The sequence below is a fragment of the Hippocampus bargibanti genome, linkage group LG02, assembly GCF_051943395.1.
Source record: "Hippocampus bargibanti isolate YZ-2025 linkage group LG02, ASM5194339v1, whole genome shotgun sequence".
NCBI classification, from domain to species: domain Eukaryota; kingdom Metazoa; phylum Chordata; class Actinopteri; order Syngnathiformes; family Syngnathidae; genus Hippocampus; species Hippocampus bargibanti.
The window spans coordinates 14372401-14433348 of NC_142735.1; the positions used below are offsets into that span (position 1 = coordinate 14372401).

The window sequence follows — 60948 nt, forward strand, 5'->3', positions numbered from 1 at the left end:
AGTAAGTGCAAATATTTAAGTTTAATGCAAATTTCCCCATTGAGGGACTATTAAACAGTTTCTGATTCTGATCAATATTTTGGAGCGCAACCGCGGTATTAAATCTAAAGGAAAACAGCACAGTGATCTAAAAGGTTTGCATGTTTGTCTCATGGTTATGACATTATGGATTTGACTCTGGAGTTGCTATTTTCCCACTGAGCTCACTTGCGAGGGGTTTCTTTGGGTGTGCTGTCTTCCTCTCTCATCCTTGTGTCCATGTTAGTTCAGTGAAGGCTCAAAATTGCCTCAAGATGTGAATGCAGTGTGAACGGTTATTTGTATCTGGCCTTAAGCACATATCATTTCTATACTAAAACAGTATGTGAATAATGTCAAATTTAGTCAAGCGAAAAAAACATTCAAATGTATATTTGTTATTATTTATATCGGTGAGTATGCGATGCAGCACAGATAAAACGGACATTCTTGTTATTGGTGTTAGTCGCACTGCTTTGCTATTTCCCCATTACATTAATTACATTTTGTGTTACCTCGGTGCAACAGTTTGTGTCGTTTTATAACTTGGGATCACTAAGTGTCGCATCGAGCAGCTAAAATGTTCCATGCGTGTTAGGTTCGAATACATGTCACAGAATGTCCTAACTCGCTCCAAGCGGTCATTTGTTGACATGTGTTATGGTCAGGTTCTGAACACGAGGGCTCGTGGTGGTGTCGCAACACTCAATGCTCCGGGAAAAAGAACTCGCAAATGTAATCGTCTACCATATCACACTTTCAATGTCATGGAATGTTATTTTGTTATTCTTTGTCAGTGAAGAAAGTTCGCAGATTAAAATGAACAGTTTCATTTCTTGTTATCGCTTAAAATTCATTGAAACAGGCTTTTATACGATTATTGTACATAACAATCACCAATCGTCGATCAACCCTAACAGATTTACAACCGATGACATTTCATCCAAAGTGTTATATTGTTTTAGCTGAAGAGCTAGCATGCTACGAAAATGCTAACCCAAAGGCTAATCTGGAAAAAATGCCAGACAGTTACCATACTAGATAATAATCAAACAATTAATTTTGGTCACTACATAAAAGTGAATAATTACCTCAATTGGTTAATGTCACGGCCGGTGTTTTCATGTGCCGCTGCCAGTGGTGCTCTTCCTTTCGAGTGTTTTTTTTTTTTTTGTCAATAATAGGCTGCGGAGTACGCGGTGCATGCTGGGAAGGTTTCCGAGAACGTGAGAAGACGTCAACAAAACGACTTGGCATCATGTGTTTGTTGATCACGTTCTTTACACCTCATACAAGCCGTATAGTACAACCAAATGCTGCGGTATTAAATACAGCACACATATATGTATAACCACGATCGTCGAGGACATCATCCATTTGTATTTTAACTCTTGTCACGATGTTAAAGGTCATGCACGTCTGATTTCAGAATTTGTATGTAAATGGATCCCAAAAACGTAATTCGTGTATATTTACTGTTACAACCATTACGCATTTACTACAAAGGAGACAAACAACAGTCATAGTAGTACAGTTTTGGCTCTATAGAACGCACACTACCACGTCAAGCGCCTTGCCGTTGATTTATATAGATGTGGACCGTGAAGGGCGTGTCCATAGCAGGCCCGAGGAGCCAATGGTGTCGCGGTGGAGGCAATGGGTGTTCCTTTTGGTTGGGAACAGAAGTTGAACTGCGCAAGCCGAGCCAGAACACTGGGAAGGCGGACAGAGGGAGGGCAGAGGTAGCGGCCCTCTTCTGGAGGGGGGGCTTATTATAACAAATATATACGCACGTGTGACCCGCTTGGCCGTACTATAGGTCATATGTGGATAACAGTTAGTGAAAAAAAAAAAAGCATACAACCGCAGCTTTACATTTAAAATGCCGATTTTAGTTTTTCTGTTAGACACGTCCGCCTCTATGAATCAGCGCACTTATTTGGGTACGACGTATCTGGACATTGCTAAAGGCGCGGTTGAGGTCTTTATGAAGGTAACGAACGCTTTTACCCCGACCTTTTTCCCCTCAGCGAGTGTGCACATTTGGCAAGCGTCGGCTTCCTTGGGCGAAATCGGTCGAAATTAATATATGTTGTTTTGGTTTTCCTTTTCTTTGACAGCTGCGTGCCCGAGACCCGGCTAGTAGAGGCGACAGGTACATGCTAGTTACATTCGATGATCCACCATACGGAGTCAAGGTAATTAGCAACTGATAAAATTGATACATTTGCCAGCCCATCTTGTTTTTCGATTCGTGGAATTTTATTATCCGTCTGGTGCGTTGCCAGCATTCGGTGGCCATCCAATGACAAAACAGCGTCAATGTATTTGTTCGCGCTATCCGCAGAAGTAGAGCATCGCAGCCTCAAATCCAGCCTTACATCCAGCGGACATTTTGCTTTTGTGTAGCAAAAACTCTCGGGCGTTGAGATGGAGGCGTAGAAATTTATTATCGGCCGTGACGTCACGTTCGCCTCACATTGCACTGTCCTCATTGGCAAACGAAGTCGTCAGTCATCAATAATCCTGCCCCTTGCCTTATTGGCATATAACCATTGGGCAAACATGGACTGAAAGTTGATAAACCGCCTTCACTGGACTTGAGTACGATGGAACAATATGATGATTATTTTTCATACCGATACTGCAAGCACCGTGTTTCAGTACACAATCACACCCGCCCCTTCATCACCGTCATCTTACCGTCATCTTTCTCACGCATTCTTGCGTGATGGATATTCCGAGGGATGCATCAGTGTTGACATATTGAGTTGATATGTATGTCTCCCTAAGCGTCTGCCATTTACACTGGATGTTTCCTGAAAAAAACAAGACAAATAAAGAAAAGGCCGGATCATGGACAAATATTAATGCAACCTCTGACACACAAGAGGTATTACAGAGTCACTCAATATGTCATTTGTTTGACATGTTTTATAACCTGGCACCTGACCCTGGCACCAAGATGAATTTACATCCTGTCTGTGTGTGGCAACAACTGAAAGAGGTTTAAAACAAAAGGGCACTAGATTAATGCATGTTAAAAGAGCATTCCAATGCAGTTGAGTGTATATTAACACCTGAACATTGAGAAATAGAACATTGGATGTCTTTTCAGCACAAACTTTGATCACGGTATGTTTTATTTGATTACTGGATATAATGTAACATCCAATTAGAAATTTATCTTAATTACATGGGTCTATGCCTCTTGAAGAATGCCAAGTTCAGCTGTGGAATTTGTTTTCATCACCAAAGCTCGAGTACTGCATATAAATGCTATAAGGGAGGAATTGTGCACATTGTTATCCTGGAAATTGCAATGGATACTTTTCTCATGGGGGTGGCCCGGTAGTCGAGTGGTTAGCACACCGGCTTCACAGTGCAGAGGTCGCCGGTTCGCGTCCCGGTCCGGCCTCCCTGTGTGGAGCTTGCATGTTATCCCCGGACCCGCGTGGGTTTTCTCCGGGTCCTCCGGTTTCCTCCCACACTCCAAAAACATGCATGGCAGGCAAATTGTCCCTAGGTGTGAGTGTGAGAGTGACTGTTGTATGTCTTTGTGTGCCCTGCGATTGGCTGGCAACCAATTCAGGGTGTCCCCCGCCTCGTGCCCGAAGACAGCTGAGATAGGCTCCAGCAACCCCTGCGACCCTAATGAGGAATAAGCGGTACAGAAAATGAGATGAGATGAGACTTTTCTCATGACTTCAGACACCACCATGTTTGTTGTTGTTGAGTGTGTCAATGTAGACTTTTCTCGATCTCAACCAGGCCAACAAATACTGATCAAAAACTGCCCAAGAAAAGCACCATACAGCACCACAGCAGTCTCATTATGACATTGTTCCAATCTTGACGATATTCCTTTTCATTGAATGGTACTTCCCTGGATTTCAGTTGCTCGACTTCCTCTACGCAAGTTACCATATGTGTCTGTAAATATTCTCCCCAGAGTCTCCACTTGGTTGTAGTGGCCCACTTCTCACTTCCTTTATTTCTTTTTGAAATAATGTAGTCCATACATTGTTCTTCCCTCAAAGACATGAAGTTGTATCTCCATGATTATTAAATACTGTACTGTGCTTCATTTTTGGAGACTGTCTTTTTCAACTATCTCTTTACACTGGGGTTGTCGAAAATCTAGTCATTGAAGGGTGCTCTGGCGCATATTTTAGATGTTTTCTTTCAACACACCTGATTCAAACGATCAGCTCATTGTGAAGCTCATCAAACAGTATTTTTTGAATGGTCATGTGATGTTACATGTCGCCACACCACAGATAATGGGTTCTTTGCAGATATCTATTTTGAAAGAGGAGACATTTGCACAGACAGATGTATCCTTGCTCTTGTTTTCTTCTGTCCTCTTACCTTCTGTTGTATGCGCCTGATTTCTGTATGGATGATTGTCATGGAAGGACATGATTTTATTGCACTGGACTCCTCCAATTGTGCCGTGACACAGGCAATACATTGGTGATGTCGTCGGAGAGAGACGCTGCTTGGTGGAAAGAAAATAAAAATATTATGTCGTCTGAATTATTGAGTGCAAGCAAGGCTTTATATATCTACCGGCCTACACAAGGGTGTCACCGCTGTACTGTATGCCTGGCTCAGTAGCTCGTCGTTGTGGTTCAAATGACCAAATATCAACCATGCGATCACAATGGAATTCCACCTACATCCTGGTTTTCCACTCTTAATCGACGCTTGCTAAACTTTTCTCGAAGCAAACACGTTGATACTGGCACTTCAAGATCCATCCTGCCCCTCCCTTTTCAATATAAGCAGTAAACAGTAAGCTTGCAGGTCATCCTTAGATTAAGCATGAAGCTGCAGTACTGAAGTACTTGACCTCGCAACAGAAAAAGTCCAAGAGTAGCTCCACACCCACATCCTCTCCCGTAGGATTACTAGATGTGTCTATGTATCATTCACAGAGAGGGGCAGAAGTAGGAGGTGTATTTTTGGACTCTTGTCGGAACGTGGACTAGTGATTCCCTGATTGTGCTGTGGCACATTAGTGTGTCGTGAGAGCTCCAATTGTGTTCTGCGGGAACTTATCAAATTTCATTTCATTGGCGAGAACATTATTTATGAATCACAAATAATGAATCTTTGTTGATCTTCTATTCAGTGGCAAAAAGGATTAAATTGATTTATTTGTTTGGTGGTGCCCCATTTGATTTTTTAAACTTCATACTGTGTATGTGCCTTGGCTCAGTCAAGGTTGGCAATCACTGACCGAGCTTCAGTGGGGATCTGTCTTATGTGTATGATTTGAAAACATTGTCTCATCTAATGCTCTTTTTTGTCATGTCTTGAAAACTATTGAGTGCTTGGATACCACTCTGTGAAAAAAAGTTCTGTTTAGCACTTTTCTTTCCTAATAAATTCCACACGTTTCTCTGCGTTTATGTTTATTCCAGCTCAACCGTGCTAACCCTCAGTCCTATTTGTATTTCAGGCAGGGTGGAAGGAAAACCACGCCACCTTCATGTGTGAACTGAAGAACCTGCAGGCGTCTGGGCTGACGACATTAGGCCACGCTCTCCGCACAGCGTTTGACCTGCTTAATCTCAACCGCCTTGTCTCAGGCATCGACAATTATGGCCAGGTGCAATATGTGATGTCACCGTCCTCTTCTGCAGTGTTATTTGTTGCTTCTTGATAAAAGTGGGAAACGCACACAGGTTATTTTTTTCACTGATGTGATCAACTGGATTCAGAGGATTTTGGCTTTTGGTTGCAGTGGGTTAAAACTGCACTGCGTCATACTGAGTGATACTTGTTTAAACACAGTATATTTTCGATGCTCTTAGTTACATAAGAATGATTCATGTATTTTATAAAAACATGTATACATAATATAATTGGATTACAACCCCTGTCCTTAAACACTACTCGGTTATGATTGCCTCACTTGGAATAAATTCAATTCCTTTTCTTGAAACTCCACCAGGGACTTAATCTCGACAGAGGCCATGTATGCCGTACAGGCAATGTGTGTTGTGGTAATGTGGGGTTCCACATGACTCATGGTGATGTCAGATGTCATACTAAATGGAATTGACGTGGTCTAGTGGCAACAACTCTTCTTCTTTTTTTCTTCTTCCCTATTGCATTAAGGGAGCATCACCTATAAGATTTCATTTATTTTACGTGTAAGAAATATCAAGTTAATTGTTTGGTAGATGACACTTCTTGGAGAAACGCTGGACTCTAATAATTACCTTTTTAACATTTTAATTTTGCAGCTGTTGTATTGGAAGTTATTAGATTTTGCAGTGCATGGCTAGTATGTCCATTACACAGTTTTCTCTCCAAACATTACACTTTGTACAATAAAATACAATACAAATTGATTCATATAGCGCTTTAACAACAGCTGTAACGAAGCGCTTAACATGGACGACTATCATATTGTTATACAAATGAATTGAATTTGAGAAGAACATTTTCTCATATCCACTTGAATTTAGCCTGGTGCTTGAGCGAAGGATTTGATGAGCGTAAAAGCTTGTAAATAGGCTTTATTCATACAAGAAATCTCATACTAATCCATTCCATCTGGCCTCATATTCTTCACTCCTGTCTCACATCTCTTCCTCTGACAGGAGTCCGGGTGGACGACAATGCTGAAGTAGTCACACCAGTTCAGGAGTGTGAAAATCTCTTTACGCATTCTGTCTGCGTTGCATTAAGACAAGGCTGACCTCTACGGTGCAGCCATGGTGGCCTCCGTGCACGTAATTCAGATGCTCCTGGACTGTGAACGGAGTAATTGTTTCTCAAAAAGTGGCCACCTATCACAACAAGCATTTTATTGTTTACTTGATGCTCATATATTTGTAGATATTGCTCCAACAATCTCCCTCGCAACAACATGGTTCCTGTTGGGATAATGATTCCTTTTGTGCGTAGCAGGGCTGTCAAATTGGATACTTTTTAGAATTGATGATCTTATCGACTATTCCATTAAATTATCAAATAATCTGATGCGTTTTCCTTCTCCTCTCCCCTTGTTGAGAAATCCTCTTCACTTTTGCACATTATGCAATTAAGACTTAAGTTTGTTCAAGTCGTTATAAATTCTTAACCCTATCATGACGTAATAGTAAACAATTTCTGTGAAATTAATTTGTGCGAAAACGTGGAAAATGTTCGCCAGAACCTTTCTTGAGCCATCCCCATAAATTTTATTAATTGTTTTTAAAAATGGTGACTGCAATTGACGTTGACGGTGCTCTTCATAAGGATTCCTGCTGAAGGCATTTCAGGTCAACAGGTTCAAATGGTTCACAGGCATGCCATTTTGCTCACAGGCAGCAAGCTGTAGTCTGCAAAGGTTAGCTTTCTTGCATATTTTCAACTTTCCAGATATTGACATGATGTCTACAAGCAACATGATATAGGCTGAGAGATAGGTGATACAATGCTGAGTTGTTAATCCATACTTGTACACAGGGGACTAGGGTTCAAATCCATGTCACGAATGGTCATATCCTAGTTGGGTGTGAATGTAATTGTTGTTTGTCTCATTGTGTGTTTGACTGTTGATCATTTGAGGGCGTGTACAATGCCTCATGTGTCATCTTGGATATGCTCCAACTTCCCTGACGTCACCCTCAAGAAAATAAGCAAATTGAAAATGGAAGGACAGTTGAGTACTTTGTCTAAATTTGTTGATGACTCTGGTATACTTCCTTCTTAGGGCCGTAACCCCTTCTTCCTTGAGCCTTCTGTAATCATCACAATCACTGATGGCAACAAACTCACACACAGCTCCGGTGTCCCAGAGGAGGTAAAAAAAATTAAATTAAAAGAAATACCCCCTAAAACAGCTTTGATGCGTCGCTGTGGTGTACTTTGCACCACCGAAGCCAGCATGTGATCTAAAATGTGCATATGTAATAAGCTTCATTTTACCCTTGTGTAGCTGCACCTTCCGCTGAACTCACCCCTGGCAGGCAGCGAGCTAACCAAAGAGCCCTTCCGTTGGGACCAGAGGTTGTTCGCGCTGGTTCTTCGTCTCCCTGGAGCAGCGACTGCAGAGAACGAGCAACTTGGCAGTGTCCCCACCGATGAGTCCGCCATCACCCAAATGTGTGAAGTCACAGGAGGTTGAGACTTTTTTTATTTTGACGTTGTGTTTTTCTATTCACTACATGTTAGAAACACACATTCTGTTGTTGTTTTTTGGGTCTCAGGACGATCATACTGCGTGCGAACACAAAGAATGCTGAACCAGTGTCTCGAGTCTCTTGTCCAAAAAGTTCAAAGTGGTGTTGTCATTAATTTTGAAAAAAGTGGGCCAGATCCGCCTCTTATAGGGGAAGGTGAGTTACTTACGTATCCACACTTCACCCTGACTAAAAGCTCTTCCACTCCTTGATTTCTTGTACATTTTTATGTCACAGAAAAAAAAGTTTATACCTCATCTACAGTACATAGCAACGTATTATTCTTGTGCAGTACTGTGCATAGAGATCCCCCCCTAACCTCTTCCTTAATACTAATGGCATGAAAAGATCTGTTGTTGCAGGAAAATTCCATGTAAAATATCCATAACCACTGATTAACATGCAACAGTTGGACCAAACAATGGTCTCTTTTATTTTGCAGACAACTCAGTGGAGTCAAGCCGCTCTGTGTCGTCCTTCAATCCGCAGCTGTGGCACAGTTGCCACAAACTCATCTACGTACGCCCCAACCCCAAAACAGGGGTGCCAGTTGGGCATTGGCCAATACCAGAGTCTTTCTGGCCGGACCAGAACTCTCCTACGCTGGTGAGGAAAGAACCGTAGCTGCACTTTTTTTTTCTTTTGTGGTATGTGCAATTTGCCTGCTGATATTGCATCTGTTGAAAATTAACTTGTTTGTCAAATCATACGTGCAGCTCCGGTGTCTCATTGTGAGCTGTTTAATTTAAAATGTTCTTGTTCCACTCTCAATGGCTACAATGTTGGGTAGTCTGTAGAGTTTAATCCAGGGGTTGGGAAACTTTTTGACTAAGAGAGCCATAAAAGTAAAATATTTAGAAATGTTTTTCAGTGAGAGCCACACGCACGCGCGCGCACACACACGCGCGGTCATTTTTCAACAAAATATCAGAATGTATTATTTAAAATAACTTTGTGATAGTACTCACCGTTAACATGAATGGTTTTCCGTTCCTCGTGATTGGTAAAAAATCCCTCCAAACGATCGGAATGAAATTCAATTTGCAGGTCAGAGGCGAAGTTACTGCTAGCTAGCTAGCACACGGCTCGTTTACCTGTTTCAACATGACGGCCACTATCATCCAATCAAAATGGCGCTTTCGGCCATTCTAGGTCAGTGTCATCCAATCAAAATTGCGCTTTCCGCCATTCTAGGTCAGTGTCATCCAATCAAAATTGCGCTTTCCGCCAACTGCAGCCCCAACGGCAAATGAACGGCGAAAAAAACGACAATATGTATTTAGTTTTATCGGCGAGCCATATGCAATCATCAAAAGAGCCATATATGGCTCGCGAGCCATAGGTTCCCGACCCCTGAACTACAACCACCAAGTTACATCGATTTTTAAATGGCTAGTACTTGAAATGTATCAGTCAAAGCTGAACAATACTATTTTTGTATCCACAGCCTTTTCTACGGCACCTGGGTAGGATGTTATTGTGTGCAGGCATACCTATTGCTGTGGCCTGCGAATTTATATTGGTATTGCACCTGTCCTCAGCATAAAAACAATAGGATTGAAACTGAATTTCCCGCTTGCAGCCCCCTCGCACTTCCCACCCTGTGGTGCGTTTCTCCTGTGTGGACTGTGAGCCAATGGTGATAGACAAGCTTCCATTTGACAAATACGAACTGGAGCCCTCGCCTCTCACCCAATACATTTTGGAAAGGAAATCTCCACACATGTGCTGGCAGGTAGGTATCCACACACATCTGTCAGACTCAGATCAAGCTCCGAAACAATAAGTTCACTATCAAAGGATCGTATGTGCCTTGTGATCTGCTGCACAAATATGCGTTGACACAACCGTGCTTGGCTTCACATGAAAGAAATTCCTCCACCCTCACCTTCTTGTTCCACCACCCCCACCTTCTTGCCTCAGGTGTTTGTGAGCAGCAGCGGGAAGCAAAGTGACATGGGCCAACCTTTTGGTTACCTTAAAGCCAGCACCACTCTCACTTGTGTGAACCTCTTTGTCATGCCTTATAACTACCCAGTGCTCCTTCCACTCCTTGGTGAGACATACTTTTGAATGATACCCAAAGTCCTGGCTCATTTTCTATCAGCTGGTTTTAATCATGTAAAGCAGGAGGCATTAAGATGTTTTCAGACAACATTTGCAGTCAATATTCTCCTCCAGAACATTGTCATAGTAAAGAGATATCGATATTTCATCACCGCAACGTTCTTAACTGTATACGAGAAACTGAAGGTCAATTGGGCTGCTCGTGACTCTTTATGTTTTGGTCTCAGATGACTTGTTCAAAGTCCACAAATTAAAACCAAACCTCAAGTGGCGACAAGCCTTGGAGATGTACTTAAAGACGATGCCTCCGTACTACCTCTTGGTAAGCCGTTATCAGTCCTTGCACGACTTAGGTGTCATTTCATTGCTGTCCTTGCAAAAACTGACATCTTGAATTTTCTCTAATGTCTTTTGACAGCCTTTGAAAAAATCCTTGAGGATGATGGGGGCACCAAATTTAATAGGAGACAGCATTGACTGTGGTCTGAGTTTCAGTGTCATCTCTTATCTGAAAAAGCTCAGCCAGCAGGTAAACATACCCTCCCTTCAGTTGTGTGAAAGCTGCAGATGGCCGTTGGTAGACTGTTGAAGTTCCCCAGTACTTTAACTCGGGTGTCACCATCAAGGTCGAAAAGAATCATGAAGCTGGGCCACCTCCATTTTTAAAAACTTTCAACTTTTTGGGGGATAAATAGTCGTAACAGAATTTTTTTGTATAAATAATTGAAACAAGATGAATTACTTCTAGGTACGATGTTGTTAGACAACTGAACTTTTTAGTCCCCAAGAGAAAATTTGGTCAGCAACTCTCAAACAGAAGGGAAAGAGGGGGTGTAAACAAGGACAATCAAGTTATATAAATACATCAAGTATGATTAACACATAGTTATCGTGTTACATGGAGTGCAACTTCACAGCTAAACCTACTAACTCACAACTATGTTTGAAGGTACTCATAAATGTGGTCAGACGTACTTGCAAAGGCACTTGAAATATACTCGGAAATTGATTCGAAACTACTTGTAGGGTAAATGCTACAAAGGCAGCAATTTTCTCATAACGCCACTGCATGCAGTTAGTTTGACTTTTAAAAATGGCTCAAGCATTTTTTTTACGTTGCAGCCCTACTTTTATTTCAGGCCTGGTTTACGTCTTGTTTCAGCACATAACCGTGGATGTGAGTACATTTAAAACATAGATTGCAGATCAAATATGGAGGAAACACAGTTTTTGCTTTTTTATGTATCTATTTTTTTCATCCAGACCAGTGTAATCAATGAGATCACATTTGTTTTCTGTACCTAGACATTTTCAATTGGGCTTTTTTGTCTTTTTTCAAGGCAAAGATAGAATCTGAACGCTTCATCGTTTCTGTGGGGAAGAAGGCACCCCAGGGAACTGGCATTCGGGTGAAGAACCACTCCAACTTATTGTCTCTGGCCCACCGGCGAGATTTTAAGCAGCTACTACACGGAATCACTGGGGAGGGTCCACTTCGTATGGTGGACGTCAATTTAAAGGAATTTTCTGGATTCCAAATCGCGCTGCTCAACAAGGCAGGTGGAGGACCTGTACTAAATATTTGTTTTACTTGTGTGGACTTATGAAACGTGTCTGCTTGCCAGGATGTAAAGCCTCAAGCTTATCGAAACGCCTACGACATTCCCAGACAGAATCTTCTGGATCAGCTCACTCGAATGCGATCGAATTTACTTCGGACTTCACAAAAACTAATCAGAGGTCAAGATGAAGGTGTGTTATATCCTATTTTTAAAACCGTTTCCCACATAACATTTTCACAAATCCAACGGAATCTAAGGAATTCAAATTAACTGTGCTTGTTAGATTACCTGCATAGTATTCCAGTGGCTCAGATGGGAAACTACCAGGAGTACCTAAAGATGATGCCGTCTCCCCTGAGAGAAATTGACCCTGATCAACCGAAAAGATTGCACACCTTCGGGAATCCTTTCAAGCAGGATAAGAAGGTAGGAAAAAACGTAGGTATACGCTGTTTGGTACCATGCAATCGGCCAGCGACCGGTCCAGGCTGTAGTCTGCCTCTCACCCAGGGTCAGCTTGGCTTTGGATGCACGTCAGCCACACCCCTGAGGATACGTTGACTCTATCAACCTATATTTTTCTTTCGGGGTTTCAGGGATTTCCTAATCAAAAAATGTTGAGGTTTCACGCATTAATATAAGAGAAATGGACAAAATTCACATACTGTCTGAAATGATGGTGGTGACCAGTCCAGGATGTGCCCCACGTCTCAACCAAAAGTCCGCTGGGAACTCATCCCTGAGCTCAATGTTCCTTTTCTGTATTCTTGTCAGCCAGTTCAAGTTCTTGCCCCGTGTGTTTTCTCAGGGAATGATGATTGACGAGGCCGATGAGTTTGTCTTGGGCCCTCAAAACAAGAAAAGGGCAAATTCCAATGACGCAAATGCAGGTGCCACATTGAAGAGAAGGCGGAGCATGTCACCATTGCTACGACGACCGCAGACTCCACCAGTCAACAACAACAACAACAACCACATTCTGATTGGAAAGAGTCCAGTGGGAGGTCAAGGGCAACCGAATCCCCTGAAAGTCAGACCACAGCACAAAGGTACGACTTCAGTGGTGATCGCGTCAAAAAGATGAGCTGAAGTTTTGCATTCACTTGCGCACTCAGCACGAGGCCTGAGGGCCAAGCCATTGATGGTGGAAATCAGCCCAAGGGCAATCTTTTGTAGATCACCTACACTGTCATTCCCCAATCAGACAATACTCAGAATGACTTGCCTACAGACACATTTTTGTTGAGAGAAAATAACCCAAAAATGTACTTAGTTGTGAACTTCCACAATTGATGGTTGTTCCGGCACGCCAGAAACATGAAAAAGCGAGATGATGGTCGATTACCATCAGGTAATCATAGACTTCATGCATTCTAAAAGAGAAATAAATATCGTATGACTATTCTCTCCAGGGCTGGATGGCAACGGGGTAGTCACGGAGAGTAACGGTGATATCATTCTTGGTCCTGAGTCCGGGGACATTTGGCCCAGTGAGGACGACCCTGTGATCGGAGCCCAACCTTTGCCCAGCTTGGAGGGAAAAGCCATGCTCGAAAAAATGGATCAGGGGGACGAGGTTATCACGACCAAGGAGACACCGGTGGTCCAGGACGGTCAAGAGGAGCAGGCACTCGAGGAGAGATACAACTGTGAGAGACTGAGTCCACAGAGCCCTTTAGGTAGCGAAGTTACTGAGGCAGCGGTGCTGGAGACCATATTCATACCGCCACTAGATGGCAGCCATGCAGAACTGCGGACACGGGTCATCAAGGAGGTCCGCAAACCTGGCAGAAGTAAGCCCCAGTCAAGTCTCGCAAAAACAGACCCGTTCTCCTGAACACAATACAACAATACCATATCCCACTTGAGTCATTGATTGTCATATAGAGCAGGTTACAAACAGCGCATTGTCGTTTTTTTTAAGCTTTTGTGACAAAATAAGGCGGCACACTTCCCGAAAGGCCTCAGCTGAACCTCACTGTGACTTCAGACATTATTTGATGTTTTGACTCCACTTTGATTCTTGTTTTTGTCCCCGTCACCAGACTTGGAGTCAATATTAGAACTACTGAAGCAGGTCAAAGGGCCGGTCAATGTCCAGCGCTACTTTATCCAGCACGCCATCAAAGAGGCATCCAGGTAAGAAATAGTTGAGCAGAACGTTGCTACTTTTGCACTGTTAGCTCAAAAGATGAATATACATTCAAATATATGTGGAGAAAACCAGATATAGCTGATCAAAATTACGAAAGGAACATTTGGATTGGATTGGATTGGATTGGATTAGCCTTTATTAGTCTTGCAGTGGAGAAATTTACATTTCACAACCGCAAAGTGATGAAAGGAAGAAGTAGAAAAACAAAATAGAGAGCTGCTGTAAAGGCAGCCACTCTCGTGGCGCCATCTTGAAGTCAAAACAACAACAAAAAACTAAATAACAAATGTGACACAACACAAAAGACACAGAAAGTCACTCAATCTTAAGCACTTTCGGCACCCTCTTTGTTGCATGAAGCCGTTCTAGATGAAAGAGGAGAGGATCATAGCGTCCTTTTCATCAGTGGATCAGGGACCTCATGGTGTGTAAACCTGTACTACGAGTGAAATGCTAGATGTTGTCTGGGAGACTGTTAACTATTATTCACTACTATCGCTTCATGGACCTCGAGCTGGCGTTGGATAACTTTTGAACGTTTCGCCGTACGTGCATCAAGCCGCCTTTGATGAGTCCGTCGGAGTTTCATCGATCTTCTCTCTCTCTCTGAACAATCTCATCCAGGTTCAAGAAGCGGATGCTGATCCAGCAGTTAGAGCTGACTCTCCTCGAGCTCGATGAAAAACATGGGACACCATTACAGCCTCCCAGTGATCCTGGTACTTAAGCAACGTCAACGGCGCTGTGTGTCACGATGGACAACACACCAGTGTGAGCCCAAAAAAGACAAGCATAGGACAAAAGCACTTCTATGAGAACGGTCCGCGTGCTGTGACGTCACGTCCTGTTGGCGACCGAGGGGAGGCTTATCGGCACGACAGATTCATTGGGGATAAGTTGAGTGACTTTCTGAATATAATCCTCTTCATACTGACAGATGACATCCACAATCATCCAGTCGACAAACACTCCGCCATACAGACAATAAGCCATAAAACGTCCTCAAATGGTGGCGCAGAGCTTTGTTCAGCTGGTCTGAAACGTGCTTCTGAAGCTTAAACTGTTGTTTTGAAAACAGTACTGTAATGCCTGAGCTCCCATTGCCACAGCCACGACTGCTCTTTTCCCATCTCTCTTCCTGGTAGTGCATCCACAATTCTTTGTTGTCAAAGCAATATATGAGTCTCATTGTGTGGTGTTTGAATGTTCTTTCCATGTCTGCATGGAATTTCTGTAGGTTCGCCAGTTTTGTCCCACATTTCAAAAAATTTCTTAATTGTCCAAAGTAAGAGGGTGACGGCGGATGGTTATTTGTCCCTTTCTGTCCTACAATTGGCTGGCAAAAGATTCAGGGTGTCCTGTGCCCACTGCCCAAAGGAGAAGGTTCTGCTGACATCGGTACTATTGTCCCATTGCATTTCAATATCTGCATCCAGGTCAATGCAAATACATTGCATTTGCACAATTGGAATGTTTTATGTAATGTAAAAAACCACATCACCACCCATAATTATCTATTGTGCAGCGTTTGGGCACAATGACTCAACACATAGCTGTCTAATGTTCTCTTGCAACTGTATTTTGGTCGTGTCTTTTGGTTTATTTTCAGCACACTTTCTGTGATGGCTGATTTTAACTCACTCTGTTGGCTTTTAACGAGATTTGGGTCAGTCCTTCTTAGCTGTGAAGTGTCCTCTAAAAATCACTTATTCGGCAGCACACAGTCATCTGAAAACATTCAGTTCAGTTCAGTAAGCAAGATCGTAAGACAACCTCGACCATATCATATGAAGGTTTGTGTTATTTAATGTTTGGTTTTATGTGTCTGATAAGCAATAATATCAGAACTCAAATTTATTAGTGAGTTCTGCCTTAGCAAGTATTGTACTTTCATTGATTCACTCATTCATTTTCCTGACCGCTTTATCCTCTCGAGGGTTGCGGGGGTACTGGAACCTATCCGAGCTGTCTTCAGACACAGGGCACACAGAGACAAACAACAATTCACCCTCACACTCACACCAAGGGACAATTTGGAGTGTTCTGTCAGCCTGCCATGCATGTTTTTTTGGAATGTGGGAGGAAACTGGAGGACCTGGAGAAAACCCTCGGGGCCCTCCGACTAACCACTCGACGACCGGGCCGCCCGGTATTGTGCTTGTGTTGCAAAAGTACTATTGCACTCCTCGAATCAGGTGAGCAGTTTTTATCTGTAAAACCTAGCAATTGACACCATTGTTTTTGCAAAACTTTTTAGGCAGTTTTTTTTTTTGTGGACAATTGAAATTACAAACATCACATTGCTAGAAACTGCACTTTCTAAATATGTTTCCCTCATTCCACATTGTGAAACAAGATTTAGTAATTTCAGACTGATTGTGCTTTCATTAGATGAATTCACTTTCAATTATTTCTGTTCACTTCTTCTCAACTAGTAGTTCAGAGAAGCTCAACCATCCTGACATGACGACAAAACCTCACAAATGTCTTATAAAAAACACCATCAGATTACAAACACCCCAACTGGGGATGTCTTTGACCATTTGAGCACTACATTGACGTGCTTGAGTTGAACGACATTCAATAGTATTTTGGGTGATTGGATATGATGGATGTAGATGTTCGAAAGTGACAGTGTATCAGTTTGAGAGGATGTACGGTGATGGAATGCAGAGAAGACCCCCTCCTTTACCATCACAAAATGATTTCTTACAGCTGCCTGTGTCCATGGAGAGCACACAGGCACACGTTATACAGTGTCGCTCTCTGGGAGATTACGCGGATTTCTCGGAAATTGAACATACCGTAACCATTGATCTAAAAACCGCACCCGCCGTTATTAAGTCTCTAAAAATCGTGCCAAGTTATGAGTGAGCACTTGTTCCCTCACGACTGAGTCTCCACTGACTAGCATTGTGACAGCATCATTTGAAGGAATTTGTGCATCTGCGCGGCCTCTGCAGTGATGACGTGTCAACCTCTCCTTCATTTTCATGACCAATGTATGCTACTGTTTCGCGTTCAGAAATGGACTGATTATTTTTGTGAATTTGTTCATTTCAGAGGAAGACTATTTTGAAAGTCAATTTTGTAAACTTATAGTTTTATTGCATTTTTGTACAAAACAAATAAACCAGCTCTAAAACGGTTTTGAAATTGTGTGTCTACCTGTGTGTGTATTTCAACTGCTTGAGAAGAATCAATGTTTCAATATATATATATATACGTATATATATACGTATATATATATATATATATATATATATATATATATATATATATATATATATATATATATATATATATATATATATATATATATATATATATACACGCGCGCACACACACACATGTGTGTGTGTGTGTCTTTCTAGTACATAAAAATACATTAAATAAGTTACCAATAAATAACTGTAAACAATAAAACAGTGTATGAAATGTCAGCATGAAAATAATTCCATCCATTTTTTGTTTACGAGGGTCACGGGCCCTATTATTTTGCTTTGTGTTGACTGTGTGAAACCCTTTGTTCCAGCTGCAGCTGTTGTGAAGGCGTTATCGATAAACACTTACACACACACACGTGGCGTGGGTTTGTATTACTTCCGGGTTGAGTGAACGCTGGCGCGAATGGCTGCCGCTGTTTACCCGGAGTAAAGTGTCCTTGTGAGTTTTGAAAGGCCCTTAGAAATAAAATGTATTATTACAAATGCGTCCAAAATGTATGGTTGAATGTAGGTGTACGCGCGTAATGAATTCAACAGTGAGGTACTTGAGGGCAGAAAGCCAGCAAGTGGTTTGAGTAGCACTCCGAAAGACTGGTTGAGCCAGCCAAGGACACCCCGTGCCTGCCTGACAAATCTCCCCAGCAGGAGGGGCTGTTGCATTTAGGAGTGACCAGGTCGAATAAGATTTGAAATGAGTGGAACCGCCAAATTGAAGATGTTTTTAGGGCGGTCGGTGGCTGTGTCCAAATTCACAGACTGCGTCCTGCGAAGTTCGCGTGACCTCACCTCTAGCGCAATGCGACTGTGCCAGGTGTCCAAATTCACCGCGGTTTATGCGGTCCACAAATGCATTGAAGGTCCCAGCTCGAAAATTATCTTTCTAGAATTTGGAAACCTCGTGTGGTTGAGTCACACCAGAAGTGAGGTCATGGATGAAAGAAAAAAGATTTGGGACGAAGGCATACATACAGGTACTGTGAATTTGGACACATTTCAGACAGCCAATTTGGATGCCACTTAAACTGGTAGAAGGATGAGAATGGAGCTTCCAAGCAAGTGAAGGAAAATCTTAGAGAAGGTAACAAGAGATGTCGAGAGGTAAGAGTGTTAGAAGCAAAAGACGATCTTAGAACTTTTTTAATCCACCACAACTAAATCTGTTGTTTTCCTCCAAGCATTCATTTGAAATGTCAAGTCTAAATGCAAACCGCTTGAAAGTCAAACATCAAGATTAAAATTCTGTTGCTTTTATTAAATTATATGTGGACAAAATGTCAATGAAAACGGGTGTACCAATCATATCTCTTCCACCTCCCGACCCACCACCACACCATCACCAATCACCCAAATCTAACAGGAACCTTCTGCTTCAGGGAGTTTAACTTAAAAACTAAAGGTGAAAATTAAATGCTGTCCTGACCGAAGGGAATGACAAATGGATAAAATGAAACATTATTTTATTTACCCTTCCTACAATGAATATTCAGTGCAAAGGAGAGAAATATCCCAAATCGTGTCATGGAGAGAGGGGGGCACAAATGACTAAGATACCTCTGTATGCAAGACTCGAAAGCATTTTCACACTGTATACACAAATCAACTGAAGGTTTGGCACACTGATGGAGGTGACTACTTCAGTGAAAAGAGGTGCATGTGTGTACAGCATGACTGATACTTTATGTACAAATGCACAACCCCCCCCCCCCCCCCCAAAAAAAAAAAAAAAAAAAAAAAAAAAAAAAAACAAAACAATAGGGAATGGTGAGTCGTGACTCTGCCCCTTCTGTTTAACGACACCAACAATGAACAAAAAAAAATCCGAACCAACATGAGTAATTTCACAGGCACAGAAAAGGTCAGTCTCAGTGCAAATACTCCAACTTGCGGAGCCGTAATGGATTTGGAAGGACTTGCTGAGAGGATGGCTCTTCCTCTGCGGGGCGGAACAGCACTCGTCCTCGGTGGTTGAAGAGGTAAAAAGATGGATGATTCCTTAGCGTGTCAAACGTTCTGTCCGAGGAAAAACATGGCATTTAGCTGCAGTTAAATGAAGACTTTTGCACGCATGCGCGCACACAAAACACACACACCAACTATATTTATGGCTATCGTACAGAAGCCCCATAAATGCAGCTGAAATACATCTTTGATGTTTTAAAATTGAAGACGTCCCCATAATATTGTGGCATCTGAAGCATAGTGCGTATTTTTGTTGATGACGCTTCTGAAACGTGCGACTTTGATGTCCAGTCCTCGGACAGACACTGTGAGATAAGTGAAGTTATTGCATTTAGCAATTGCATCACTTTGGATTTTTCATCTGATGGAGGATGTATGACATTTTTGAAACTTACGGAAGCAACGATGGAAGCGCAGTGAAAATAACACGACAGGCTGACCTACAGTTACGGGGGGAAACAATTATGGACTGATGGCAACATTTTGCCAACTGCCCAGATCACCTAACAAACAATAGTTTCTGTGACTATGTGTTAGCGTGAATCTAGTAGACTTTTGTTAGATGCAATTATATGGTTTGTTGAAACTTTTTGAATATAATGTGATGAAGTTGAATTGACCATGTCAGTTTGATGGCAAACATCGACTAGGGGGGGCGAATTAGCAGCTTGAGGCAAGCACATCTCTTATTTGGAAACCTATGCAAGCAATAATCATGATGGCTTAAATAAGTCTGGGGGATGAGCGAGAACATGCTTTTAAATTTAGTTTTTATTTGCTTTTGCTTTGTCCTGTAATTATCTTTCAGAGTCAAACTAGACTCAAGTGTCAGCAGTTGTTATTAACTAAAACTAGACTGAAATAGCCTGACTAAAATTACAAAACTGGTTTTAGGAATACTATACAATTTTTATTTTATATCAGATGGTGTGCCAACTTTGTTCTGTGCAGAATTAGTTTGAATACTTACTTGAGGAAAATTTAAGAACAGAATATTGACGAACCAAACTGTGTTTGCTTTCAAAACTTAGCTTGTAGCAGACATGCACATTCCACCATGACGTCTCTGATTCATTGGTGAAAAAGAGGCTTCCATCCTCTCCTTGTTGTCAAAGCGCTATATAAATTAGGATGTCTTGTCTGTTTATATACACACTCGCATTAGTGGCATGAGTTTGTGTTACTTCCGGGTTGAGTGAACCCTGACGCCATGGACGCCATTGCTCACGCGCAGAAAAAAAGTTCTTACACGCGACTGTAAAGTGTCCTTGAGAGTTTTGAAAGGCGCTTAGAAAAAAAAGTACTATTATTAGTAGTATTATTAAATCTTGCACATATGTTAATGGGTTGTAATTTAGAAAAAAAAGTTAATCATCAAAAAATGGGAACATTGTATTTTCAGAAAACAGAATTATTTGCGCCAAAACATTGGGAGATTTTTGTCATGCCGACAGTGTTCAACTGTAAAGAGTCTTTATGGACAGCGAGTGCTTTAGGCAGAAGCTAGCTATTTTTTTGTGTGGATGCAACCTACTTGTTCTTGAGCTCTGATGAGGCGTCCATGTCTTTAAACTCGCCGGCGATATGGACAATGCCATAGCAGGTCATGATGAATGACAGTAATGTCTGGAGCACAATCTGCAACTCGAACAAAAGGGCGCTGTCTTAAAACATCTCCTGTTGTGCAACAAAAATTTTAAAAGTGGGAGAAATGAACGAGACTCACGTCGATTGGCAGAGTTTCGTTTTCCTTCTCCGTTAGTCGCATGTAAGATCGATCTGTGGGAGAAGAGTATGAAGTGAAACCAAGTCAGCGAAATATCGAGGCATTTAAGAAACAACTGCGTGTGTGTCATTTGGAAAGATTGCGTCGGTTAAGGTGAATTGCGCACGATAGTTCAGATCCAATGATATTTTTCCTGCGTGAGCTAAGTTAGCATCTTGCAAGCGAGACGTCGCCGCACAAGGCCTCGCAAGCGACTAAATGCATCAATGCTATCCGAGCCCCTCTCCCAAGAGACAACTGTACCGACACCCGTAAATCCACTCCACATATATAAAAACTCACGCTGTGCTGCTGAGAAAGCTGCGTGTGCTAAGGCAAAAAGTCCAACGCCGACGACACCTTTCCAAAACGACGATGCCATTTTTGACAGGAAAACCTTGTGCAGTGCCGTAAAGTGGGACGTGTCGTAAAATGTCGACAAAGGCAAAACATCCCATCCACGTGGACACAATGTATCGTGACGCACAGTTTCAGCATGAACACTGCGCCGTCCGGTGGTCAAATTATAACAAAACCGCACTTGGTTCAATTTGAATATATCGTGCAATTTCAACCTCAGAAATGTTTAAAATCAATCTTTCAAGATCAAATGCAAAAGCATTGAAATTTAAAGTGACACTGGTGTACTTAGGAAATGATTCTATCGTCGACCACTCGAGGAGCTGGACATTTACTACACATTGATACGCGTTGATCAAAGAGAAATATTTTGCTGAGGGGTGTTTTTTATGTTACCTTTTGCTCTAGCAATTAGTAAAAAAAAAACTACGATGTCCAACAATGACTGGTTTTTCAAGGTCAAATCTTAATGTGTTTGCATCAGCTCCAGATCTCCACTCCAGGGCAGTAGATGGCGGTACCGTACTTAATAAATGATTGCCAAGCACTAATAACTACCAAAGAAGACGACGAATATCCGACACGAGCCATCACTTTTTCCGGTCCTCAGGTACACATTCATGAGAACAGGCATAACAGAAAATAATAACTCTATATAATAACAATTTGTCGTTATTTAAACAAAGGCCAACATGGCGGAGGCCATTCAAAAGAAGTTGAACACCGAGTTAGAAAAATATACTCAGATGCAAAAAGGTACGTGCTTGATGTGGTGAAACAAGGTCTTGGGCTATGGCAATTTGCGAAGTTTCCATATATGGGGGAGTAGCGTATTCGACGCAGTCTAGGTTTTGTACATTTATGTTTACGATTACTGAAGTGCTAAGTTAATTGTCTGACTACCGATTACATGTGCTACTTAGATGTTAGCAAGAGCATGTCAGCACGACAGAAGCTGGAGACGCAGCTAGCAGAGAACAATATCGTAAAAGAGGTACATTTGCCATATCGCACATCACATGTGATTTATGATGATTCGGCGCAATAACATGGCTGTATATTTTATTTTTAGGAACTGGATATATTAGACAGTGCAAATACGGTGTACAAATTGATTGGCCCTGTTCTGGTGAAACAAGACTCTGACGAGGCAAAAGCGACGGTGACAAAAAGACTGGAATACATCAATGGAGAAATGTGAGTCACTGTGTTATGTATTTCTGGTCCACCCATGTTTATTTTTATTTTGTATAGCCGCTGTTGTCCATCCATTTTCTGTAATGCTTGTTCTCATGAGAGTCACTGGTGATCTGGAGCTGATTTGTGGGCAAGAAGTGGTGACTGATAAATGTGTGCTACTCTATCTGATTCAGTTTTTATTTTGATATACTGTATATAAAATACAGGAATACAAGAATTTTCCTACCTCTCAGACAGTTTAATAGCTGTTTCGCAGGCATCTTGGCAGGAGGTTGAAAGCAGACAAACATAATTTCAATAACTATTGGGAAAAAGTTTTTTCTTTTTTTTCTTCAAAAGTTTTACTCACACAGTGACCTTGTGGTTTCGAAATATTTCATGTAAATTCCCCAACCCCAACTCTTAACACAACTTTAGGGGGGTGTCCTTTGCATGTATAGCTACATTCCCGTTGGGATTTCAGTGTACACATGGCGTTTATAATTAAAATGTAATAAGGTAAATAGTTGATGTACTGTAATTCAAATGGTTGGTGAAGTAGAAATTGACTCTTAACTCCTCCCATTAGGGAGTCATTCTCATAATATGTTTGACACTGTTTTCACAATGCACTCTGGAATCAAAACTTTATTGAGGCAAAGAAAGTACAAAACTATCATATGTATCTTGGTTTGTAATCCAGTAGTAATCTTTGGCCAGCACTTCCAAATTGACTTTTTCTCTTTGTACGCATCTGCTCTGCTTTATTTAGGATTTCACACCACCAATTGGCAGTATTTTTACCCACTCCTGAAGAATCAGTGTTTGAAAGTTTCAGAATGTCCACTGTTTGATTCATAAATCCAAGAGTTGGTCCAAATCACATTTTGATGAAATGTAAACTCATTGACTCGAAATGAGGATGGTCTTCAAGTTCTAATGTTTTAAGATGATTCCAGTCCAATAGAGGATTGACTTGAAGTATTGCTTATGTTATAGTTTTTTTTTAATCTCTCCATCTCTTGTTACAGTCAGCGGTACGACACGCTCCTGAAAGACTTGGAGAAGAAGTCCGACCAGCACCGACAGCTTTTGTCCAGTTTACAGCAGGAGTTTCAGAAAGCGCAAGGCCTCGCTGTCGGGAAAGTCTGATCAAGTGAAGAATTTTGAGTCAATATGCACATGCATACTTCACAGAGACATAATCATATCCTAACAGCTCAGAAGATAAATTTGAAACTCATCCGCATCTCTGTTGTTTAAATGCAACCCAAGCATTGAGCCCCCTCTGTTTGTAACTAATAATAAACATTTTCTTATTCATGAAACAGTTTCAAAAGCTTTTATTAATAACTTGTCAGGTGATAATTAGACACATTACCAACGCACATATACATTTTAATATGGTTTGATGATAGGATGGGCATGTATTGCATCTGCATCTCTTCTAAATCCTTCAAATGCATAGTGATATTCAGTGTACAATGATGGGCAGGGTGGAGGAAACCAGCTTCCAAGATGAAAACAAACGAACACCTGTTCTATGTTTATCAACATGTAGTATGACAAGACAAAAAAAGACACGGGTCACTACTTGTCTTATTTTGGCGAGCGAAATATGGTAACAACTCCTCTGCCTCGAAGAAATCTAAAAGAGCAAGACAGAATGTTTTTAACATTGGGACAAATAGTTTTTTTTTTGGCAGGAAAAAAAACTATGAATTTAGAAACTACTTTTTGTATTTACAGTAGTTCCGTTGTCTCTGTGATACAGTCAAACCTTGGTTTTCGATCATAAACCATTCCAGAAATCTGTTCGAAAGCCGATTTGGTCGAAAACCAACATTTCCCGATATAATCAATGTAATGTATGTCTGTTTTCCGTAATTGAACTATACAAACCGGCTGGTCACAATGGACCGCTACATGAGGTTGATGCTAAATTCTGAAACACAACGCATGGAAGTGGAGTATGAGGTAGCGGAGGGGAGTCAAGTGGTGCAATCAGTTGTGCTTGGTTTGGTCCAAAACAAATTTTCGGTTGTTAACCGAGGCATAAAAAAACTGAAATTTGTGATCGGAATATTAAAATGTGTTTGGTGAACTGTCACCTTTTGTATATGATAAATATGCAAAGAACACACCATAATTAATAATAATATTAAACAGGGGTTTGGGTTAATAATCCCAGTTACTACACGTCATTGGTCTTCCTGGTCATCGTGTTGGGAATACGTTCGACAATCCAGAAGCACGATTTACTATATTAGCGTATGTTGTTATCAACGGTGGAACAATGGATGCCTGGTGAACACGTCCGCCTCACGTTGCAGTTTTCATGTTCTCCCCATACCTGTGTGGATTTTCTCTGCGTTTCCTCTCACTTTATTTAGAAAGGTGTTCGTACAACGTGATGTTTCATACGCACTACGAATTACCCCAATGGTGGCACCCGTAACAAGGAAGTTCCCGTGAGACGCTTGAGAGCGGTTTGTTTTTACACCGTCGGTGTGAATTGACACTTTAAACTTCTGGTGCGCACGAGCCTGCGAGGTCTGGCGCGTGGGTGTGAGCGATCCCACGCTGCCATTTGACACACCGCCCATCGTTCCATAAACACAGCCTCGAGATGACAATCTTCTGAAGAGTGGACTATAATATGCGCAATAGCTGCACGCGTGTGGCCTTCAAGGTCCAACTGAATCCACGCAGCTGTTTGATGAAATGTAATGATCGTGATAATGTCATAATATCAATATCAATGTATTCAAATACGTTTGGGTTACTTTACGCACAAATAATTAGTTGTTCAACCCAATGTGGTGCGTTTCTTTTCCTCGAAAACCAAATGGCGTTAAAAACACAAAACGCAAATGCATTTGCGATGTATCTTTTCCTCGTTTCGTGAAGTAGTTGGTGAAACGCGGGTGCCTTTAAACTGGGCCAGGTAATCTCTTTTGCATTTTTCTAACGCAGAGACAATAAATTAAATTTAATCTCCTTTTTGGGAAGCAAATGCCCCTCAATAAAAAGCTAATCTCATTCCTTTCATCGATGCTCCTTTGCTGCGGGAGGTTTAATCCGTGTGTGAAAGAGAATCCTTGCCGTGCGATCAACCAGCGGGACTAACACCTCCATTCACAGGAGCACATTGCAAGGAAATTGTGCTTTTCAAGTTCCAGTACTCCCCTGTTCTCCTACCTGCTACACATACACATCTCGCTGTTTGGAGAGCTTCCCTGCAGAATGTAACTTTCATTGGGTTTCCTCTCACCTTATTTAGAAAGGTGTTCGTACAACGTGATGTTTCATACGCACTACGTCCGAAACCTTCAAATTTGTACAGATGACGGCTGAAGAAACCTTCTCATCGATGGACCACTACTGTACGACTGAGAGTTTACACAGACGTTTCATTAAAAATGTTGGACGTTCCACTTGTGTTTTTATAATTGACGGTGCTTAGGGTTATGTGTTAATCTACAATTTCATTTCAAATAAAAGCAAATTAAAGATATTTCGTTTGTATGTATGTATGTGAAAATCGTAAATTCGGTTTCCAGCAGAAAATAACAATACAATTTCAAGGAATGTGACATTTACCATTTAAGGAAACAATCAAAAATAGTTTTGTTGTTGAAATTAGGTGAAATCGATGTTCTGAGAATTATTGCAAACATTGAACGTGTTTGATGAATCGGTATGAACTTAAGTAATGATCTTTTGGACAATATCACAGGTCAACAAATCTTGTACAGGTACACGTTTTTTAAATCAGAGCTGCAAACGTATATTAGGTTCTGCATGCATCATAACTACTATCCATTACAAGGCATGTTAAGATTCATATTGCAGAAGTTTTTGTCAAATTTTCAAAGAAAACCCGATAATACAGTTCACCTCAATAAACCAATGTGCATGTAAAAAAGCAAAGCCATCTTTGAGCCAACATTTTTATCAGCACATAAAGTCATTTTTGATTCACATTTGCTGTTGACCATTTTTATTTTTATTTAGAAATTTAAATGTACACATTTGTTTTTTTTTTTTTGGGAGCTGCTCTACCTCTACATTCTCATCAATTACTGAGATAAGACGTGCACACATTTCACAAGCACAACAAATTCTCCAGGGCCATTGACACTCTTGTTTTCTGATGGGCAATACGGATGAACCATTATGGTGCACATTGTGATGTAAATCTCACAGTGCTTAAATCTTTCAAAAGAAACGACAGTGGCCTTTAAAAGTCGTCCTAGGCATCTAGTTTCAAGTATCCTTAAATTGTTCAAGAAAGTATTTGTTGTCCTCAAGGCCAAAAATTGCCTGAAACTTCCAGCTTAACTTTGTCACCATTGCTGGGCTAGAACACGTCCAAAAATAAGATGGTTCTTGATGAGCAGAGCGGTTAGCTGTGTTAGCTTCAGCTCATGCTCGACTAACCGACATATAGTCTTAGACAATTTATACTGGTAGGGTTTGTGGAAAAAAAGTCAGGGACATAAAGCAACATTCTAACTTGGTTACCAAAACGATAAAGTCAAGAATCCACTAAATGTGTGTAAATGAATTTTTATTGAGACAGAAATGATATGACATTGTTTCATCACTCGTAGTGGATATTATTAGTGAGGATGGAAAGCTGTGGATGAGAATCCTCACGCTAACATCTTTAGCTAGTCTGACTGCTTTACACAAAGACGTTTTCTGACAAAAACATCACTTTATCTGATTTACCGAATCAATGTGTTTAGAGTTTTTGCGGTAGAGTCGGCTTTATGGTTGCAAACTAGTTCCAAAGAAATGAAATCATCCAATTGCGTTTTATCCTTTGTAAATTGGCTACTGTCTAGATTGCTGGACATCGTGTGAGTGGCCACTCGTGTGTCCGTCTACATGTGAAAACAAATCCAGGACTTCATTAGCATGTCAATCGGATGTCCAATGTGCATTGAGTATGTGTGAACTACAATGCCCTTTCATTTTGGGATGACCAATTGACTGTATAATGGTTCAAGACACCATTGGTTAAAAAAAAAGTTAAAATAGGAGAGCAAAAGTCAAAAATAGGAAGAAAAAAAAAATCAACAAAAAAAAAATATTCGACTTTTTGCTGATTTGCATTGTGGGCTCATGCTTGTATAAAAAAAGATCAAAATGTAAGAAAATCCTGAAAAAATGGCCAGATTAAAACAGCTGCTTTGTACAATTGACAATACATTTACACGATCTACTGCAGTGGGCATCAAAATGGCCACATGGTCCCCGTAAGTACGGTCATCAGTGGGCTGACAAGTGATGCGACATTGTGATTTGCTCGGAATGCTGCTGAAATTGTCGTTTGAAAATGTAAACATTTGCATGGATTTCTCAAAATAAAGTGGTGTATAATAGTCTGTTTCTTACTATGCTAAATAATTGTTGATAATTAATGTACGAAATCACCGCATATGAATAACGTATGATTGAAGGTCATTTGAGCAAATATCTTATTTCAGAAGTGTGAATGCATTTGCTACCTCTTTGTATTAATGGGTAGTGGTCGAGTGCCCCACAATGGATCAAAAATAGAATCTTCCACATTACTACATGCAAAATATTCATGATTGGGGCCAGGGCCTCCACACAGGATCACGACTCTGGTGGGCACAGGCTGTGGGGAAGGAGAGCTGCTTTGTGGCGTTGGCGTACTGATAGTTGGTTGCCTGGGGCCGGTAAGCATGGGAAATACCTTCCTGGAGTTGGTGCTGGCTCTGATGTGCAGGATACAGAGAGTGGACATGTTTGTGTGGACTCACTGAAGTGGAGTCTTGAGACTGTTGTTTGGAAGCCGATTCATCACTGCCTATGAAACGTCTGATCCTGAGGAGACACCTCATGCCTTGCTGGTAGTCATGCTGCTGATGAGAGACATTGGGGCACTGCCCCTGGGATGACAAGACGGACTTGACGGCAGGCTGGCCTATGTCGTCCCTTTTGTTCGACTTCAAGAATCGCACCACACTCTCCAGGATTTCCGCCTTCTCCACTTTCGGGTTCGTTAATTTCTAAAATGAAACAGAAAAGATCAAAATGGTCAAAGTCTGAATTATCTGGAATGCATGGATGCAGTCGGGCCTTTGTCCTGCCGTGCTTTGAGATCACAAACACAACACACACACAAAAAAATAAAGTTAGCAAGTTGCCATCAAACCACATGACTTTCCTTTTTTTTTTAGAATTTATTTCCACTCGAAATTTTTGGAAATTAAAATGTACTGACATTTTATCTGTGGCATTGTTTAACTACAGTTTTCTCATATAATTAGGAATGTTTCGATGTTAAAACCGTTTAATGTAACAAAATTTCCATCAAATGTAATTTTTACAAGTAAAGCTGACATTTTTTTGTGAAACCTTTGACCCCACTGTGCTTTTTTAAATATCTTGTGGCAGTATTTTTTTAAATGGTGGCTGGTGTGAAAAATGCAAACCGCTGTACTGCAGTCAACAGGGACCCTCAACTAAAGTGATTAATAATTTGCTCACAAGAAGGCTCTGTGCATTTATTTTTCGTTCTCTTTTCATTTACGGTCCAGGATTTTTCATGCAAATATTGACCATAATTCGTACGACGAATTTTGGTGCTCGACTGTGGCATATGTTTTGGTTGAACGCACACATTTGGTGCATATAAATGGGCGGGTGGATAAAAGGAGCCGAGTCAACGACAACGATAGGCCGTCGTAAACAAAGAACAGCCCGCTCTACTCTCGCATTACCCCGTGTACCTCATCGTGTGTGTTCTCCAGCATTAAAACTCTTAACGTCTCCAAACTGCGGTTGATACGCTCCCGTCTGCGTTTCTCCATCACAGGTTTCGACACCTTGAAAAACAGTTAATCAAATATCGCTACAACCAGAAATACTTTTGTTGTTCTTGTAAAAAAAAATTGAAATCTGCATCTTACCCTTCTCATTCTGTGTCTGGGAGGTTGTGGTGAAGTGAACGTTTTCATACTGACTTGTATACGCAAAGTTTGCTGCGCTCAAATCCAAAAAGTGGATGTCTTGCACCTGGTTTGCCGATATAAGGAGGACCCTGCCGCGCCCCAACACTCGGGAGACCTAACGAGGCCAATTCATTTGCATTTAATCCTCTTTGACGCATGCATGTCCTCCTTAATTCACATGTAAAATCACGTCTTCAACTGTTCAACTCGGTTGGCTCGGTGCACTCTGTGGTTCAACATTGCGAAAGACGACGCACAGTAAACGAACGAGAGAAAACCCAGGGAGTAGGATACCATAACAAAATAATAACAATAGTAATAAAACAATAACAAGTTCAGGAAAACAGCGCACAAGAATTATATTAAAATACTGTATTATTTCAATCCATTTTAATTCTATGATGTTGAAGTTGTACTGCGTCAACATGTTTGGGTCGTAGCCATGTCCATGCATGCATTCATCAAACACGCAAGCACTCACGAGCCCACTCGCGCACGCACAACTTTTGCCGGAGACCAGATTGGCCATTTCACAACCGAACGCCCGCGCTCGTTTTGTTTGTTTGTTTTCCCACAAGGAGTGTCGCTGGTGAAGAGTAGCACGAGCACACTAGTCCACCACAACACGTGTCGTGTTTGAATAACGGATGTTGTACACCATCCATTTTATTTGCCCTCGCCCAACCAACGTGCGCGCATGGTGGCACTTGTGGCAGTTTCCACACTGCATTTGTGCTAACCCTGATCCCCATAATAAGCTCAAGTGTGGAGATAACACGAAAGGGTGATCGGATCATTGGCTATCCCGCGGAGATTAAGCTCCTTTCAGACGCACTGATACTTCCGCTTCAATCAAAGGGCCGATTAGTAAAGGCCCGGTGACCACGGTCACCGTGGCTATATATATATTTTCAATTATCCATTCGTAGATCTAAGGTGGACTGTAAATCATCCAATTCAGAACATTTACATACTAGAAATACAGTCATGTCACTGCAACGTTCTGTAAATTGAGGGGTCCGTGGTTTTGGGAACGGATGCCCTCACGTCATGAATGGTCGAAAAAGAAGAGGTGGACTTCGTTGGAACGCAGCCGTTCATGATATCTTCCCGTCTCGTCGAGTCTAGTTCCCGCGAACACACTTCAGCGCACCCGTTTCCGGGTTCCCGAAAACACTTCCTGGTTTTCATCAACCAATCAAACGCTATCATATAAACACGTTAAAGCAATTACAAACTGAATATAATTTTGATAGCCTTAACACAAAATACTATGCAAGTAATGCTCAAACATAAAAAAACTAGTTGTTTTAACAATTTAACAAAAGCTTAAAATTCGATACAACTTTCTGCTTTTCCCTGCATTCTAAAATGTGCATCAACTGTGTGTAAACGTTAGTACTCAAAGGCCACGTTTAAGGGACAAGTGGGGGGCGAATCAAGTAAAATGTGTTCAAAAATTGTTTAAATTTGGAGAAAAAACTACAGATTTGTCAGTTGCTCCGGTACACTTGTGCCGATGAGCATTTTATATTTGAGTTTGTGGTGTGTGTTACTTACGGGTTGAGTGAAGCTAGCACGAATGGCTGCAGCTGCTGCTGCTCAACTGCAGGGAAAAATGTTGTTATTCTCCGACTGTAAAGCGTCCTTAAGAGTTTTGTAAGGCCCTTAAAAACATTCCCGTTATTAATTCTTAATGTATTATTATTATTATTATTATTATTATTATTATTATTATTATTATTATTATTATTATTATTATTATTATTATTATTATTACATTTCTCTGATCAGAATAGAAAAAAGTAAAAACAGTTTTTCGAAACAATTTATACAAGCAGCAAAACACCCCTCTCATCAAAATCCTTACACCTCTTAAAAGTCAACAGTGTAGCCGTCATTGAACATCTCTGTGCATTGGTCTTGAAGTGCAAAAAATAACTCATTAAACACAACAGCAAAAACACGCACACAAAAAATAAACAAATGAACAAACACACATTAAAAAAACAAAAGTCTCAAAACCTATTGCAACAGCAAATTAACAACCATAAAACAAAAAGGAAGTAATCACAACAGTAAATGACAAAAATGTCACACAAATAACCAAAATTCAACAAAAGTTACTTCTGCTATATTTGAAACCGAAATCAGGGGATTTGGTTTTGGTGTACCACCCCAATGTTTTAAAAGTCCTCATATATGGAGTGGGTTGCATCTCTCAGGCTGGTCACACTTTCCTCGCCTCTGTTATTTGCTATTTAATTACCGCATGGATATTTAATACAAAATGCAGACTACAGTCTGCATTTTGTTGTCTTGTACTTGTGACACTAATGTTGAAATTAATCTGTTTGAACTAATTTCATTTCATTTAACACATTATTTCTGGGGGAGGAGTTAAGTGTACCCTTAAAATAAAACAAATCAAATGATCGGTTGAGCCTGTGATGGAACTAATTGGTTCTTTTTTAGCATGCTCTGTGGACACCAAATCGACCGTTTCCTTCCAATATCGTGACTCTTTTATGCAGTCAGATCGATGTAAGTTAGTGTGCCTTTGTGTGTGCGTTTGCGTGTGTGTCCTGCGGCGGTGAGGAGGGGAGGGGGCAAGGAAAGACGTGTTGTGAACGAACAAGTGGCCGTCTGGCTTGTGAAGTGCAAAAAGGAGGTATGAAGTTGACCCCCGAGCAGCACACTTGACACTCGGGTGTCAACATCATTCTCACACTTCATTACATCATCTTCATCAGCAGACAAACGTGACCCCGCTTTTCCTGTCCTCTGCTTCCATGGAAGCAAACGCCATATTGTTAGTTCCTTACAATTATGTTCATTTTATCCCCCCCCCCCCAAAAAAAAAAAAAAAAAAAACACGGCATTAAATTGCATTCGAACAAGGTCCATTCACTCGTGTGCCTTGTGCTCGTTTGGTCGTGTTCACCACTTCATACAAAACACTGAAGTCTCACACATCATAAAAAGTCGAGCATTTTCTCACTTCTTTTCAGTTCCCACGAGAAAGAAAGCCCGTTCCCAGCCTCGCACCCCACTGAGGGCATGTGCGGGTGAATACGCCGCGTGATTAAACTCGTAATTTAATTGTATGTAATACGATATACCTATTTTTCGTTTTAAACCTGTTTTTCCTGAATGTATATTGCAAAATATTTTTTTACAGAATATAAATACAGTACAGTGCACTGATTTAATTGGCATTAAATGCATGTTTATAATTGTAACTCATTTCAGACAAATAGCATAAAATAAAACATGTACTAGTTTATATTATGATGATGTGTCTCAATGTCTTTCATTGTTTTGTGACAACGGTAGCGTTTTCCCGATCTCTATTCATTAAGTGTAGTTTTGTGATAATCTGAATCAAGGCACTGATTTGGAGGCGTGGCCACGGACGCCGGTCTGCCAATCAAAGGCGAGCTGTGGGCGCCCATTTAAACACCCCGAGCACCATCACCACGACGTTCTTCACTACACGAGCTCTCATTTCGGGACCAACATGACAAGGAACTTTGCAAAAACGCTCGAGGAGGATAGCAAGAGTAGAAAAAGGGTGAGACTGACGCGTGATCATTTGCTCAAATGCGATTTACTTCGAAAGTAGCTCGAATATCGGGATGCTGATGCAGTTGGTGGGCGAGATTGGGCCTGTTTGAAACGTATTATGTTATTACCCTTCAACAGATCAACTATTCAAATCAATACAACACCCCATCTAAGCAATGCTTGCATGGACCAACCAGCTATATGAGAGGACTAAATAATATGTGTTATGAAATAGGTGTATGGCTATTTTTTGTATATTATTCGATTCAAGGAATGCCAAAAAGACAACCAAACACCCACATGTCCCAAAAGGTCAACGAAAAAGTCAAATAATAAAAAATACATTTGAATTCATACTTGACAAGGTAAAGCCAAGACAAGCATTGTCATGGTTGCGAGGACTCCTATTGAATACGATTGGATTCAGTGCTGGCCCAGGCCTTTACAGGGCCCCAAGCAGAATTTGATCTCGGAGGGTGGGGTTGCTCCCCTTCCTATCAACACAAGTCACTTTGCTTGACTACTCCTCACACAGGTACGGTACACGACATTTTCATTTTTGAGTCACGTCTCTCTCTAATGTTTATGAACATCCTCATGCTTTTGAGCGTAGCCCCACAGGGAGTTAATTCACCTGCGTCTCAAGCAGGTGAATCACTCAATAAATCAATCCATCAATTCATCAAGCAGTCAAACCTAGAGAGCGCTTTTCACAGAAATTGTGACTGAAAGGGCTTTACAGATTAAAATCATGCTGTTGCATTATTTGTCCATTTGGCAAAGCCAAAACTTGCAGCATCTACTCACGTTGCTGTTAATACTTATCAATAGATTCTCAAACCGGCTGTGGAAAAGAAGAGAAGAGATCGGATAAACAAAAGCCTTGCAGAGCTCAGAAGCTTGTTGTTGACTAATACTGCGGATCCGGTGAGTTGTCATTATTCTAAAAATAAAATGTAAGCAGATAGCATTTATTGGTAGGAACTGTATTGAAAACAATATCACCAACAGCGTTTGCAGAATCCCAAAATTGAGAAAGCAGAAATTTTGGACTTGACTGTGGAATATCTTCACAAGTGGACAGATGGCAAGAAAATGAGCAATGGTTAGTCACACGACGTGCTATATCCGCTAGGCCAGTGTTTCCCAACCTCCATTGAGCTGAAATGGAAAATTCTTATGGCGCACCACCAAGCAAAATTGAGATAAAGAGAGAGAGACAAGTGGATAAATAGTTTCGTGAAATACCTTGCGCTACGTAGTGGAAGAGCATTTCATTGTTCTGCCTGTCACTATATGTCACAAGTAAAGAAGGGTGATCATTTACAAGAAGCATTGGTTGGGAATCACTGATCTAGTCATGTTCATGTTAACCTTTGCAACACCTAATGAGGGAACCGCTCCCCCTGTATCCACCAGATGCTCCCAGTGGTGTGGTAAGTTTCGAGCCGAGTGGCCCTCCTTGCTTTACCGTTGAGGGTGCAGGTTTTCGGCAGTGTGTGTGGCAAATGGCCAGCTATATGCATAAGATGCCGGCGTTGCAGCGAGCCGGCTTGATGGAGAGTCTGAAGCAACACGTGGAGAAGCATCGATTCGAACAGCAACCTTTGTTCAATTCCCGCACGACACCGACGGATGCGGCGACAGCGGAGGTCATTTGCACATCTGAGATTCAAGATTCCCACAACGCCGTGCTCCTCTCGCATTCCCCGCCTCAGGCTCATGGTTGCTCCACTCCTCTCCACTCTCCTCCCACCTCCCCTTGGTTCTCCACATTTTCTTCCTCCTCTCCCCCTTTCCCGTCATTTGCCTGTCACTTCTCCTTTTCCCCCAGCCTGTCACCTCTGTCGGCCAACACCTCTTTTTCCTCCCTCCCACACCCCCTTCACGCTCTTCCTGCCCACGTGACTTCCTCCTCCTTCTCCTCCTCCTCTTCATCCTCGCCCACGTTGACTCAGAAATCAGGCCCAACGGCTTTCCACTATCCCTCAGTTGCCACCTCGAGGTCCCCTCAGCTCCCCACCCAGTCACAGAAGTCATCGTCATTCACATGGAGACCCTGGTTCTGAAGTGATGAGTGACTTGAGCCCCGGTATGCCTGTAAATGGACAGTGTAAATACACGATGAAATGACGACTATTTTGGAATTCCCTTGTAAATAAATTGGTTTGTTTTTGTTCTTTTGTGATAATGGTGTGATAAAGGTATTCTGTGAATATGGCTATTCGTAAATATTTTTTAAGAGCTGCAATCAACCTCACCAGAAAATTTAAAAATGCTCAAAAGTCAACCAGATTTTAACCCCTCCTCCTCAAAAATAAGTATTATTTTATACACAGAAACAACAGTTAAAATTGTATGGCAACTCAAATGTATGGCAATGCAAAATAACTTTGACAAGAAAAACTTAAATCAGATATAAACTCTTTAGATAAAAATAACCATTACAGACAAAAATACTGAAATCACCCCATCACACATTTGCAAAAAAAACAAACAAAAAACATTGGATTACCCAGATGTTTTGATGCTTTTTTTAAACAAAAGTAGGATGAGTCCTTATGTTTTTTTGGTCAGTCGATGTTTACACTATGGAATTCATGAATTACATGCATGGAATTTTTGCTGAGTCTTGTATTATTAAATCATTAACATTGACTTAAAATGAGGGGTGAGAGACTTTCAATTTGTTGTATTTTTAATGTTGTATTGGGTATTTCCTTCAGATGGCTTCCTGGCAAAATTATCCTCTTTTCCAAGTTCTCCATTTGTGCAATGTGGCTTTTTGGAGCAAGGTAGATTCCAAATAATAATCTACTTGTTTGTAACTATTCACAAAATATTCATACTGTAAAATGTATTTTCTCAAATGACTATAAAAACAGTTGAATAATAATCACAGTTTTATGGTATTGGGTTGGATCGGATTAGCCTTTATTAGTCTGGTAGTGGAGAAAACATAGCAGCAAAGTGATGAAAGTAAGAGGAAAGGAAAGTAAGAAGTAGAAAAACAAAATACAGAGCTGCTGTAAAGGCAGCCACTCTCACGGTGCCATCTTCAAGTCAAAAACAACAATAAAACAAATAATATTTGGTCATATACAGTATTTGACACTCCATACTATATTACTATAAGTATTATGATGCTAATGATGATGATGATCATTTGTAGTTTTTATAGTAGTACCAGTACAAGTCGTAGTAGTAGTAGCTGCATTAGCCGTAGTAGTAGTACTTTTGTAACATTGATTCTCTTCCCACCTTCAAATCCAATCTCAAAACCTGTCTATTTAAAATCGCATTTTCTGTGTAGATTCATCTCTTGTTTCTATTTATATTTGTATTTTACTTATCATTGTATCTGTTTTTTTCTATGCTTGTCTGTGACGGTAAAGTGTCCTTGAGAGCTTTGAAAGGCGCTTGAAAATAAAATGTATTATTATTATTATTATTATTATTATTATTATTATTATTATAAGTAGTAGTAGTAGTAGTAGTAGTAGTAGTAGTAGTAGTAGTAGTAGTGTTATATAATAGGAACAAACGATTGGAATTATTATTGTTACTATTGAAATCTTACTGAGAAAATGTTCCAGAGAGCTGATTGGATTCATGCGCCCCAAAAGAGCTTTCAGGAAAAAAAAATGGTCACACACCCTTTTTAACCAGCAGAGAGCAGCATTAACTCACTTAAAGCGTCGGGTTCCAACTTGACTTCGCTTCTCAGCCATTCAGTCACCGACCCAGTGATCGTCGGCAGTACTTTTCCTCAACATGATAGTGTGAGTGTCAATGCAGCTGATGGATTTGTTTATAACTGCTGTCCCGTAGTTGACCCGCAGATGGCGGTGCTTTATTTTCTTGACATTACGTTGGGTTGTTGTCGCTTCCGGTGCAGGTTTTGCGCTTCGTTATTTAAGTTTCATTTTACTGAGAAGACGGCGAGAATGGACATGCTTTATCGCTGTACTGTTTAGCAAGGAAAAGACTTAAGGACAAAGACCAAAACTTCTATTTTGGACAGAAAGCGGGCAAAGTGGTTTGTATGATTTTATTGCATAAGTTTCATTTCATTGTTGTAAAGTCAAAATGTTTATGTGTAAATAATAGCTATATTTTTATACTTGTTTGTAGTTCTACGGTGGTAGTTGTGTCGTTGGTGATTCAGCATGCACATTAAATAATTAACCATCAGTACAAAGACCTGGGTCCTGTGTTTGGAATAGAAGCACAGTCTGTATGCTTGAGCCTAACCTGACTGACTTTGTGGGTACTAACGTGGGTACTCATCATCACAGATCATGATTCTTATGTCCTTTTAATTCCCACCAGAATGTAAATGCTCCTAACACACTTATCAGATTATGATTTCGAGAACAAACTTGTTTTCGTTTATCACTGGACTAGAGGGTCTAAACTGGGAAAAGGGAGAATTAATCACATGATAGAACATGTACATTGGATAATGGTTCGCCCCCCCACCTCCCTTTGCTTCGAAGAAGCTCCTCTGTTTGAGTCCCATTAGTTATGAGGCGGCCATTGTTCTTTGTCAGCCAAATGAGAGGGCATACACATCATTGAGCAGCTCGACTCTTCACTGCGCCTCATCACATGTTTTGAGCGTATGAAAGCGGAGAAGGCTGCCCACACTGTGAAGGATGCTTTCCACCGCACGACACACATAATTAATAGGAAAAAGGGGAAAAGAGTGACCTGACAATGGTGGAAAAACTCCCTGGCATTTTCTCCTGACACTGATTAGAGCCGATCCTGTTTCCGCCTCTAATCGCCGTTTTGTTTGCCGTGAATGTGCCTCAGCATTCCTGATTGGGAGAAAACTTGAGATGCGTTGGTGCATGCTGAAGATGTGAGAATTCAATCGCGTGTGCATTATACAAATACAAACAGTGACGTGCAGTGATGGCAGGCAACAAAATAGTGTACATCTGCGTGCTTCCGTTGTTTTTTCGGGGATCTGTGTTTGTCTTGTATTTTGTTGTATTTTGTAGGTTTAATTGTGTTATTTTTCTGGCTCTGTTGATACAAGACAAGGACAATGCTGAAAATACAACTCAAAAGTGCACAAAAAATGACACAATCATTCAACCAAGTGAATGGGAAAAAAATCAGCAGGCTAATCCCCCTCCCCACACAAATATGTTTTCTTATGGTACATCAGATATTACATTTACACTCAAAAAGCAAAACACTCCCGTGGGGTTTTGCATTTTCATCCCACAGCTCTTAAACAGTTTAAAGCTAGTCCAAAAGCAGAAGATAATATTACACAGAAGGTAGACCTAGCTTTCTTGCCATTTGAAAAAAAAGTGGACATTTTCTAGAATAAAAGTGTTTTACCTGATCTGCGGAACAGACTGCAGTGTGACAACTTTGTCATCAAAAATATTTTTCTTGTGGTTGCTAAAATAATTAATGAGTGATATCATAGCCTTCTAATATCTGTCACAATTTCCAAGGTGGTTGTGGTGCACCCCAAAAAGCAGACAGGACGGGGGAGCAGGGCGTATTTGACAAATTGTGTTAAATAAAGTCAGGAGGAACAAAATCTCAAACAACAAAGTCATCAGAACGAAAAGGTCCAAAGTAGCAAAGAAAACCATGAGTAAAACACGACAAGATGAAACAAACCTGACAGGGTGAAACAAACAATGACCTAACGCTGAGCTGCCACTGATTAAAACAACCAACACCTGTGCATCTACAGTCAGGGACCTACAGTTCCACCCGTTGGCCTCAAACCGAAATGTGACAATATCACGTGTGACCCTCATAATTACATTTGTCAAAATGACCAATGAAATGAGCCCTTAAGGATTTTTATCCATTGTCTTTTTAAGCAGACATACAACCTGAGCACTGGTGCACCGGCAGATGAGGACCGCACTCAGATCGTGTGTCAATGCTCAAGAATGTAGATTTGTCAATAAGCAAAGCAAAAAAATATCCCTTTCCCTCCCTCCCTTTCATTTCTCTCTCTCTCTCTCTCTCTCTCTCTCTCTCTCTCTCTCTCTCTCTCTCTCTCTCTCTCTCTCTCTCTCTCTCTCTCTCTCTCTCTCTCTCTCTCTCTCTCTCTCTCTCTCTCTCTCTCAGCCTGCCTACTTTGAAGCAAATAGTGAAAGGATACTAGACTGTAGCAAATTACCTGGAGACTGAAGCATAGATCCTGAGAGAAGGGGCGGACCACTTTTCACGGCGGCCCCTTTGCCGTTTTTAATCTGACATTGAGAGAAACAGTGGCGCTGACAGAATGACGAGACAGCTGGACATAGTTCCAGTCCGCCAGTAACGGGCCAGAGAGAAACCGGGAAAGGGCCACTGCAGATATCTCAGCACCAAACCAACAACTCAACAGCAGACCGTGGCCGAGGGGCCGGACAGATGTGTCTTCTCAAGGGAGCCTCACCCCAAATCTGGAATCATCACAATGTATTGTTCTCAATGTAATGTTCTAAATTGTAAATTCTAAAGTTTCAGAACACTTGAAGATACCAGGACAATGTTGCATTGAATCATATGTAAAATTAATATTCTCAATTTAAATCAAGGGCAATACTATTGATATGTTCCAACTCCCCCCCAAAACACAGCCATTTTGTTGTTAACTATTTTTTTACAAAACAACACTAACACAATATTGTCGAAAATAATAATAAAGCACATCATTTTGAATTGAAATAAATTACCTGATTAAAACATAACGCTACCTATTCTATGTGCATCTAAAGAGTCGAGTGAGCACACTTCAGAAACAACGGCAGTTCTGTGACCGTCTCAACTAGCAATGGACAACTGGCAGACTGCAGGTCAAATGTGGAGACGGCCAAATTCAGAGTGGACGCTTGATTAGTTGTATTGAAAGTAAAAAAGGATACAAGCAGACCAATTTTAAGTTGTAATACCAACATTCCCCACTAGATGGTAGACTGCACCATCGGCATCATGCAAGTGGGGGAGTTGGGCTTCATCATTTGGGAAATTTGAATGACAGGGTGGATGGAAATTGGGCCATTTTAACAATTTCACGCACCCTGTAAGCCGATAACATAAGCTGTCCACTGTAGGTTGAAATGATATTTTACCTGATTAGGACGTGCCTGGTGCTACATGGCCTCGAGTAGCGCTGATGAGAAATTGTGGTCCCTCTCAATTGTTGAATTTGCCAATCCCTGCCTGCTCTTGACGTAAATTGGCACCTATTAGGTTGCGAGTCTTTTCGTTTTGTATTGTTTGTATGACTGTTTGTTCCGTTCCAAAAATTTTGAAAACAGCTGCGCTGGCGAGACACCTAAATTGTGGCACTTGTGAGTCCACACTCAAATTGGAAGTATCATTAACGTGTCAACATATTTATGCACGTATAACGATAATTAATGTGTGTGACATATCAGAGTGGTCCACATCTCTCTGATGGATTCTTTTTCTAAAGTACAACAACCACGAGTCCAATTTAAAGCCAAGGAACTTGACTGCAGCACACTTCAAATAGACAGGAAGTAACCTGATCTAAACAGGAGGGAATGGAATAAGATAAGGTTTGCTTTGGACAATAACATTTGACATATGGCGCTCTCGATTCACGCATCGGTGCGCTTCACTATCGGGTTCTTCTATCGTATCGGTGCGATGGTTGGTCTTTTGCCCTGCGCATTTTGCAAGAGTCATTTTTTCAGAGGAGGATAAACATTGCTTGCTTTTTCAGAGATTCTGTCACGTTTTCCTCTGGAAGGAATATTGCAATGAACACTTGGATGGATACTTTTTAAAGTTCATGATGATGTATCATTTTAAGCGAGTGTCCATAGTCATCCTTTTTCTTCATCAAATCTTTTCTGTGAGAGAGTGTTTAGGTTTTGGATCTGTTCATTTTGGCAAAGTACTTCCTCCTCAGCCTCTGTGACCCTGCCCCCCCCCCCCGCCCCCCTATGGGTGGGCTGTGACCCTGCTAGCCTGCAGCCACTGCAGGTTGCAAGCACTCACCCTGAAACGTTTGCAATCCAGGGCAGCGACTTGACTACACTTTGTGCACTTTGCCCTCCTCCAGAATTCAGTAAGAACCTACGGGCCACAGGTCAGTGGTCCAAACCGAGGCGGCCGATAAAAATAGTGAGCGATTCACAGGTCATCTAAAAATACCGGCTTCTGTCCGTTCTCATTTAGAAACAACTTCATTTGCAGGGCGGCCTGATGGGAACGTCTGCCCGCCCGGATGTCACAAGAAACGAGACAGTGTTTGCAAAAAATGGAGGCTTAGTGATGCCGATGTCCCTTTCCTCGCATGTAACCTCATACTGCTGAGAAAATGTCAGAGTGCACAAGAAAAAAGAGACTCTGGCCATCAGATTCTCCAGGGCCTTAAGGGGCCCCATTGCCCTGACAAATAGAGCAGTCTTTCCTTATCTCTTGCACCGTGACTGCCGCAGCGGCATGCGATTTTTGAATATTGCAGCTCACACCTAGTCTAAAATTAGTCTAATTTAAAATGTATGTTTTTTTTTCTTTAACGTGTGGTTCCGATTACAACAGCACTATATTTAACAGTGCAGAAGAACATGATATGATCAAAGATGACAGGTACTATTGCGCGCAATGCTCCAAAATATACCACCCCACGCTCCAGAGACGAAGCAAAGAATGACAAGCCTGCAATTGAAGCTATTTGCGGAATTTGAGAGCAGGCGTTACAAGCACGGAAAAATAGATGCGCTTTTTTTTATTGCTGTGTCAAAAGCGGCCACCTGTCATCACTGCTGCAGATGAGCTGAGTCTGGACTAGCTGGGGTTTCCCACCGTAACACCTGCATGCACGCAGGAACGAGCCTTGAAAAGGAGCGACAGTAAAAAAGGAAATGACATCCCGTCACTTCCAAATACTTTCAACCTTTATTGAGCTGGAAAGACATAAGTGTACGTACGAGCTGCGCCTTGGTCCGTTGATTGAGGTTAGATTCGATTAGATTACATAAACCTTTATTAGTCTCACACTGGAGACAGTTACATTTCACTGTAGCAACGTGATGAAAGTAAGAGGAAACGAAATGAAGGCTTGGAATTGAAGCGGATTTACACGGGACAGGAGAGGTGAGACAATCTCCTCGTCTATGCTACTGCTTAGTGTTTACTTTCAATATTTAGCTTGTAGCAGGCGTGCACATTTCACACTGTCGTCCCTGATCCACTGGCGAAAAGGATGCTTTAATCCTCTCCCCTTTCATCTAGACCTGCTTCATACAACAAAGAGGGTGCAGAAAATGCTCAAGATTGATGAACTGTCTGTGTCTTTTGTGTCTCATTATTTATTGAGTTCTTTTTTGATGTTTTTGACTTCAAGATGGCGCCGCGAGAGTGCCTTTGCCGTCCTCTATTTTGTTTTTCTACTTCTTCCGTTCCTTTGATCACTTTGTTGCTGTAAAATGTACATTTCTCCACTGCGAGACTAACCAAGGCTAATCCAATCCAATCCAACAACATGACTGTGGCAGATTTCTTGTAAAACTATTCCAGGGAGCAAAATTTCTAATATCTTTGACACTTTGACTTATTTGTCGTCATCTTGAAATCAGCCAGTGTCAGAGACCGAGCCAGTCTCTTGCAAGCCATCATTCATGTTTGTGAGAAGCAGTCGTGGTGCCAGGAAAACCCATTCAAGCAAGTGTATGTGACCTGCAAAACATTTGGTGTGTGCAGGTTTTCATTCCTTCTTTCTAATCACTGTCCTCTTCATCCTTGTTGCCACCATCCCGACGTTTCATCTTTGAAGTGGCAGAACATTTGAAAGATGAGTGCTCTATCTCCTCTTGAGAAGTGTTGCGTGAGACTGTGTGTGTGTGCGTGGAGTTTATCAGAGATGTACTCTCTTCTTCTGTATGTGTGTGCGTTTGTTTTTGTTTTTGACAAGACAGATGCCCCCCATTGAATGCAGCACCACTTATCTGTCATTCAGAACACGGGACAGCAGTGTAGACCACCAAGCTCTCATCTGCTCTGCGGAGCAAAGGCAGCGAGATGTGATAAAAGAGATGAAGTTCTGCTACGGGACCTGGTGGTACTCTGTCTGGCACATCTCGATGCTTCTGATAGGATGTCGTGATATGTAACATGAAAGTGTCCTGTCATCAGCTTTTTTCTTCTTTCTTATCTGTCCTACAAACAACACGGCAGCATCGAGAAAAGAATGTGGGCACGTTACTCCTTTTTCAAAAGTGAAGTTTGGCCCTGCTGATGGCTTTTCGACTGTTAGGTGTGCATATTTTCAGCCTCTTCACCTCTGGATGGCTTCTCACCCATTTTAATAGGATTTGTCCTCATGTGCGTAGCGGTTGAGCTGGAGTTTTTCCCAACTTACTGTGGGTGAGAGGAAGGATGTACCTTGGACTGCAACCAGTCACAAGGTACACCCTCCCTCACACGCCCATGTACTATAGCTGTGTTATAAAATATATAACATTTTGTAACACGGCTCAAGAGCATCAGCATTAAATTTTAGGCCATGCAAGTCTGCCAAGTAAATTGTCGAAAACTCTACTGGTAAAATAAGATTTGCCCATTGTGGAATATTAAATATTAAAGGATTTCTGATTGTGATTCTGATTATGCTGCTATGTTACTTCCGGGTAGAGTGAACGCTGGCGCAAATGGCTGCCGCTGTTCAGCCGCACAAGAAAATCCTGTGACTGTAAAGTGTCCTTGAGAGTTTTGCAAAGCACTTAGAAATTACACGTATTATTATTATTAAGATCACCAAGACAACGCATTAATCATGAATATCATGAATCGTGAGAAAATCAAGTGGAATCAACCAATGACTTAGAATAGACCGCAACATTTGAGACGTCACAGGACTGGAGTTGCTTTTTTTAAGTGAAATAAATACAATGAGGCAGGAAGCAGCCACCACTCCCTGTCTTCGGGAACTTGGCACTTCTATTTTCTGGCTGAACCTTCTGCATCCAAAATTCCGCTGAGATTTTAAAAAGAGGAGAATGGACACCACACAAAAAGACAAAGACACAATTAAAGAAAGGGCCCTTGGTAGTAGTGTATGTTTGCATGAGCGTGTGTCAAAGTCAGCTTTATTGTCATGTGTGATGTGTGTGTGTGTGTTTATCACTGCATGCACATATTTCTTTTGCTGACTTTTTGCAGGATGACAGTGTGCTTGTTGACACAGCGCATGCTGAATGGATGTGTAACGTCTGCCGCCGTGCAGACATTTAAACGAGTCCCTATCAATGTTGTTATGATTACAAACCACATCTCTCCGGGTCAGACCAAAGGAATGAGGTGGTCCTTATGAAAATAAACACAATCCACGCCGTGTAGAACACCCTATTGTAAAGCATCAACCAATGACAACATAAATCCTCACCCATCCACCTTCAGGGTCTGGGATTGGAACGACTATTGTGATTGGTCACCACCGTCGATGCTTGTTGTGGAAACGCCATGCAATTTGCCTCCCAGAAAACTATCTTTGTTTGGTTCTGACAGGGGGAATGTGTGGCTCAGCATCTATGTGGCATTTGGAGCAGCTCAAATGAGTCCCCTGCATTTGCACACACAAGTGCTTTGATCCTGCCAAGCAGGTGGGCGTCAGCTGTCAAAAACAATGGACGGCATTCTTCCTTTTTTAAAGGAAATTTCCACAGATTTGTCATTTGGTCTACGACAATCTGTGCACCATACCCGTTGCCAAAATCAAGGTACATTTATTCACCTTTAGCAATTTAACGACATTCTGGTTTCATAACACAGTGAGGCCGACCTGCCCTGTTGGCAGGAGGTCTCTGATCATCTCACTGATAAATGTGGCTCCAATAAAAACATACCAAGGATAGCGCAACACCCGAGCCAAACAATATTGCGAAGAAATACTCATATCTATCTTAATACCTTAATACTCAAACATTAAATGCGTTAAACATGAATAATGGCTGAATGGTTTGTGGCTTTGGTTTAAATTGGGAATTAATTTCACTGGGAATATCACTTGCACACATTGTCATTGTAAAAAAAACAGGAATGAAAAACTCAACATGGTTGATTCAGAAGCAAGAATGGTTACAAGTTTGCTCTCCACCTTGCGAACGAGATACGTTCTGAGCCTTCCTTCCTAAGGTGAATTTGGTTGTAAGTTGTTTCAGTGCTATATTTTGTATGGAAGGTATGTTCAAATCAAACACTGAATGGGGTAGTAGAACACAGACGCTCTAACAATCATCACATAAACTCACACCTACTAAGCCATTACTGAAGCTGCTGGCACGTAATTATCGAATATCGGGCCGCCATTACTTTTGGTTATGCATCGTGTGGTCCTGGAGCGTCAACTGGTAACAGGTATTTCATCCCTGCCCACATACTCTACGCAGCCAATCGTAAGCGAGCTCGGCGGATCGAGGCCTGAACTCGTTGGCAACATTTCAGCATAGCCGTGCGCTGATTGCAGCCCTTGAAACCTCCAATGTGTCTGTGTGCGTGTGTGTGTGAATCACAGTATGCAGTCAATTCATCTAATTTACTTCATCTCTGTCCAAACATTTTTCGACATACAGTACAGGCAAAAATGTTCGTACGTACCGTTTGTTGCAACTCGAATGTTTGTAAGATGGGCAGCGTTTATAATTGCAGTGAACCTTTAGCTTCTTTTTTTTAATAATCTGTAACAGAATATTTCTATTTTTATTCTTCTCAATTAATTAAAAAATACCAAAAGAATAATTCTGAAGTCAAACCGTCCATAGCATTGAATCTCGCCACATATATCAACTTCAAGTTGCATTGCTTGCTTAGCAATGCAACTGGAATTTCTAGATATCAACAGTTCAGCCTTCAACATATTCAACATAAAAAAAAAACTCTTCAGAAAACTATACTTTTATCTGCCCGAGAACATTCAATCCTGCTTTTTGTCAGGGTCTGTCCAGTCTTATGAAAGCAAATTGTGCCTAATGAAGCAGACAACATCGAGATCCTCCTGATCATGACATGGGAAATGAATTTGGGAGGTTCCGTTGAAACTCAAGACAACCTGACAATGACATTTCCTGTGACCATTGAGTCTGTTCTTTGCCAGATCTCTGCCGTGATTAGCTGCTGGGAAGTGAGCAGATGGATACTTTTTAAAATGAGGAGGAGGATGAGAGAGAGAGAGAGAGAGAGAAACCAGAATAAGTCATTTCAAAATTCATTTGACCATTAATGTGACTTATAACTATGATTCATTTCAGGTACTGTATGTATCTTTTTTTTGGGGGGGGGATGAAGAGCAGTGTTATCTAACATGCCTTGAAAGTGAATTTTTAATTATAGTCTGATATCATTCTCCATCGTGAATTAATCTGAAACCGTCACAAGTGATGAAGTATCAAGTATCAAGCCCCGTGGGATGGATTTCTGGAAGTAAATTTATACCCACATTGGCTAAAAGAAGAACTTGAGGTACTGGAGGCGAAATAATGTGTGTGGCAACACATTCAAACTGAAATATGAAAAAAAGAAATAAATAAGACCACAAACAATTGGAACCCGTCAGCCAAGACACATGCTATGAAATGAAGACAAAAGACCTTTGGAATTTAATTATTTCCACTTCATTTAGGCTGTAAATATATTTTTATGTTTACAATACTGTTTGGGGCTTCAGGATAGACTTTGAAGGCCATGATGACATGCCACTCTATTTGGAGGGAAATTAGGTAAATTAAGACTACTGAAGGCTCAGGTCCAAAACTCACTGGCCACAACTGTGTTGTACAATTACAGCAGGGGTCGAGAACCTCTTTGACTAAGAGAGCCATAAAAGTAAAATATTTAGAAATGTTTTTCTGTGAGAGCCACGCACGGCCACTTTTCAACAAAATGTCAGATAGTACTCACCGTTAACATGAATGGTATTCCGTTCCTCGTGATTGGTAAATATCAAGCCAAACGATGGGGTCCATAGGTGAAGTTACTGCTAGCTAGCCTGCACACGGCTCATAAGCTTCCACACTTTCTATCTGCAATCTACTTCTCGCATAAGTATATTGATGCTAACGTTAACATGGGGCTTGTTAAAATGTCACTGACATTCGACTGTTTCATCGATGGAATTGTTTCATTGCAAGTTAGAATCAGAACATTTTTTCTCCTCCAAGGCGAATGCTACGGGGCATTCAAGCTGAAGTGTACTCGTCGGGCTCATTTAAAGGGGCGTTTACCTGTTTCAACATGACGGCCAGTATCATCCAATCAAAATTGCGCTCTCCGCCAACCTAGGTCAGTGTTATCCAATCGAAATTGCGCTTTCCGCCAACTGCAGTCCCAACAGGAAATGAACGGCGAAAAAACGAGAATATGTATTTAGTTTTATCGGCGAGCCATATGCAATCATCACAAGAGCCATATATGGCTTGCGAGCCATAGGTCGACCCCTGAATTACAGGCATGGTAGCATGGTTGAGTAGTGCTTACCACACCTGCTTGACAGTCAAGACGTCCTAAACTTGCAACTCTTTATTTTACTGTGGAGTCAGCCAATCCTCCTTAAGGCATCTCCGGCCGATCCAGAATGCTGCTGCTCCCATCTTGACTGGTACTCGTAAGAGGGAGCACATAACTTCTACTCTGGCAAGCCTTCACTGGCTCCCTATACATTTTCAAGTTCTTTTCAAGATCTTATCATTTGTCTTCAAAACTTTAAATGGCCTCGCTCCGTACCTCTCCGAGCTCACCCGCCTCTACACACCTTCTCGACGCCTCAGGTCTGCTGACCAGACACTATAAGATGTGTCAAAAATTAAACGGAGGCTGAGAGGCGATCGAGCCTTTTCCGTTGGTGGTCCCACTCTCAGGAATGACCTGCCACTGAACATTCGGCAAGCCCCCTCGCTGCCAATTTTTAAAACGCGTCGCAAAACTCACTTGTACTCTTTGTAATTTGACTCATGATTCAGACCTGATCTTAGTTTTACTCCCTGCCGCTTTCTACTATCGTTGTGGCTATTTTATTGCTTATACTGTATATGATAGTCGTCCATGTCCACCTTGTATGCAGCTTTGAAGGTGCTCTATAATTACAGTTGAGTTGAACTCTTGCCGTATTCTCTTTGATTGGGTCCAACTCATCCCTGCAACTAATAAGGACATGCTGGAAAAATAAATGGATAATAATTCTATTTTTAAACATGTCATGTGCTGGCTTTTTTGCAGAGTCTGTCATTGAATTATTGACAACTATGATTCTGCTCCACATAAGCATACTTGGACAGAATCGGTGAGAAAATATAGACAGATATGTCTTTTTTTCCTCAATGCCAACATTAAAATTAGGAATCAGTGAAGGGAGCAGCATCAACTTGGACCTCTCACTTGCATTGGTTCATGAAAGCCTGATGGTGCTTGGTGTGATTGAACAAATGTTCTTTGGCTGAGGCATGAGGCCAACAGCCTTTAATAATGTGATTTCAAGGAGGTGTCTGAGTATTGGCTGCTTTTAACTATCCGGCTTGTTGCTTCTGTGCTGATGAAGAGGGGACGTATCTTTGCTGGCTAGGGGATTTCCTTCTTCCAGAAATACTCAAAGTTATTAGTGTGGAGGAGGATCTGAAGTCCTAAATAATATTCACTGTTTTGCTAAAAGACCCAAACATCACATCTGAGTGTTATTTGCTTTTATGTAATAGAATCAGTTCAGAGGACATCTCACTTTACATTTGTCCTCCTGAACACCCCCCCCTTCCGCCTCCAAAAAAACCCCAATGATTCATTATACTCACATCCACAACATGTGCAAATGGTGCAATTAGAGAATGAATATTAAATTTAGAGTGATTTAGAGTGGTCTTGAGAGAAGTGTTTTTCTTTGGCTCTCTGTGGCTTTAGAAAGCCCATATGGATGGATCACTTAGGACTTGCTGGGACTTGTTCACATATCACAGGCACATGATTTCAACTGTAAATCATAGTGGCCTGCAATATGACAGCGGCAGATCAATGTACTTTGTGATAAAGCCTTGTTTCAACTTTATTAGAAACACGGACAATGACCATGAAAGCAAAAGCTATTAGAAACAAATTGAGGGATTGAGACACTTTAAAATCGACTTGAAAACGACAGTGATAGTACATTTGTATCCACTGCTGCAACCAGGACTTTGAATGTGGGTGAAAACAATGACAAATCAAACACTTGAGTATGAAAGGGCAGTTGTTTGTACATCGCTCCGAATTAAACTATGTCATGCATAGAAATACACTTTAGAACAGTCTTTGATTCAAGATTGAAGAGCACTTTATTGTCCCCACGGGGCAATCTGTGGTGCAGCCAGTAAGCCAGAGCCAGACAAACAATGCTGAAATACAATCAACAATGACAGTAAATAGCTCAAATGCATGACAATAATAGCTCAAATGAATTCATAAAAACAAACTCAAACCACGAAGACCACAGTGACTGCAGTGTGCATTAACCCGTTCATGCACCAATAACGAAATCCTGTAACCTGGTAACATGATAGGCCGCCCACTGTAGTTACGTCTGTCTCTGAACGTCCGGAAATCTGTGCTGAAAAAGTGCTGAAAATGAGGATGAACATACAGTAAAGTTTCGTTATATCGATATCGGATATATCGATACTATTTCTATGCACGCACAGAGAAAATTACATGCAAACAGGGTCGGATATATCGATAGTCCCGGTTATATCGATATTTTTTCGGACTCCCTTGAATATCGATATAACGAGACTTTACTGTACTTGAAAATAGCTTGAAAAGGGCCAGTGGGCACAGCAAGGAAAGGCTTAAAAAACATGTTTTATACCTGCACCCAGAATGCAGCAATTTGAATTCAGATCTGATGAAACACACCTTGTTTTCATTCAGAGACCCATTCTGATAGGAAATAGTATGAACACAATCAATAAAAAAATAAGAGTAAAACAAATCTATCTCTATAATATACAGTGGGGCCTTGGCTTACGAACTTAATTAGTTCCCAGACAGTGTGTAAGGCGAAAAGTGTGTATCCCAAAAATTAATTTCCAATAGGAAACCATTCAAATGACAATAATCCGTTCCCATATAATTTTCAACTAAATAAAAACCTTAAAATGACAAACAATATACCTTATTCTCTCTCTCTCTCTCTCTCTCTCTCTCTCTCTCTCTCTCTCTCTCTCTCTCTCTCTATATATATATATATATATATATATATATATATATATATATATATATATATATATATATATATATAGTAAAGTCTCGTTATATCGATATTCAAGGAGTCCGAAAAAATATCGATATAACCGGGGCTATCGATATATCCGATCCTGCGCCGAACTGCATTAAACAAAAGCCGCCAAAAGAGGGCAGCCAAGCGCCATATAAGAAACAGAGCTGGCCATTAGCTCCCTTTTTTTGGGTGAGAGATGTTCCCCCAATGTTGCCTCAAAATGGCACATATAATTCTTTAATGATTGTAAACATGTATGCTTTAATCTTCAGAACTACAGTGTATTTGAAACATATTCATAACTGGATGTGTAACAAGAAAGCATATTATCCGAATCTGAAGCCATTGTTTGGATTCACAAGCAATGCAAGACGTCTTGGCGTGAAGTCATTTTTATTTGCATTTGAATAAAAGTGACATCGGCTGTCCTTTAATACACAGTATGGAATGTTAATAATTTTCAAAATCATCGCGCTTCAGCAGACAAAACAAGAAACATTGTTGCAAAAAACGATTGCATTCATATACAGTACAGTGGGCATGTACATAACACAACAGGGAAACTGCAACGCTTACATCTTACTGTATTATGTATACAATTTAAAAAAGTCATCAATCTTCTTCTGCCTCCCATTTTTACCTTTTAACACAAACACTTCAATCTCGTCTGCTACACACGAGCTAGCGTCTGAAAATGAAAATGGCTCTGCTACACGGGTGCTGGGCACGTAACCAAGTCACCTGACCAAGTCGACCAATGGCGCGACTGATGGCGTGACACGTAACCAAGACACGTGACCAAGTTGACCAATGGCGCAACCGATGGCGTGTCACGTGACAAAGTCACACGGCCAAGTCGACCAATAGCGCGACTGATGGCGGCTCATGTGACCAAGTCGACCAATGGCGCGACCGATGGCGGCTCACGTAACAAGACACGTGACCAAGTTGACCAATGGAGCGACGGATTTATCGATATAAACAACAAAAATGGCCGGCGGGGGATGAAAAGGAGCACCGTAATAACCGGATTATCGTAATAACCGGGTATCGTACTAAACGGTACTAAGTATACATAAAAAGACTAGAAATGTGCAAGGGCAATGAAAATAGTATCGTAATAAGCGGTACTATCGATATAACCGATATCGATATAACGAGACTTTACTATATATATATATATATTCATAATTTTCATGAATTTAATGTTCTTAAACCGAAAATTTTGTAAGGCAAGGTGTTCGTAAATCGAGGCCCCACTGTAATTTGTAAACATGTATAATGATGAAAAATGAAATGTATTCTTCTTCTTCTTCTTCTTCTTCTTCTTCTTCTTCTTCTTCTTCTTCTTTTATTATTATTATTATTATTATTATTATTATTATTATTATATGTTATCATTGTTGCAGACTTGACATGATCTAGTCCACATTGAGCCATCGGACCCATTTGGACTCTTGACATCGTGGGAACTCCTCAACAGAAAAAAAATGTCAACTCCTACTTGCCTGGCTATTTCCTCTCCATTTTAATAATTAAATGTAAACTATTATTTCAAACCCTGATTACAAGTGAACGACCTTAATAAGAAAAACGGTCATTCAGGTCAGTCAACTCGAACATCACACCGAAGGGATTTACAGACCTCAATTTACAATGTACAGAATGGGTTGTTTCAGTTCAATAATTTTCCCATGGAAAATAAAAATAAAGAAAATCTGAATACATTGCAGGTCGTGAAAGGATAGCACTGGACCCCGGACGTTCTGCTGCAGAAGACGCTTACCTGGGATGAAAAGTCATAAAGGTCAACGTTTTGACAAGCCCTCTACTGGTTGACACTTCTACTGCACTTAATCAAAACTACTGAAACCCTGTTCCTTGTGACCGGGCAATTCATCAAGCATTGGGAGAGTTTTATGGCACGTCCTGTGTATTGCCTCAAATCATCAGCTGCTGTTTTGACCAAGAGGGGAAAACAAACAACAGTTTGCCAATATAGCCACAAGCAGGAATAATTGGTAGTATTCACAGTTTAGGATGGCGGCCAAATTGGAGCAGTTCATCTGCCACCGTGAGCCGCGCTGCATGTGCGTGTACGGCGGGCTCAAGTGCGATGGCCAATAGATGTGCAGGATTTCACGCCAAATTCTTCTCACATATCCTTTCTCTCTGCCCTGTCTTTAAGGCGCTACCTCTAAGCCCTCTTTTCTCTTACTCCCCCCACCCCACCCCTTGTTTTGTTATTTTACCTGGAGGTGCAGGTGTGAAAGGGTGAGGCTGTGGAAAAACATAAGAGCTTGTCATGAAGGAATCCACTGACCGACCTCTGCGTCTTGGCACACAATGACAAATGGCTTCACAATTTTCCACCTGAATGAGGGGGGACAAAGCACATTTCTACCAGCACTGTTCGGTCCAGCCAGTGAGAGAACGGTTCTCCTCTGTCGTCCTGTTGAACCGGCACAAACCGATCAGACAAAAACACACTGGTGCCTATCCATGAGAAGTGTTTCACATCACACGCTCATGAGCTCATCTCCGATGCACGGCTGAAACGGGAGCGGATTTGACTGATAATTTGCAAACTAAAAAAATAAAACCACATAGATTAAAAGCGTCACGGGTGTTAAAGTGTGTGCGCCTCTTGTCTGCTTACTGGTCGGAAGGACTCTCCCACCAAGTGCCCTGCTTAGTTTGGCAGTCTTGAGAGAACACATGTCTTATCTTTCAATTTATGGTTTCACCAATAACTCCTTTCAAATATGTGTTTCTCCTTCAGGATCCACAGCACTGCAGCGAAAGCAGACAAACAGCTGCTGGATGAGAAAGAAACTGAATATGCTTCAGTGGACTTCGCATCTGCATTGCATCATGCGTAAAAGCCATTCAACGCGAACCACACACGATCTGTCAAAACGATTTTGAGTGGGAATACCAAAAATGGGATTACATGTATTTGGTCCTGACCAACGGATGCACGTGATTAGCTTCAATTACCAATATAAATCCCATTAAATAATTAATAACAATCAATAAATCATCAATCAACTCAATTAGAAAATTATTCATTTGAAACTTTTCATACATAACAAACAACATAAACAACTTGCTGCTTTTGGATTTCTTGTATGTCATTTTTTTCTCAAAGCAATGCAGTTGAGTACAACTGGACTCCTCTGCATGAGTTGTTTCACCTCTTATCACAGAAGTAAAAAAAAAAAAAATAGTGCTCATGCATCCATCCATCCATCCATCCATCCATTATCTTTGATCCGGGACTTCGACACGACTACGAAGTTGACGTGCTAACCACTATACGTTGGGTGTACATATAAATGTATATATCCATGAGAAAACACCAGACTGTATGGCATCTCTCCTGTTTAAAATGCCTGAAAGTCACCTGAATCATCTCCCCTGCCCCGTCAGACGCACATGATGTTTCTCATAGGAATCCATCCATCTTTTGTAGAATGTCGTGGCGGGTAATTCCTGCTAACCAGTGTTTTCACTGCTGATTGAATTGCTTCCAAAGCAGAGAGGAATGTTTCATGTGGAAGCTATGGAAATGAACCAATTGACCTTTTGCTTGACCCCAAAGATCTCTACGCCCTGTGGGAGAACAAACTGTCAGGCGGCACCGGAGTCGGGAAATCAAAGGGGGAGCGCTACGCTGTTATTAGCGCAATGGCACTGTGAGACATGCCGACACTCTGCTCCTGCATGGCTTAAGATCACTGAAGATAACAGCCAATTCGATGAAGTGTAGTTTATCATCAAAAATAGCCATGGAGTAAGAAGACAATACAAGGTGATGAATGCGTATTGAGGATGTGTGTATGCGTGTCCTGGCGGGGCCATTGAGCTAGGTGATTATGTCTGATAGGGATAACCTGTCACAGTGCTGAGAGCTTAATTGATGCCTCATGCTTTTCGCCGGGCAATTATGGCACCCAAATGTCAAGCCCTAATTTGTGACTGTGTAATGTGGACACACACACACATACACACGGGCCAGCAGAAGGGGTGACACGACTTCTCCACAGGGATTCACTCACAGATTTGTTCAGCAGATGTGCGAGTTTACAACATGGCAGTTCAAATGTTGTCAGTTTATGTCATGAATCAGTCACAACAAGCCAACGCGGTTTACTTCAACTACTTTTTTTTCGTTAAATGAAATCATTTAATGTACAATAAAAGCCAGGCATTTGTCGAGAACATCAAAATGTGTTGTTTATTAATGGCCTTGTACTGACACAACGATGTTGAATTAGTTCTCAGAATGAGCACACTGCAAATGCATTTCTAAGATTAGCTGTTGATAGTTTTCTTTAAAATGATGAAGAATGATGATGACGATGATGATGATTATTATTGTTGTTGTTGTTTTTGTGAACACAAATATCTTTGTCACTGCCGTGTCGTTACAAACCACACCGATCCAGCAAACTTTATGCTTGAAAAGGATGCATTGCGTGCATGTGACAAACAGTTGAACTGAGAAACGCAAGCTGTCATCTGGTAAGGACTTCAAAAGGCGCCGACTGGCAAGCAAAGCTCCCAACAGAAGGTTTGTGGTTGGCATTTTCTCACAGGTATCGATAAAATATTTGCATGGCTTGACTTACAGTACGTTAGCCACTCTGATGTTCAGCATGCTTAGTGATCACAATGTGTGGATTTTTATGATTGACTCAATTTACTAATTGAAATGCAAAATCGTGTAACATAGTCACAAGGATCTGCTTTTGAATATCCGCCTTTGTTTTGGAGGTACTGTATTTTCCGGTGTATAAAGCGCACCTAAAAGCCTTGATTTTCTTTAAAAGATGACCCTGCACCTTATACGCAGATGCGCGTTTTTGTGGAGTAATATTGAGCCATAACACGTCCCGCAACGACTTTTAGCAACCACGGACTCCATTTCCTATTTGTAGATGAAGTGGTGTTTAACCCCAGCCTCCACGGTAGCGCCTTATAATGTGATGTACCTTATATTTAGACAATGTTTGTATATATATTATATTTGGAAACCTTTTTTTATTCATTGAAGGTGCGTCTTATAGTCTGGAGCGCCTTATATATGGAAAAAGTTTGAAGATACACCATTCATTGGAGGTGCGTCTTGTACTCCGGTGCACCTTATAAAGCGGAAAATATGGTAATTTGAATCCTTTCCTTGAAAATATGAAGAACTAAAACTCACTGAAATGCGGCAGTAAATGCACGAAGGACGGTTGTTGGGGAAAGGATGAATGGATCGCACAGTACTGGACACCTCTGGCTGCTGATGTCAAATAAATGAAGCCACACTTAAACTGGTGTCATTCACATAAACACACACAGTGACATTTACCTCTGAAATGAGCATACTTCAAAAAGCCCAAAATCAATAGTCACATGATTCATTTGGCATAAAACCAACACTCACAAGTGGCCGCAGGTGAGCTTCTCGCCACCTCCGTGTGCTTCCTAAGCACTTCAATCTAAATCTACAAGTGATGTTTTGGGATCACCGAGGCCAGACAACAAAGCAGGCTATATAATTTCCTGCCCCGTCCCTCTAAGTATCGGCCTCAACAACAGGCCTGAGATCAGACTCTAGAGGGAACACCTGTGAGGATGGACGATCGCCGATTTACACACCTGCGTGTGTACTTAATGTGCGCGCACACGCACACACAAACACACGCACACGCACACACACACACACATGCCAAAGCATATGCACAAACTTGATTGGGATTCAAGAGCTCTTCAAGGCTACCGCTGAGGAGGTGATGACAGTCAGGGAGCGTCCATGAGGCTTGCGAGAGAGGCTTTAAGTGTTTTGAGCAAGTAGTTACACACCACCTGGAGGAGCTCAAGCACAATGTCCAGGTCCATTCCAAAACAATTACTGGCAATATCCACCATGATTCATGTGTCACTTAGATGTGATGCTTAGCTATAGGAGGAGGGAGGTAAACCGCTCATTGAAAAACTCTATTTTCTAAAGGTAGCATTTGTTGCTTTTAGCAATTGGATAGTAAACTTGATTGTTGAGACCAAGGCAAAAGTGGACACAAACATGCAAAGAAAAAAAAAGTAGCTTCAGGTCTTCCTTACCGATAACAGGTTTGCATGATAATAAATAGATGTGTGATGTCTGTTTTTCTTGTTTGTCTTTCTATCAAACAGTTGCAAAGAACTCATTAAAACAACAAGGTAGCCTTTTGTGGGATCCTGTGTTGTTTGGATCGCTCGAAGAGATGTGACTGGAAAGGAATGATGAACACACCCCTTCCATCACTTCTATTGTGTGAAGTGAAAGAAAGATGAGTAGTGACATTACCACATTAGAGTTGTGTCTCACGATAGGCATGCGTGTGTTTACACAGTGGAGAGGGGAGGTCCACACGCACGCAGGCGATAATTCCGGTTGCATGTTGCTGACATTAATCGATGACAGAGGTGAGAGGTGTGTTGATGTTCAAGGTGTGCACGTTGGAAAGTCCCAGAGTGGATCACACAGTAGAAGTACAGAGAGAGCGAGAGAGAGAGAGAGAGAGAACTGTCAGAGGGCTTTGCTCTCCCTCTTGGCTCCCCATCACGCACACACATCACAGGCTGAGCTTTCAAGCTTCAGTAAGGATCTGCTCTCGACCGAGGAGGAAACAGCACGGATATGATATGAGAATGTGGAGTCCTAAAAATATAGCACTCAGACATTCGTCTGTTTTTTTCTTTTCTTACTACCAACGAGTTCATACACGAACCTCCTACAACAAACACTATTGCCAATTTGGTTACTTTTTTTTCTCAACATGAGTCAAAATATGAGAAACAGCCCCTCAGTATGTTTCAATTTTTCACGAGTACAAACTACAATCACTTAAAAACCAGTATCACTGAATGTATAATGCTTCAACAGCGTCAATAATAATCATGGTGGTGTATTGATTGATACATTTCAGTAAAAGTGAGCAATATTATCTTTACAGAGACAAACTGTCATGCGGATCCGCTGTTTCTTTTCTTTACGATTGTTGTAACGAGGACACGTTGCGAGGGCATTTTTCCTGTTTTGAAAAATAAAAGCAGTTTAACTTTCATTGTAAAAATAATCTGACGGCAGAGGTCATCTAATCTTTATCACTCCGACCTCCACTTTTATTCAGCCACTAACTTCTCAGACCTGCTGTCGAGGTCACCATTGTAATTGGCCCCATGGTGGACTTTGAGGTTTTTATGTGTGTATCAACTCTATATGAGCTGCGCCCAAGCATGAAGAAACACAACATTGATCTTGTAAACAGGTTTATATGTTGAAACTGTGGATGGTAAAGGCAAGCAGTCAAAGTGTTTCTTTTACAAATGGCTTTCGAAAGTAACCATGGGTGTAAGTTAGCTCTGATTCTCACAGTGAAACACGTCAGGATCGCATTGGCATTTATTGTTTGACATAAATAACTTGTAAGGGATCTTGCTGATGACACACATAGTTGGTCTGTAACCATGCCATGTGGGGTTTTTTGATTGTGACTTGTAGTGAAATGCATTAAGAAGGGGACGATTAAAAATGTTACTAATATTGATCATATCTGGCGGCCTGCCAATATTGTGGTGCTTTTCTCTGGATAGAAGATGTAATAATTGTACAGTGTTTCAGTCTTCACATAATTCATACACTTTCTAGTGGTTTCTCTATGCTGAAATGTATCTAAATGTAAAAAATATATTCTCAAATAAATAAATATATCACATAAATATCTAAAAGGAATAAATAAATCAGTACACTTTAGCTCTTCTTTGAAAAAAAAAAAAAAGTCACTGTTTTCCTTCAAAGTCCTCCCGAAGCACCCAAACAAACACATTCCCACACGCTCATCGGATGTCCCCGAGGACAAGGCCGTTCCCGCTCGGATGCTCATTCTTTGCAGGTACTTTGAGGTTCTTCCATCCACACGGACAAACGGCCCCCTCATGTTGAGCGTGCAGACTGACAAGAGTCATACAGTCTCGCCTGTCTGTGGCTGCTGAGAGATGCCCGTGCATTCCTAGAAGGGGCCCCGGTGCCTTTATCCTCACCGGCTGGCCCACTGTCCACCAGCCTGCACAGCCTGCATCCGTCCCCACTCTCTTGCTGCCTGCGTGGAAAGGGTGGCAGTGGCTTTTCCCGTTCTGGACTGGACCTTGGCAGGTCTCAGCTGTGGCCCAGAATGTCCCTGTATAGCTCTGGCACGCGATCAGGGTCAACGGGCCTGGGCAAGAAGTGTGTAAATTTTTGATGTCGCCTGGATTTAGTCCCATCCCTTGGTGTCCCGTCTTTATTTAAAGCCACAAAATAACGCGTCCCTTTGTCTCCGTGCTTGTAGAGGTTGGACGAATACGTGTTGTACCAGTTCTCCTCAAACTGCTCTCGAAAGACACATTCAGCTGTCAGCTTCTCCTAACAACAAAAGGAAAAGAAACTTTAATTTTTTTTAATCAAATACAAAACCTCAAAATGCATTAAGATCCTGTACACAAATACACTTGAACAGCGTTTGTTCCACCTGAATGGAAATATGTATCCAGTACAAGTTGTAGAATGTCAGTAATTTGCAATGTGTAGTAATTTATTGTGCATGTATTTAGCTACTTATTCAGCTGTCTGTACAGCTGTGAAAAAAAATAGTATGTTGAATTTACTCAATTTTATTTTGCTAAGTGGATGAATATCATAGGATCATCTGGATTTAGATTTTCTTTAAGTAGATGTAGAGTCTACTTTAACTGATCCGTTTTTGTTTTATGCAACCATTTGACAATAATAGCGAGTACATTCAACACACCATATTTTCACCGCTGTACTTGAAAGTTACAGTAAAAGCATTATCTAGCTATAAAAGCTTAAAAATGTACTTACAGAGCCATATAGCTCTCCTTTGTCATTCATCCCCAAATACAGCCCACTGTCCACTCCTCGGATGCTTATTAATCCAACAGCAAGACTTATGAATTCCAAAATACCTGGAAATGTAACAGTACGGCACGCATGACAGTCAGTATAACAGCATATCAGTTATGTTTCAAACTTCAAACATGACAACTACCAAATGAGACCCGTTTTTATGACAGAGCGTGACTAATGTATTTCGGGTGTTGCATGGTTATCAAATGGACATTTTAAAATTGCAGGAGGCTCATCTCTTTTAAGTCCGTCTAAATATCAATATACCGACCGTAACGACTGTGGTCCTTTCTCGTCCCTTGCACAGTGCCATCCGGAAGTATTTCCAGATGGAAACCAGTCCTGCAATACAACTGTCTCCTCCTCAGGATCCCTTTGAGGTGCGTTAAATCCGCGGCCGAGCTGCGAGACAGTCTGTCCCCCGGTAAGAGTTGCTCCCCGAGCAGGGTCGGTGCACTGTCCACGATCGGGGTCAGGAGGAAATGGGACCCGACGTGCGCAATACCGTCGATGCCGTGCAGGACGCCGCCACCAAGTTCCCCTAGAGAAGCGGCAGAAGCAGCAACAGAAGCAGCCATCGCGAAGTTCACAGAGGAGCACACTTGGCGTGGATCCCGACCGCTTCGATCACTTATTCCATGTTGTTCGGGACAGAGCCGCACGGTGTGCAACGATTCTTCGCCACTGTCCACGTTCTGCAAATACACGCTTCTTCCTCTCTCTCTCTCTCTCTCTCTCTCTCTCTCTCTCTCTCTCTCTCTCTCTCTCTCTCTCTCTCTCTCTCTCTCTCTCTCTCTCTCTCTCTCTCTCTCTCTCTCTCTCTCTCTCTCTCTCTCTCTCTCTCTCTCTCTCTCTCTCTCTCTCTCTCTCTCTCTCTCTCTCTCTCTCTCTCTCTCTCTCTCTCTCTCTCTCTCTCTCTCTCTCTCTTTCAAAGAGTTCGTCACACGTGTGTATGATTTTGAAGTGCGCCTTTCAACCCTTTCATGTCTTTCAATTCCTTGATCTCCTTGATGTGCGTCTCACCCAGACGCATAGCACAGGCTTGAAAATGGTATAAAAGGAGCTCTCGCGGGACAGAGAGATTGGGCGAACCACGTCGCTCTCTGTCTCTGTCTCTCGCTCGCTCTCTTTTCCTTGTCCTCACGCTGCGTACCTGCCGGTGGTTGGGGTTGTTGAGGCCCCCGTGGGTCTGTGGGGTGAGGTGGGGAGGGGATTAAAGATGCGTACAATCCTCTGCCTGTACGGGTAGGTAGGATCCTGGGCGGTTTGCGCTCAAAGTGGCAGGCAAGGTAAAGCAGGTGCAAAAGCAGAGACGGTGGAATGGGCGGGGCTGTCACACTCGAGGCGAGCTCTGGCCGGGCTGCTACCGGTTGCCCGACCCTCTCTCACTTCTCCCCTGACAGGGCGAACCATGAGGCCACCAACAATGGTTGAGTATGAACCCTGTTTTCATTCCCATAATATTTCTTAATCAGCATCCGTTGGAGAATTTCACCACTATTATATAATTAAAAAAAACAAATTAAATACACTACAATACCACAACACCACAAGAGCAGACTGGAGGTGTTTTTCACCACATTCCAGGTGATGAAGTAGTAAATGTGAAGAGAGACATAGGCCACGAGTCACCAAACGTTTTGAAACTCAGAAATATATGCACTTCTTGGATATTGATTAATGCAAAAGTCCATGAGTTTCGTACTAACATCTGAAATAACAAATTTGCTCAATCTGCCT

General features: G+C 41.4%; 7 protein-coding genes and 1 long non-coding RNA gene across 11 annotated transcripts in view; 4 read left to right on the forward strand and 4 right to left on the reverse strand.

Moving 5' to 3' along the window:
- Positions 1 to 1520, reverse strand: part of mospd1 (motile sperm domain containing 1) — a 4474-nt gene extending 2954 nt beyond the window's left edge. The window contains exon 1 of one of the 2 annotated variants that reach the window (XM_088989542.1): positions 1110 to 1520. The gene's annotated coding sequence lies outside the window, so the exon portion shown is untranslated. The remainder of the gene's footprint in view (positions 1 to 1109) is intronic. The other variant, XM_088989541.1, reaches the window with a different exon arrangement.
- Positions 1521 to 1699: 179 nt separating this feature from the next.
- Positions 1700 to 17133, forward strand: ints6l (integrator complex subunit 6 like). The gene is made up of 18 exons (XM_088989537.1): positions 1700 to 2011; positions 2139 to 2216; positions 5486 to 5635; positions 7733 to 7822; positions 7958 to 8141; positions 8229 to 8357; positions 8644 to 8807; positions 9784 to 9936; positions 10125 to 10257; positions 10496 to 10590; positions 10687 to 10797; positions 11609 to 11824; positions 11894 to 12020; positions 12114 to 12256; positions 12639 to 12879; positions 13243 to 13623; positions 13876 to 13969; positions 14610 to 17133. Exons 1-18 carry the CDS (start codon positions 1901 to 1903, stop codon positions 14710 to 14712), a joined length of 2703 nt encoding a protein of 900 aa, XP_088845663.1. The 5' UTR covers positions 1700 to 1900; the 3' UTR covers positions 14713 to 17133.
- Positions 17134 to 18935: 1802 nt separating this feature from the next.
- mmgt1 (membrane magnesium transporter 1) lies at positions 18936 to 21389 on the reverse strand. The gene is made up of 4 exons (XM_089017235.1): positions 21240 to 21389; positions 20898 to 20950; positions 20706 to 20809; positions 18936 to 19222 (listed from the first exon to the last, which is right to left on the reverse strand). The coding sequence occupies exons 1-4, from the start codon at positions 21316 to 21318 to the stop codon at positions 19075 to 19077; spliced, it is 384 nt and encodes a 127-aa protein (XP_088873361.1). The 5' UTR covers positions 21319 to 21389; the 3' UTR covers positions 18936 to 19074.
- Positions 21390 to 21832: 443 nt separating this feature from the next.
- On the forward strand, positions 21833 to 23803 carry pfdn6 (prefoldin subunit 6). The gene is made up of 5 exons (XM_089017285.1): positions 21833 to 21906; positions 21983 to 22052; positions 22220 to 22290; positions 22369 to 22493; positions 23507 to 23803. Exons 2-5 carry the CDS (start codon positions 21989 to 21991, stop codon positions 23625 to 23627), a joined length of 381 nt encoding a protein of 126 aa, XP_088873411.1. The 5' UTR covers positions 21833 to 21906; positions 21983 to 21988; the 3' UTR covers positions 23628 to 23803.
- Positions 23804 to 27071: 3268 nt separating this feature from the next.
- her5 (hairy-related 5) lies at positions 27072 to 30580 on the reverse strand. Of its 2 annotated transcripts, XM_089017248.1 has the most exons (4): positions 30442 to 30580; positions 29426 to 29582; positions 29246 to 29341; positions 27072 to 28522 (listed from the first exon to the last, which is right to left on the reverse strand). In XM_089017248.1, the coding sequence occupies exons 2-4, from the start codon at positions 29471 to 29473 to the stop codon at positions 28076 to 28078; spliced, it is 591 nt and encodes a 196-aa protein (XP_088873374.1). In that variant the 5' UTR covers positions 29474 to 29582; positions 30442 to 30580; the 3' UTR covers positions 27072 to 28075. The 2 variants fall into 2 exon arrangements, with proteins under 2 accessions (XP_088873374.1, XP_088873382.1); XM_089017256.1 differs by lacking the exon at positions 30442 to 30580 and having other exon boundaries at positions 29426 to 30009.
- A 2407-nt stretch (positions 30581 to 32987) lies between these two features.
- On the forward strand, positions 32988 to 35103 carry her11 (hairy-related 11). 2 transcript variants are annotated; one of them, XM_089017275.1, is made up of 5 exons: positions 32988 to 33041; positions 33866 to 33961; positions 34046 to 34139; positions 34454 to 34932; positions 34993 to 35103. In XM_089017275.1, the coding sequence occupies exons 1-5, from the start codon at positions 32988 to 32990 to the stop codon at positions 35101 to 35103; spliced, it is 834 nt and encodes a 277-aa protein (XP_088873401.1). The 2 variants fall into 2 exon arrangements, with proteins under 2 accessions (XP_088873401.1, XP_088873393.1); XM_089017267.1 differs by having other exon boundaries at positions 34454 to 35103.
- A 1826-nt stretch (positions 35104 to 36929) lies between these two features.
- On the forward strand, positions 36930 to 54471 carry LOC148901641 (uncharacterized). Its single transcript, XR_016117892.1, has 3 exons — positions 36930 to 37073; positions 52001 to 52074; positions 53050 to 54471. It is a non-coding gene; the product is annotated as an uncharacterized LOC148901641 (long non-coding RNA).
- Positions 54472 to 57555: 3084 nt separating this feature from the next.
- Positions 57556 to 59978, reverse strand: fgf20b (fibroblast growth factor 20b). The gene is made up of 3 exons (XM_089017303.1): positions 59480 to 59978; positions 59164 to 59267; positions 57556 to 58704 (listed from the first exon to the last, which is right to left on the reverse strand). Exons 1-3 carry the CDS (start codon positions 59784 to 59786, stop codon positions 58459 to 58461), a joined length of 657 nt encoding a protein of 218 aa, XP_088873429.1. The 5' UTR covers positions 59787 to 59978; the 3' UTR covers positions 57556 to 58458.
- Positions 59979 to 60948: the final 970 nt, after the last annotated feature.

Excerpts from the sequence above, each read along its gene's own strand:
- ints6l (XM_088989537.1), top strand. The coding sequence starts at position 1,901 with ATGCCGATTTTAGTTTTTCTGTTAGACACGTCCGCCTCTATGAATCAG. Across the intron at positions 8,142-8,228 it reads AATGTGTGAAGTCACAGGAG|GACGATCATACTGCGTGCGA; the intron begins GTTGAGACTTTT and ends TTTGGGTCTCAG. Across the intron at positions 12,880-13,242 it reads AGTCAGACCACAGCACAAAG|GGCTGGATGGCAACGGGGTA; the intron begins GTACGACTTCAG and ends TATTCTCTCCAG.
- mmgt1 (XM_089017235.1), bottom strand. The coding sequence starts at position 21,318 with ATGGCATCGTCGTTTTGGAAAGGTGTCGTCGGCGTTGGACTTTTTGCC. Across the intron at positions 20,951-21,239 it reads AGCTTTCTCAGCAGCACAGC|ATCGATCTTACATGCGACTA; the intron begins GTGAGTTTTTAT and ends CTTCTCCCACAG. Across the intron at positions 19,223-20,705 it reads TCATCAGAGCTCAAGAACAA|AACGTTTGACACGCTAAGGA; the intron begins GTAGGTTGCATC and ends TTCCTCGGACAG.
- pfdn6 (XM_089017285.1), top strand. The coding sequence starts at position 21,989 with ATGGCGGAGGCCATTCAAAAGAAGTTGAACACCGAGTTAGAAAAATAT. Across the intron at positions 22,053-22,219 it reads ATATACTCAGATGCAAAAAG|ATGTTAGCAAGAGCATGTCA; the intron begins GTACGTGCTTGA and ends TGTGCTACTTAG. Across the intron at positions 22,494-23,506 it reads GAATACATCAATGGAGAAAT|TCAGCGGTACGACACGCTCC; the intron begins GTGAGTCACTGT and ends CTCTTGTTACAG.
- her5 (XM_089017248.1), bottom strand. The coding sequence starts at position 29,473 with ATGAAAACGTTCACTTCACCACAACCTCCCAGACACAGAATGAGAAGG. Across the intron at positions 29,342-29,425 it reads CCAGACACAGAATGAGAAGG|GTGTCGAAACCTGTGATGGA; the intron begins GTAAGATGCAGA and ends CTGTTTTTCAAG. Across the intron at positions 28,523-29,245 it reads TGGAGAACACACACGATGAG|AAATTAACGAACCCGAAAGT; the intron begins GTACACGGGGTA and ends GTTTCATTTTAG.
- her11 (XM_089017267.1), top strand. The coding sequence starts at position 32,988 with ATGACAAGGAACTTTGCAAAAACGCTCGAGGAGGATAGCAAGAGTAGA. Across the intron at positions 33,042-33,865 it reads ATAGCAAGAGTAGAAAAAGG|ATTCTCAAACCGGCTGTGGA; the intron begins GTGAGACTGACG and ends ACTTATCAATAG. Across the intron at positions 33,962-34,045 it reads TGACTAATACTGCGGATCCG|CGTTTGCAGAATCCCAAAAT; the intron begins GTGAGTTGTCAT and ends TATCACCAACAG.
- fgf20b (XM_089017303.1), bottom strand. The coding sequence starts at position 59,786 with ATGGCTGCTTCTGTTGCTGCTTCTGCCGCTTCTCTAGGGGAACTTGGT. Across the intron at positions 59,268-59,479 it reads AAAGGACCACAGTCGTTACG|GTATTTTGGAATTCATAAGT; the intron begins GTCGGTATATTG and ends TTACATTTCCAG. Across the intron at positions 58,705-59,163 it reads AAGGAGAGCTATATGGCTCT|GAGAAGCTGACAGCTGAATG; the intron begins GTAAGTACATTT and ends TTTTGTTGTTAG.